Source organism: Lepisosteus oculatus, chromosome 5, assembly GCF_040954835.1.
Source record: "Lepisosteus oculatus isolate fLepOcu1 chromosome 5, fLepOcu1.hap2, whole genome shotgun sequence".
Lineage (NCBI taxonomy): Eukaryota > Metazoa > Chordata > Actinopteri > Semionotiformes > Lepisosteidae > Lepisosteus > Lepisosteus oculatus.
The window spans coordinates 20063768-20114415 of record NC_090700.1 but is presented as its reverse complement, the minus strand read 5'-3'; the positions used below and the strand labels follow the sequence as shown (position 1 = coordinate 20114415).

General features: G+C 39.0%; 2 protein-coding genes and 1 long non-coding RNA gene across 10 annotated transcripts; 2 read left to right on the top strand and 1 right to left on the bottom strand.

Moving 5' to 3' along the window:
- Nucleotides 1–469: 469 nt before the first annotated feature.
- On the bottom strand, nucleotides 470–4695 carry LOC107076767 (uncharacterized). Its single transcript, XR_001477922.2, has 2 exons — nucleotides 4604–4695; nucleotides 470–733 (listed from the first exon to the last, which is right to left on the bottom strand). It is a non-coding gene; the product is annotated as an uncharacterized lncRNA (long non-coding RNA).
- Nucleotides 4696–4889: 194 nt separating this feature from the next.
- On the top strand, nucleotides 4890–19530 carry LOC102698607 (TPA-induced transmembrane protein homolog). 6 transcript variants are annotated; one of them, XM_015342043.2, is made up of 10 exons: nucleotides 4890–5079; nucleotides 8944–9039; nucleotides 9178–9276; nucleotides 9482–9608; nucleotides 10903–11045; nucleotides 11588–11658; nucleotides 12543–12724; nucleotides 14444–14515; nucleotides 15481–15510; nucleotides 17517–19530. In XM_015342043.2, exons 1-9 carry the CDS (start codon nucleotides 5005–5007, stop codon nucleotides 15507–15509), a joined length of 894 nt encoding a protein of 297 aa, XP_015197529.2. In that variant the 5' UTR covers nucleotides 4890–5004; the 3' UTR covers nucleotide 15510; nucleotides 17517–19530. The 6 variants fall into 6 exon arrangements, with proteins under 6 accessions (XP_015197529.2, XP_015197530.2, XP_069046296.1 ...); XM_015342044.2 differs by having other exon boundaries at nucleotides 14444–14528; XM_069190195.1 differs by lacking the exon at nucleotides 17517–19530 and adding an exon at nucleotides 16080–17509.
- Nucleotides 19531–27049: 7519 nt separating this feature from the next.
- Nucleotides 27050–47639, top strand: LOC107076762 (leukocyte surface antigen CD47). Of its 3 annotated transcripts, XM_015341994.2 has the most exons (10): nucleotides 27052–27605; nucleotides 30721–31044; nucleotides 31439–31546; nucleotides 34207–34293; nucleotides 36708–36809; nucleotides 39309–39443; nucleotides 40628–40726; nucleotides 43456–43490; nucleotides 46258–46288; nucleotides 47452–47639. In XM_015341994.2, the coding sequence occupies exons 1-10, from the start codon at nucleotides 27551–27553 to the stop codon at nucleotides 47460–47462; spliced, it is 987 nt and encodes a 328-aa protein (XP_015197480.2). In that variant the 5' UTR covers nucleotides 27052–27550; the 3' UTR covers nucleotides 47463–47639. The 3 variants fall into 3 exon arrangements, with proteins under 3 accessions (XP_015197481.2, XP_015197480.2, XP_015197482.2); XM_015341995.2 differs by lacking the exon at nucleotides 46258–46288 and having other exon boundaries at nucleotides 27050–27605; XM_015341996.2 differs by lacking the exons at nucleotides 43456–43490; nucleotides 46258–46288 and having other exon boundaries at nucleotides 27053–27605.
- The last annotated feature ends 3009 nt before the right edge of the window (nucleotides 47640–50648 follow it).

Below are 50648 nucleotides of genomic sequence, written 5' to 3'. Positions count from 1 at the left end.
GGTCTCAGGTCAACATTGTTAATCACGGGCATTTAGACAGAGAATGGATATTTATATATATATATTCAAGTAGTTGGAATTATTTTCTATAAATATCTCTTCAAAAGCTTCTTTGGTACAAAGGCTCCTCATTTGGATGGGGGTGAATGCTGAATATCCTGACTAACCTGGACTGACTGGATCAATAAAACTACCATGAATGCCTGCTGTTTGTTGACAGGAGTATCAGACACCGCTAAACCTTCCCTAGCAGTTCTGTTTGCAGTGAAACATTTAGCGTGTTTGCAATACAATCTAACCATATTATGACAACAGCAAAAATTAAAGAGAACCAAGAAGAGGGCAATGAGAAAACATATTTCTGTAACAGTACAAAATTGAAACAAATGTGGATATCCTACCAGTTAATGATGACTTGGTGCATAAGGGCAGCACCTAGGATTCTGCAATACTTGTTAAGCTGCTTAGGTAAGGTGAAATCACAGTATTTATTGGCAAAGATGATTAGCGAGGTCATCCATGCTAAGAGCCCTATGTTCTGGGAAGAGTTAATCCTACTGTAGATTTTTTTTTGAAGTGTTACTGCTCAAATGGAGTTCCTTCTTCTAGAAAAAAGGGTCCGGCTTCTTCATTGTTCTTTGTGGTGCCCTGTTCAGTGTTCCTGCCCTTTACTGTAAAAGCACCGGGACATTCGACACAACCCTTCCTTCAGAATTCCTTCTGGTATCGGTTCCTTAGTATAGAGAACAAAACACATATTAATGCTTGTTACTTACTGTAGAGAAATGATGAATGTTATGAATGTGTCATAATTAACTTAATAAAATATATATTGAGCATTTATTATTGGCTAAATGTAACACATAGAGTACTGGATGTTTTATACATTTGCTATACCGGATGTATTAAGTGCTGGTATGTCCATCATGAAGACTAGTACATGCCTTTTTGTTGACTCATATAGTGTTACTGAGGTCTAGACCAAAGTCATTTTATCTTTGCTTTGGTAAACTTGACTTGTTCCCTTTATCTATGTCCTCCTGCTGACATTCAAGGCTCTGGGAAGCACAACATTCCTTTAGCCTTCTGAATTCGTGCTGCATCAGATTTCCATATATGAAACAACAGAATGCTTTATTCAGTCTGGCTGTCTGGTTCTTTTGTTAACACAAGATTTGTCCACACCGCATGTTTGTTTTATACTGAAGCACACAAAAAATGCCTACACACAGAAATCACATAAATCTACAAAATTATTACTTTCAAGGCTTATTCTTTCAGTAGTTTTGCATTCACTGGCAGGCACTCAGTGTACCAGACTGTATGTTTTCCAGTCTGCCTTTGTTCAAACTTAAAATGAAAAGTTTTTATTTCAGCCAGGTTTGTAAAAATTCCTCAAAAAGATTCTGTTCATACATTAGGCATTATACAATGGGATGAATCCTGAAATTATTGCATTAAGACTTTTTTTCTTGTTTTTTTTAATAACATCAGTGCAGTTGGAAGAAAATGTTCCTTGATTTAATCTAGACAGTCCTAAAAATGATCTGCCAGAGCCGAGAAAACAAAAGATAAGCTGGCACTGAAAGAAAGCTGTTCAGATCGTCTTGTTGGCTCATTGAAACTAGACAGTGAGATCAGGACACAAAAGTCTCGTGAAGCTATGTGAAAATACAAATCAAATGCTTTTTTGATTCAGACCATAGCAACATTTAATATCACTCGGAATTTGTAAGCATACGATGTCCTCCCCAACTCTCAGGCTGCTGTCCAGTTGTTTCCTTTTCTCCAAAAAAACAATGTCTTAAGCCTAGAAAAGAATGTATAAATATAGCTTGTCAGGCTTTTTTACTATGCCCTGAAAAGCGATCCTTGTGACCCCTTCACATTCAAGGTGACGAGAGCGGAAGCTGAGCTGTGAAACCGCTGCAGCTCTTTTCACACCGATTAAAGAGAAGGGCTCAGAGCAGGCGCGTGGAGTTTGGATGTGGTTAAAACCTTAAACCTTTGTTACTAGCACCAGCCCCAAAGTGCACATATAGTTCTACAATAACACAGAGGAAATAATGGCGGACCAGCAGAGCTAACACAAAAAAAAAGTTATTTCGGCAGTCCGTTTAGACACATTTCAGTTTTCAAGATTTGTAGCCCTGTAGCTGTTAATTACACCTTAACATTTTGTAACAGTACAACAATGACCGCAGTGTTTTTGTCTTTATAACACTTCTTTGTCTTTTTGACATTTTTTGTCTTCATGCCCAATCCTCTGTTCTTCTGTAATATGTACTGATTATCACCACCTTGATCTTTGGTTTTCCCATCCCACTACACACTAGATTGTAAATCTGAAAAACAAACATGCTGATGAGTATGATCTGACATTAATCCATGTAACATATATCTACAGTAGATGAAGGTGATGCTGTTTTCTAAGATGTACATATAGTATATGAATACTAATGAACTTCACGTAAGGCATGATAGTACTATCTAGTACTCAGTATAATGGTGAGTATCTTCAGCTCAAGATACAAAGATTTCTGAAAAAAGTGGGTGACTTCTATGAAGAAGGCTCTACAGCCAAAACGTACAGTACTTCTCCTTTTTTGTTTTTTAGCATGGAATTAACCTTTACTTGTTTCCAGCCAACACAGGCTGACACTTGCTGACAAACATCTTCAGTCTCTCCTGTCATGTTAATCACTTGAATAGATACTCGGTATCTGACCACTTGTGAAGCTGAGATTCTTCTGTTTGTCACGATGTGATAAGTGGTGAGCACACAGCAGCTTGTGACATGTGGAAGATTTGCGAAACTCTTCCCCACACCTAACCTGTGAGAGCTATGCCACCTCTTCCCTGTGAACTCTCTTCGACTTCAGTTCTCTTTCCAATTCCATTCCATCTGAACATTGGTAAAATGGCAAATTATTGTCACACAAAAACAAGCCTATCTATCCTGTAGCATTGGAAAGTTAAACAGGTTGAGTCTCAGACTGCTCTTTCAAATCAGTGGATTCAGAAATAAGTCTGCACTGTTAAAATGTTTTCCACGATACAGAACTAGGAAAGCCAGTGCAGTAACTACTTTTTAGTTTTATTTCCTTTCACAACTTCACTGGTGAACCCACAACAAAAAACGGATCTTAATACTTGTGGGTTTCCTTCAGCTGTCAGGAAGGAGAGGATCTGTGGGCAGTATTCCTGTACCCTTCCCAGAATCTGTAGTTGCTCAGAGCTGATTCAAAGAGTTTTTAAGAACAAAAGGGGAACCCTGAAGAAAGGGCACAGGCAAGCCAAGACTTGGCTCACCCTACAGATGTGAAAAGCAAGGGTGTGTTTGTTTTGTGATGCCCGCTTAAAAATAACTATTTCAAAGAGTTGTTGCTTTTACACAACACTTTATCTGCTGGTATTTGTTCTGGGGAAAAAAACTGTTCCCTGAAATCAGTGTACCGGTAAAGACTTGAATTCCTACCAAATGTTTCTCACTGGCTCTAGAAAATTACAAGGAATGACCACGTATGACTTATTTTTTAGTCCAGCAGCTGAATCACGGAAACTAAAGGAACAATTAGTTTGAAGTTTCAAGATATTCTTTTCCTTTCACTGTGAGGTCCCAAACATCATGCCAACCACATTCCTATACTGCCTTTCTTAACTTGTATTGTTTTGTAAAGTCTGCGTTACTAAGTCTATGTTGTTGACAAACAGTGAACGGAGAGGAGGAAAAACAACTGTGCTCTAGTTTGGCTCTTTCAGAGGAGCCGTGTAAACACTGTAAACCAGAGGACAGGAATCTAATTAAAATACCATCACTTTACATAAAAGAGCGCTGGTACAGTATATTCAACTGTTAAAAGGTTTTGTCTTTGTAAATTGCACAGGGGGGTTGTTGGTTTTTTCCCTCTTAATATACACTCGGTAATTAAATTTCTGCTCCACTGGCCTTTCGATAAAGAGATACAGTAAGTTTCTAACACCTTTATTTTAGTGCGTACCTGTAAGCCACCACTTTAGTAGTGCCTGTGGAGTTTAGTTAACACAACCTGTTAGTACTACAGTACATCCGCAACCCATACGTTATTTATGAATCATGCAGTAATTTTAAATCGCGATACCCTGTATTGATTGTGCTTTAGTGATAAAAGGCAAAACGTTGCTCGCTAGCCATTATACAGACGATGTTGCTCATCTCAGCGCATAAAAAACATTGACACATGGCACTACTAACATTACGTGCCAGCCAAAGGTTCTGTCACAGAGCTGTAATAAGAATGATCAGTCATAGAAAAAGGTGTCTCTCGGGACAGCTGCTTGAGAACAGGAAGCAAATGTATGTATCATCAATGACGCATCGTGTAATAATGTAAAGCTTTCGGTTTGTTTACACGCTACCTGTTAACAAACTTATTCGGGTTTTATTTTAGCTATTAAAGTATTAAGGTTCAGCAAGTCCAAATGGGAATCTCGTGTGCTCCATACAGGTGTACCTAACACGTTTTTACATTTGGAGATCTGTCCTGCGGAAAACTGTTCAAGAGCGTCTAGCGACAAAATGTTGTTATCGTTTTTGAAATTGTTCGGATGGCCAAAACAGTACCTGTCGCGCGAAGGTTTCACTTTTTATTTTTGAGCTCCTTAACTCGTTCATTCTGAGTCATTCGCAGGCACCGATCTCAGGCGACGCCTTGCAAGTGTGCGCTGAAGTTCACAAGTGACGGCATGACTTTTGGGATTGTCCAATTCTTTTACCTGGAGCAAGACAAAGCACGGGTCCCGGATCGTAAATTGATCAATGTTCTAGAAGTGTTACGTGTCGCATTATCTACGCATTACTCTAGATTCTTGGTCTGTTAATGCCAATCCTAAAGTTACAGTTTAAGCTAATCGATCGTTTTTTGGAGTGCAACAGAAGAGTTAAGTGGTAGAAACTCTTCTTTTCCTTGACGCTTGCTTCCGGGTACTGGGCGAAATTCCTCAAGTTTTAGACAGAAGTGAAACATGAGCGACGAATTAATAGAAATGGACAAAGTGGAACCGAGAGGAAGCAGCGATTCTTTACACTTGAAACACCGGGTAAGCAACGTGTTTTTCTTCTTTCAGAGGGGGAGCTTGTTTGTCATTTTGCAAAAACTCGCACAGATGGTATCTTACCGGAGTTGTACGTCTATTTTACAGGATTTTGGTACAAATAAAGTTGTTATGGTTATACGACCTGTAAGAAGAAATGTTCAGGTATCTGAGTTTATGATTTTGTAGATTTCTTTTAATATGTGTTGTAAAACAATTGTATTGACACTCCCACACACGAACAGCACCTTCTATGGGTAGTTTGAATTTTCAATATATTGACACACAACCTCTATAACTTGTGATATTTGTTCTCAGGTATCTTCTTTCATTATTATACTGTCTTTAAGTGCTACACTGTTTACTTCTTAAAGCTTTCAAAACTAACAATACATGCTTAAAAGAGAAAACTTATGTTGAGAGTCTATATATTTTTAAAATGATAAGTTGTTGGGCGTTGTGATATATAGTATCTTGTGAGCCTTTGCTAGTACACACTGTAAGATTCACCGCACAGTGAATCCCCTAATTGAAAGGTGTTAAATACGTGTATATAAGAAAGGAACTGAACACTGAAAGTGCATCCTGCACATCCTCATGACGCTCTTGCCTGCGTGCGCTTTCATCTTGAACTGGAATGTTTTGTCATAATGAAATGCAGAAGACAGCTCGTTTCAGATTACATCCAATATTTTTCTTCTGAATGAAATCGTCTGAACGCGCTTCGAAATGCACGGGTTGCCTACAATATCAAAGCCACATTTTCATACCAAACTGGTTTCTGGGTCCATGCGTGGAATTTCTGAATTCAGTGTTTAAAGCACGACGTTTTTGAGACGTGTTGGGGCTCAGACGCGTTACATGCCCTGACAAGTGAAGGACGGCAAAGCGTGGGAAAATGTGATTTGCTACCCCTGGGGCAGTCGGTTTTCCTTTGGCTATGTGTTGAAAACAACTCAGCATCTAACAACGTAAACATACTAAAATAGAAGTCAGTAACATTGGTACAACAAATAAGCTTAAGTAAGGACATCAAGCTATATTTGGGAGGTATCATCAAAGACCCTTAGGGAAATCACTGCTGTCACAGATCTCTTGGAATCAAAACATGCAAGTTTACTTCCTGACGCTGACCAAGTGTGCTGTTGCCTTCATTGAACTGTACAACAATGACAGTGATAACATCCATTCATTTTCTAACCGCTTTATCCAGTACTGGCCCATGCAGGAGCCATAGCCTAACCCGACAAGCAATGGGCACAAGGCAGGATACACCATGAACGGGACACCACTCCATGGCGACATAGACATACTCACACCAAGGCCAGTTTTCCCAGACACCAGTTGACCTATCATTATCTTTGGACTATGGGAAGAAACCGGAGCACCTGACGAAAACCCATGTGAACACGGGGAGAGCATGTAAAACGCACACAAATATCACCCCAGAAATTAAACCTAGGGCCCCAGGATGTATGGATTAATTCAGTTAAGCAATTTGAAGCCCAACGTGATGGAAAACCACAGACACTGAAGTTAAGACCTTAGTACTGTATAACATTCTATGATTTACACAATAAAATGCATTAAGAATATAATTATTCTGCTCAAAATTGACAAAGGATGGAATAATTGTGGTATCCCAGGATTTACTTTAGAAAATAAACTACTACTAACAGCAGGTGATGGCAACCGTACTGTATAACAGTTAAGGTCACAATACTTTCACATTGGTGTGTTTTATAAACAGTGCTGTTCCATGGCTTGCAGATGTCTCTGTGTTTTTCTACCATTAGTGCTTTTTCACCTGGTTAGATTTTAGGTCAAGGGAGAGGGACCCGATATGTTTGGGGATTTTTTATGCTTTCCGTTCCATGTCACAGTGTTGGCCCTGCCATACCGCGGCACTGCTGTGGGGAGTTTAGCAACACGCAAACAAGTTTGACCACAAGCCCTCAGAGCCCTCAGGGCAGGGTGGAAAAAGTTATCTAATCCATTTGAAGAATAGCTTTGTGTAGCATGTGAATACTTATTCAGATACACTTACAAAGGGGAGGACACGTCATGGTTTTATCATAGTTTTGTGACTTCCTATAATTTTAACATATTCACTGTATTTTACTACACTGGACTTTTAAAATACAGTACATTAGTATGCTTTTATAAATGTTTTATTATAATATTGCAGATTATTCCTATGGCCCATTGCAAAGGTCCTTACTCTAGGATCCAGAAATCCACAAGGTCTTTAAGATTGCATCCAGCCTGTGCTCTTAAAGACTTAATTGAAGAAATTATCACTGTTCCCCGGTGTTCAGTCTCTGAGGAGTCACTGGTCCAGTGTAAGAACATTAAATGAAGTAAGCTACAGCAAAAGTACAGTAAAGTCTCAGTGAAAGTGTGAAAGCACTCTGATAAACTTTCATAAGGGTTTTTCTGAAGAGAATCACTTGCTTCTTAATGCTCAATATAAATTAGGCAGAACCAGACCTCCTGTCACACAGTAACCACTACTACACTGGTTTAGATGAGCTTATTGAAAGGGAATATTGCTAACTCCTGGTACAAAAACAGAACTACATGATAATGTTGTTTCCCTGTCACCTTTTCAGGTAAGATGAGATCACTTTATTAGCCATATATAATTTCTTGCATTAGGAATTTTTCTTTTCGCATACCCCAGCTTGCTCTCCATGAGACACACAGGCACACAGACAGGGAGAGAGAACTTTGGGGTCAGAGCGCAGGGTCAGGCATATATACAGCCCCCCTGGAGCAGCTGGGGTTAAAGGCCTTGCTCAGGGACCCAACAGAGTAGGATTCCTCTGCCAGCTGTGGGATTTGAACCAGCAACCTTCCAGCCACAGGGATTCTTAATGGTTCAGTATTAAGTTACATTATTGGAATGACCCAGAGGCTCTAATAGCACATTAGAGAGTACATCAATGCAGGAATGAGCTGTAGGATGCACAGTAAAGGGGGACTGTGGGAGGGAGGTCCTCAGGGAAGCACTGGAAGGTGGACAAGGGTGCTGTAGTCAGGAGTGTGTAGGTGTGGTTCATCCCCAGTGTTGACAGAGTGAGCAGAAACTGGCAGGAGACTGAACAGCCAGGCAACCAGTAGGATAAGAGCAGAAAGAGACAGGGTGTGAGGAGATGCAAGGGAATGCAGGTGATGTAGAGAGCAATAGGAAAAGACAATTATCTTGAATTGGCTGTAATTTGACAATGCAGACACATTAGCTAGCTTTTTTGTTGAAAGGTGAACATGCTGAGCTTGTTTGCAATTTCACACATAAACCATGGTCTCATCTCTGATTTACAGTGCAATCAGTTTACTTTCCTATCCTTTCATCATGCATTGCTACACTAGACAATACCAGGGCATATCACGCTAAACATAACAAGAAAAGTATTACATAATATTTTAAATAATTCAAAGTAGTAATTTAGTTTAAAGTGCTTAGTTTAACCTTATTAAAATTACAGAATTACAAGAATGGATTTCATGAGGGCTGGCCTTCATTTTTTCGTCATTAAAAGTCCAGGAAAAGGTTCTTCATCTCCTTCAGAAAGGTTTGGAGGCTCCTCATCAGCCTCTCATATCTTCCTATTGGAACGACAGCACTTCCGTTAGAGAACATGGCGTGAGCCTTTAGGAGGAAACCAGAGCACCAGAAGAAAACCCACGCACACAAGTGGACAACAGACAAACTCCATGCAGATCACATGCCAGGAATTGAACCCAGAGCTCCAGCAGTGTGGAGCAGCAATGCTGACCACTGTGCCACCTTAGCCATCACATGGAACTGTATTTCTCACTTGGCAAAAGGAAGAGGACTCTTTAAAACACAAGTTTACTTCTTTCCAGGCGACGTCAGGAAATGGGACGCAAGGAAACACTGAATCCGATGACGCCACAGAAATCAGTCCTTTGGTCCAGGATGGGATCAGCCAGATCGAACAGGTAACCTAGTCTTCCACTTTACTGTGCTTCAAAATGTGTGTTTCAGGAGACAGTGCCCTTTACATTTCTCGGGCAAGATTTATTGCTCAAAGCTTTACGTTTTCTGCTCAATAGTGATAATAGACTGTGTATTTTTAGGGTGGCGCAAGAAATGGGGACCAGTTTTCTTCAGAGACTACCGGAATTGAAGCTATAGAAACTATTACTTCAGAGGATGGTAGCCTACAAAATGAGCAGGTAATCATGTTATCCCTGTTTAAAAATCATGGTATGTCCAGCGTGTGGAATGGATTTTTCACTCTGGGGAACTATCCTTCTAATTCATTTATAGGAGTTTGACCCAAATGTTTCAGTGCATAAAGAAGATAGTGGTGTGAAAGCCTTGTTGCGTGGAGCCAATGCAGATATGTTTTAACACTGCAACTGTATATTCTCTCAACAGAAAAGAAGGTCATGGCGCCAGCTACTGGATAAACCTGTCTTCTGGAAGTGCAAACTGTGGATGGTCATTTTGCTGGTTTTCATAGTACTAGCTACTACTTTTGCACTAAGCCTTGTGCTTTATTCAGGTACTGCCACATACAGTATATTGAAATGGGCTCTGTGCACTGCATGGTGTTTAGTGAGCACCTTTATGGTGTCTCTGGAACAACTTAAGAAGTGAACTGGCTGCTTTGCATTTAAGAATGACTAGAATGCAACAGCCTTGTTGGGCAAATCTCCCAAGATATTGGGCAGCAAATATTTAAGTAAGTGATTATTTCACTCTGGTGAATCATTTAAAAGCACAGGCCTTTGTGCTTCCTTGTGTGGAATGAAAACTAGTGCAGGATAGGTTTTGCTTCTGTTCTCAGATTAGACAGTTTCTGGTTCCAGATTTTAAAATACAAATGAAGATGGGTTTGGGGAAAAAAAGTGAAACAAAAAGTCTGTGTTTATTAAACTAGCAGACTTCGAAAGTATTTGTGCAATGCCATGGTAATTTGAAACAGATTATGACTACTGAGATGTCAGTTTAGGCCTTTTTTCCACTACAAACTTTGAGTTACATATTTTTTGGCTTCTTTCTAAATTTCCACAACAATATTTCAATGGAAAAAGAATTCTCCAGAACTAATGTTTTCATTCCAGATTCTCGCTCTTAAGTATCAAGATTGTGAAATTCAGAAATGTTGTACTTCTTTAAAACAGGTTTCAAAATCTCCTATCTCATGTAAGAAACAACACAATTTTGATTGTAGCACTGTCAGAAATTGTTTCCCTCCTCACCCTGCAACTCACAACTGGCAACCCACTGAAGCTAAGCAGGTGTGAGCCTGGTCAGTACCTGGATGGAAGACCTCCTGGGAAAAACTAAGGTTGCTGCTGGAAGAGGTGTTAGTGGGGCCAGCAGGGGGTGCTCACCCTGTGGTCCATGTGGGTCCTAATGCCCCAGTATAGTGATGGGGACACTATACTGTAAACAGACGCCGTCCTTTGGATGAGACGTATAACCGAGGTCCTGACTCTCTGTGGTCATTAAAAATCCCAGGATGTTTCTCGAAAAGAGTAGGGGTGTAACCCCAGTGTCCTGGCCTGATTTCCCATTGGCCCTTATCAATCATGGCCTCCTAATAATCCCCATCTCTGAACTGGCTTCATCACTCTGCTCTCCTCCCCACTGATAGCTGATGTGTGGTGAGCGTTGTGGCGCACTATTGCTGCTGTTGCATCATCCAGGTGGATGCTGCACATTGGTGGAGCGGAGTCCCCATTACCTGTAAAGCACTTTGAGTTGAGTGTCCAGAAAAGCAGTATATAAGTGTAAGCTATTATTATTATTATTATTATTATTATAACCTTATTGTGACTCCTGTCTTGTAGTTGTCTATGAGGATGAAGATGAAAAATTCAACCTGGAGTCATTTGTGGTGCCTCTGTGTTATAATGGGACTCTTAGACTGGTCAACAACACTTTTGAAGATTCTGAGCAGCATCAGGCATTATCAAGAGTCCTTGAAGAAAAAGTAAGATAGATGCATTTCCTTAAAGGTCAAAACATTACTAGCAGAGGGTACTTCTACACTGAAAAGTAAAATGAGAAAACACTTTGTTTTGATGTCAGATGTCAGGAAACCTCTTATATACCACTAAGAGCCAGTATTCCAGATTCCTAAATTCTCCTTTGTGTCCCTCTATCCTTTAATGACAGATAGGGTAGTGGTATATACAGTAGATATGTGTAGTGCAGTAAATTAGGCATCATTACTTAGTGCACTGCAGTGAGATTTGAGTCTGGGAGGATACAGTGATTATACAGTGACCTAATACTTTCTGAGCAGCATCAGTTTATTTTGCACATTATTTCTGCTTTAATTTATGTTATTACTGTACATCTTATTACATCTGCTTCTGCCTAATTTCTGTCACAATACACCTAAATAGCTGATCAGTTAATAAGATGGGAACAATGCTATTAAACACTGTGTTCGGCAGCACAATGGGGAACAAAATCTGGCAAATGATAATTTTTTAATTATTTATGATTCAATTATTTTGTGTTTTACAGCTTTCAGGATTATACAGCTCTTCTCCAGCTCTGGGGCGATACTTTTCTAATGTTACCATTCACAACTTTAGGTAAGAGAAGTGTTAAAGTGCAGAAAAAATATCAACATACAGTATACTGTACACTGTTCTGTGAAAGATGATGCAGTAAGTTTGTCCTCACAGGCAGTTACCAAGTCACTGAGATACTATGCCTACATATTTGCCAGGAAAATCAGCTTCATCTCTCAGCAAACTTTCCCCCTCATTAGCAGAAATTCTTCGTGTTTTGAGAATGCACTACATCGCAATGCTACTGTAGATCTCACATTATTATTACTATTAATATACATTACTATTCATTTATTTTAGCTAATAATGTCGATTCAAAGCAATGTCTTGAGGATGGGATCCCCAAGACAAGTCTTTGAGCCCCAGTTTTAAAGATCATGGCCAATCTGTTTTGGAGCTAAAGTCACGTCAGAGAGATTTCAGATCAGCTCTTAGCATCCCCGTTATTTTTAAGGCACACTCAAGGAGCAGTTTGTCCTGCTTTGGGGACAGTAGACAAAAGTGTTCCGGTAACTCAAAGAGGTTTCACGAAGAAATAGAGGACAGTTCTTAATGTTGCACATATTAAGTCTGCTCTCGGTCACAGAAAAGGCTTTGCATCAAGTGTGAATAATGACTTTTTGCTGCCACATCAGGCCACATTTCTCTGCAGTCCTTTCACTGCAGGGCTTTATGGCAAAATGAGAAAGAAATTAAAGAAGAAAATTGTGACCTCAAAAGTTAAAAAAAAAACTTTTTACATTGTTGAGCAGTAGAATATAAGTCCTGGTTCTTAAAATACTGATGCTGATACCAAAGTGAGACCTAGTAGGAGATGTTCCTGAGAGGACTTTGGTAAGGCTGTTATAAATCAGAACTTTATCAAGGCCATTTGTATGTTTTTTTTTCTCAATTCCATTTTTTAGTAATAACAGTGTCTCTACATCTTACTGGCTGAGATTCATGGTCCCCCAAGAGCACAACCAGCTTGTTCGATACACACTGAGTGAGGAGGTGGTACTCAACATTTTCCGACAGTATGTGTATGATCAAGAACCGGAAGTGGAAGAACGCTTAAAGATTGACCCGTTATCTCTAACTCTAAAAGGTAAGGAGGCCTGGTTTGTATGTACAGTATCAACCAATTTATTAGAACACCTGATATTCTCTTTTATTGAGCATAAGCACATAAAAAAACATAAACTTAAATCACAAATTAAGTCCAGTTATTTGATTATCAGCATCAGAAATGAGCATTTCTGGGGTCATTTTCTTTCTTGAAATCTGAAATCTGCGCCATTGGACACTATCCGGATGCTGCTGCATTGTGAATTGAAAAGATGTGCTTAGGCTGAAGGCATGACAGACTCCTTTCTACTGGAAACAGCCAACACCCACCTGCTAAAATGTAATTAACTGTCTGCAGCCCTTTGTGCTCCATTTCCTGCTGCTGTTTTTACATTGCATATATGGACATTACGATTATTATTATTATTATTATTATTATTATTATTATTATTATTATTATTATTATTATTATTATTATTATTATTACCTGTTGAAACAGATTTACTGTATTAATCTTTCACTCCAGAGTGTGAGAAGATGACAAACATGCTCAGCAAGGTATTGTGTTGGTGAAGCATTAATGTCAAAGAGTCCAGCAGATGCAGGCATTCTGAAACCTTTCAATTGTTCTTTATATTTCGTTGTTGTCATCCTTCTGAATCAAAAAGTACACCTTTCAGAATTCACTTAGTAACTTGTTGTCACATTACACTACGCATTACAATATTTATTATTATGTAACTGATTGCAGACTACAGTATTACTTAAAATAAAACTATACTGTAGTCACCTTACTAATGAGTGTGCAGAATAGGTTATAGTTACTAATTGTAATGACGAGTTCAGTTTAGCCTGCCAGGATTCAGTCCCTGCGCACACAGCATGACCCCCTGGACAGCAGATAGCTCTGCCAAAGACCAGGTTCTCTGCTACAGCAAAGCTTTACTCAGAGGGGTGTGACGTCACTTCTGTAACTACAGTACATAGACACATGAGATGACTGAAGAATGTAAGGGTGAACTGAAGTCAGAAGTGGGCAGTATAGTGGCGCAGTGGTTAGCATTCCTTCCCAGCAGCTGTACTGAGGCCCTAGGTTCAATTCCAGACCTGGTGTGCTATCTGTGTAGAGTTTGTAGTACTCCCCATGTTTGCTCCATACTGGTTGATTAACTGGCCCTGGTGTGTGCGTCTGTGATTTTGTCTGTCTGCCTTGCGATGGACTAGGGCCCCATGCTGGGTGTAACCTGCCATGTAGTTCAGGTGGGTAGCTGCGTCAGCATGCATAGTCTGCAACGGAGCAAGACTAGGTTTATTCCATGCTGAAAAGAGAAGAGAGAAAACACAACGTTTTGGCTGTGAAGCCTCCTCACACCTGAAGAAGGCTTTATAGCTGAAATGTTGTGTTTTCTCTCTTCTCTTTTCAGCATGGAATAAACCTATTACTTGTTCCTTTGCAACCTACCATGTGCCCATTGCTTGCTGGAATAGGCTCCGGCTCCCCTGTGAACTTGAATTGGAAGAAACAGTTAGAAAATGGATGAATGAATTCTGAAGGATGTTGATTAAAGAAACCTTTTTCTTTCCACCTCTGTGTCTCTCATCCCACCTATCGTTCTTCCCTGGCTGGCTTAATATTCAGATAAAGGCTCCGTTTCTTTGCTAACAGTACTGTATGTAGCTGTATGTTTAATACGGCAGTTACAGTAAATCTGCAAATATTCCACTTTGGTTACAATGGGTTTTCTCTCCCGGGCTGCAGCATCAGAGGTTTGTTTTCCCAGGACAGGCTCTGTTTTGTCCCTTCAAAACAACAATCCGGGAAACTCCGAAGGTCAGTGACCTGGGTGAGACAGCATCTTTTTTTCTCCAAGTGTGTGTGTTTTTTTATGCTGCTCTGCAGACTGGTTAGTTATTTATTGCAGAAAGTTCATTCTTTCTCTCTGGTGACACCTCATGAGTTTTACTGAGTAGGCAATATTGTGTCTTTATATTCTATTCTGTACAAAACCAGTGATTTAATGTATGCTTTTTAAGTATGTATATTAATGGACAAATGAATCACATACTTTCTATTTACTACTTGAAGTGGTACTCCAGCTACTAATATATTTTGCTTTTGAAGATGAAAGAACTCAAAATTATTCTCAAAATACAATCAGTGAGCTCCAAAACAGCTACTGTATACCATGGTGCCATTTTGTGCCTTAAGTCGTAAAGTTATTTATTACGCTGGTAGACATTAACACATTTTTGTCCTCTAGATTTTAAACACAGCCTTAGAAACACCATAAATGAGACCATCATTGCTTATTTACTTTTGTTAGTTGTATGTGAATTTGTTCATCATTCTGCTAGTTACATAATTGTAATTCCTAATATATTAGGAATTAAATAGAAGTGTAGGCAAGCACAAAAGAGAAGAAGCTCCAGATAAACTGGTTGAAAAAGTTTGTTTTCCATCCATTATCAAAAAGCCTCTTATCCTGGGCAGGGTCAAGGTATCCTTGAGTGGAATACATAAGGTGTTGCTTTAATCCAATGGAGCTTCACATATAAAATAATGCATCAGTTCTTACATGTTTAAGATCATGAGTATAGGAAAATCAAATTGGTGTCTTTTGCGTAGCAAACCCAACCTAAAGAGACAATGGGGTGTTCTAATAAATTTATCCTCTACTGCAAATCGTATTGTCCATTTTAGAAAAAAACATACCACTGTACTTGGAGAAAGAATAAAAATGTAAAATTAAAAACAGAAAGGACTACTTGGATGACAATTCCTTTTTTTTTTTACAGTTGCCAAAGGGTATCAAAACATGAAGTGAGGTATGTCTGCTCTGTGTCTTTGTGCATTTATACCTGAGTGCATTCTATTCTTATATTGTAGGGTGCCCTCTTTCTTTTATTTCTTAAATGGAACCCGGGGTAAAAATTCAGAATGAAATCAGGACTAAGGTAGGGGTTCCCTGGTTCAGTGCTGGAGCTCCACAGTCCAGATTTTCGTTCCAACTCAGCTGTTAATGCCCCAGTTGAACAAATCATTTGCTAAATTGGAGCAGGTTAATGGCTCTTCTCACCCCTTCTGTCACGATATTAGTTCCCCCTCCTTAAGGGTGCTCCAGCCCTTTCACTAAAGACTTTATTCTATGCACCTGCTCCCTATTCCCAGCCTACCTTAAAAGCCAGGCGCTGACGCTCTTCCGGGCTCTGCATCTGATTTCCATATCGTGCGAGTCCGGGACCAGGAAGCGCTTGGTCCCGTTAAGGTTTTAACCTCGGTTCCCGTTCCTGTTCCCCGTCCGCCGGTTCCGACCCGGCCTTCGTGGTTTTTAATTCCTTCCTCTGATGGATCTCCTGGTTTTGGACTTACCCTTGCATTTTGGATTTTCCCTAAGGATTACTCTCGGATTGTTCGCCTCGGCCACACCTCCCCCATGCACCAGAGCACCTTGGACACGCCCCCTTGTCTTCAGCCCCGTTTTCCTGCATGACGTTTCCCTAGTGTTTCCCCACTCCGTCGGACTGTGTCGTCCGCATAGGGTCCGGAAAGAACTGTTTGTTACACCTTCAGTGGCAGCCAATTTAAAACATTGCAAAAACCTCATGCACTGTGGATCTCCAGGACTGCACTTGGGCACTACTGGACTTAGGCATAAGAAATGTGACAGACAAGTAAAGGCCAGTATACTTAAGCAGTAATCTCTGAGAAGATGCCAGAAGGCTAGTCATTAGCTTTATATTTTTTTACGTTACTATAAATGTAAACCAATTGCATTTCACAACTTATGTAGTGAAGAAGAAGTTACAGTAAATACCACAAAACAATCTGTGTACAAACATCCATTTGGAAAGCAGAATCCAGGAAAAGAAAAGGAATACAAATACTCTAAAGATGAAATGTTGATCCAAGCATAATATGTCAAAGGACCTTATTGCAACAGTATTTCTAATTAGTCATGAATTAGCTGTCTATTTAATGTTGTGTGCTGGGAGAATATCATTTAGGTGAATTGTCGTATCTGAAATATTTTCACTAGACCAGCAGAATGTTTTTTTCAATTATTGGATCATTTCGTTGCTTGTCTTGTCATTTAAAATATTGTCATGTAAAATGTCATTTTATTTTAGTAGCAACATGGAAAACCTCATTCTCCCATTCTTTATACCAAACCCTTATGACAGTGTACCTAGATTTACCATGTTATGTGTGTACTTTTACCCAGATTGTACCATTTTTTCCTAGAGTTTTAAGTTTCAGTCCAGTTTTAGTGAGGTTTCCCTGACTGTGCTTTACTGCCCTGGGTGATGGAACTGCTTCTAAATTGTTCTAAAGAATAATTATTGGAGATAAGTGGGTAACATACTGTTTTGTGTTTCCTGTTGTTTAATTTAAAAATAAAAACTGGAAGTTTGATGACTACAAAAGATTGAACTAAGATGAGTCACAGTGTTCCTGTCATACTATAGTCTAGTGTAGTAAAGCAAAGTGTAGACCATATGGAAACTGCAACAGAACCTTGCAATAATCAAGTTAAACTGTAGGAAAAGAATGAAAATTATGCAGTAGAGTACACAGAGTATTACTCTTACACAGAGTAGAACTGTGTAAGATTACATACGCACTTATATAATGTTGCCCATGTGCTTAGTCTATAGATCAGGAAGAGAAGAAGAAGCCTCGTCTCCAGGATAGGTTTTCCTATATATTTTTGCTGCCAAAAAACATAATACTGAGTTTGCTTTACAACACCTTGTTATTCAAGGCTTGTTTATGAGTAGCAGGAACTTTATTAATCTGCATGTACTGTATCTTCTGTTTTTTTTCTCATTAGATTAAATCTTGCAGCTGGTTTCACAATTTAAACTGTGCGGATTGTGGAGCTGTGAAGATTTCCTTCTAAGTGGTGCTCTTTAATCTAAAGCCAGGGTGCTAGGAAGAGAAGTGTTTCACTACAGTTCTTCAACACTGGTGTCTACAGGAATCAGTGCCACCTGGGGCATCTTCAAAGTCTAAACTGATCCATTGCTGTGAGACTGGTAAAAGTTAAGATTGTTCTTCACAATTGTTTTATTCACAAAACCTTCACAATGCCGTCTGAAGCCTTCAGATGGCTTATGAGACAGAAGAAATAAATCCAGAACAGAAACTGCACCATTAATCAAAGGAGAAAAGGTACTGAGAGAAGTGGAGTGGTTTGTATTTCATGCAACCATGCACGATTGTATAGTCTGTCTGGACTTATAAACAGGAAGATGGAATCTCAGGTCAGTTTAAACTCTAAAAGAGGTTGTTCCCAGGCAGAAGAAGTACATTTCTAGTACCTCAACACATCATTGCTTAACAAAGCTCTAGGTATAAGCTGATTGTTAAACAATACGTAAAATACATTGAGAAAGTTGTTTATAAAATGTTTTCTACTTTCTAACCGGATTTCTACTATATTCATTAACGGAATTACTTGACATGTGAACATTTTTTAATTTTAGTATGCATATTTTTTTACATACCGAGTATTAAAAAGTAGATTATACCTTAAATCAATAAATTTCTGTTTCTGGTTGATCAAATTGTCATAAATAGATTTTTATTTATTTTTTTGTATAAAAGTGAAGAGTGGGTGTGATCTAACTGGAATGTTAAAAATGTCCACTAGGTGGGGTATGACTAAGGGTATACAGAATTTTGTAACAGTCCATTGCATAATGTTCCAGTGTACCTTAATTGAAAACATACTGTTAGACTTCGAAAAGAAGATCAAACACGGTTCTGATTAATCAAATTGTGATTTCTTTATTGCAATAAAGAAAGGAGGACAGACTAAGTTAACAGGTTTAAGCTGGTCTCGCACTTGCTTTTTCAAACAGAACAGCAGGCTTTTATTCTTGAAGATGAACAAAAGTTCCATACAAAAACATACATTTTTATGATTTGCTCAGTAACAGTTTGTTGCCTTATGAGGCATAAACAAGATCAAAGAGTCAGTTGGATCAGTAATAGCACAGCAATAATCCAAGACCCCTGTTTCCTTCATGTTGCTAAACCTGAGCGTAGGATACATGAATTATATCTCCATTTGAGAGACCTTGGCTCACAGGAATGTGCAAAACAATAAAACAATTCTTAAATTCTTCGTTGTTAACTCATAACAAGGCATAGGTTCCTTCAATACCAATACACATTTTTCTATCTGGGATAGAGACAACTGAATGTTATCTGGACAGTGTCAATAGGTAGTTATGACAAGTTTTACAATTGTGCAAACAGCCAAACTCTGCCACACCTAAGTAGGTTCTTATTTAGCTTAATTATGCTGGGCACCTGTGAACCTACAGAACCAATAGTGAAACTGTGTCAGTCCTGCTTGTATTCCTTCTGATTTCATATTTAAAAAAAAGATTGTAACAACGTCAATGCATAGTTGAGATGATGTCTGTGAATGTAACAGGGCTCTTTGGAACTGAGTGTTATAGAAGGCAGTGTCACTCCATTGGAACCTGGCTAGTGCTCAATTCTTCCTCAGTCATTTGGCTAAGTTAGCTCACCAAAGCAATCAACCCACAGTTCAGTGCATTTGCTAAATGGTGTTAATGTATGCATTACTTGAAAAACAAACTACTTTTGTAGTGTCCTTCAGATTGTTTGTGAGAGTGTGAGACAGTATAAACCTATGAAGTGCTTTAGTAAAGGCTGAGATAACTTCTGTTCAGGTGTTAAAATGTACAAATTGTGCTATGTTGTCATATTACATACATATATGCTGTATTGTGCCTCCAAAGAAATTTACCAATCTGTTGATGGATATGTTTGTACAAAATAAAAGCAAATTTGGATATTGACAAAATGTTTCTGGTGTTATTTTAATGTATTGTTAATTAATGACCATGTAACACCCGAGTGACTATTACATAAGCACTAAATTACCTCAATAAGATTGTGTACAAGTGCCAGTGGCGTACTCGATTCCGGATTAAATCAGGATAGTGATTTTTTACCATAAAATAAAAAAAGAACTTACAAATAAAAAAGAAACCACAAATAATTAATCTAAACAAGCTTATTTTAATTGGGCTCAGAAAGGAGCTAATTCCTGTGTAGTAGTGATCCATAGTCTTGTGTAGACCAGTCTGATGGTGTCAACAAGGGTGTCGCAGAATGGTTTGCTAATTGTTGTGCTATTTGTGGTGCAACAGACATATCACTGGGGAGAACCAGGCTTGATGATCTGGGCAGGAGTCTAGTAGCTATAGATCTCCACCTATGGTGATTGAGGGAAGCAAGACTGAGTGCCATCAGATCAATCTGGCCTTGGGACTTGCTGCCCATGCTGTGGGCAGTCCAGAAGGACAAGTCACATGTCATGGATGTCAGAAGGGACAAACCGTGGAATGGCAGGAGAGCAGAATAAGACCCTATGCATAGCGGCGGGACAGGGGTTAGCCAGGGCTCAACAGTTCAGGAGTCGTATACAGTAAAAACCAAAGCCCTCAGGCAGCGGACGTTGGGCGACCTGGTGTTAGGCGGGTCTCAGGACATCCGAACGTCAATGCTGAGCCCAGGGGAAAGAGTGACCCAGAAATATATAGCCCCAGAGAGAGAGAGACAGCAAGGCAAAGGAAACTATGGACAGGGCAGAGTGGGAGCACCCTCTGGCTGCACAGGGCATGACAGTAACCCCCCCTTCATGGGCGGCTCTTGACGCCCATACAAATAAATGAGCTGCACAGCACTGGGGGGAGGAAAAAACTCACTTAACTGAAAGGAAACCTCCGGGAGTCCATGGCTAAGAGCTGCCCCCTCCTCCAAGCTATAACCCTTATTGGGTAGAGGAAGGGGGGGTCAGGTAAAGCTCCGGAGACTCAAAAGAAAAAAAAAGACATGTACATAAGCACAAACCACAACAAAAATAAACCTGGGAGACCAGGAAAAACAAACAACAAAAAACAGATAGGAACCAAACGTTCTGAGACACAGGGGACAGGGGGACTAGAGAGAAGGGGAAACCAGGAAGTGAAAAAATCCAAACACCAACCAAAGAACAAAAATAAAAACCCCAAAACCCGGGACAAAATACCACAAACTGGGCAATAGGCAAATTCAATATTCTATCACTGATATCAGAGTGGACATCCTGAGTAAACCCAAGCACTAGACCCACTCACAAGCATGGAGGTCCGGAGTGATATCCAGCAATAAGAATAGAAGAACGGCAAAAAGGCTCACCAATCTATCTCTGAAATCGGCAGAAGACAACCCGAGGAAAGCCAGAAACTAAACCCACTCATAAACAGATTTCAGGAAGGTAATATCCAACGATGAGAAAAGGAGAGGAAAAAAGGCTCACCACTCTATCACTGATATTGGAGTGGACAACCCAAGGAAAGCCCGCTCACAGGCATGGATGTCGGGAGAAGCATCCCGTGATTAGAATAGGAGAGCTGAGAAAAAAAAGCCCAGAGGTAGAAAAATCTGTGGGAAAACAAAAAACGCCACTTGCAGGGTCAGTGGGAGGCTCAGCATTCTGTCACAGATGTGACAAACGGATGAACTGTGGAATGGCAGGCGAGCAGAAAAAGACCCTATGTGTAGCAGCGGGACGGGGGTTGGCCCGGACTCAGCAGTTCAGGAGTCTTAAACAGTTAAAACCAATGCCCTCAGGCAGCGGACATTGGGCGACCTGGTGTTAGGCGGGTCTCAGGATATCCGAACGTCAAAGCTGAGCGAAGAGGAGTGAGTGACCCAGAAATATATAGCCCCAGACAGAGAGATAACGGAAGGACAGCAAACCACGGGAAACTAGGGACAGAACAGAGTGGGAGCGCCCTCTGGCTCCAGAAGGCGTGACATCATGTCTCTCATGCTGATTGGCGTTCTTATGCAATGAGAATGAGAGTTGTGTTGTGAATGCCCTACTCACCTGACATGACCTCCTTTTAAAAGCCTTGGTATGAACATGGAAGATACCCAAGATCTAGAGACCACTTAACAAGACAAGGCATCTTCATGCAAAGCACGGGTCTCAGATTTACACCTTTCATGGTTTCCAAGGATGGCCACCACCTCTTCTGATGACAAATGTTAATCAGCATTACCTTTGTCATGTCTGTTCAATAAAATGTCTGTCAGTCAGGAAAGCAGTTACGCATGAAGTGAAAAATATTTTATAGCGTTGGCTCTCAAGATCAGCCCTTCCACTGCCCTGGCACATCAGTATCTGTAACTTGTCTACTATTAAAAAACATGCCAGCAGCTATGTCACCCTGCAGACCATAACTGGCAGCCCACTGAAGCTAAGCAAGTGTGAGTCTGGTCTGTACCCAGATGAGAGACCTCCTAGGAAAAACTAAAGTTGCTGCTTGAAGAGGTATTAGTGGGACCAGCAGGGGGTGCTCACCCTGCAGTCTGTGTGGGTCCTAATGCCCCAGTATATTGTGATGGGACACTATAATGTTGCAATGCTCTGTGGAAAGCGAAGGGCATGACAAGGCACAGAAAGGTGTCATGGCCATCCACTGCTTCCAATACAGATGAGCTGCATGAAGTACAACTGTCTTTGACGGGCAACATAAACATCTTAAGATGTTGGCTCTGTGGAGCAGCAGCAGCTGTGTTTGCTTTTTCTTAAATTTAAGTCTCTGCAGTCTACAGCATCCCCTGTCCAATTGTCAAGACCATGCCTAACCCTTTTACTTAGGAAGTGTATTATTTTACTTTATCAGTGTGTTCCTTAACTTTTCAAAAATTACCTCTTTCCTACCTATATCTCTAGGCTTAACATGCTACTTAAGAACTTACTTTCACCCTGTGCCTGTTTTTCTACTACATGTTCTGTAGTAGCCACTCTTTGTCTAATCTTACTGTACCTAACATTTCTTGTGGCCTGAAGATAGCACTTTTCAAAGCTATCAGTTACACTGTGTACACAGTGTACACAGCTTCACAACACGAGAAATATTGCTCAATATGGCTTTATGTGAAAAACCCGTATATCACCATAGGAAGCAGAACAGCGCAGTCTCCAATTACCCAGACAGTAAGCACGGGAATAAAGCTCTGATTGATTTCTGAAACCCTTTCTTTCTGTCCTGTTTTCATTCAGGTAAGGGTCAACTATATTCACAATACTGCTGACAGCAGGAAAATTCAAATATTCTTTACTCAGCAGCTTATTAAAAACAGTTCCCATAATGTTCAAACTGATTGTTTTCTCATGCTTCTATTTAATGTGGCACTATGCACTGGGATAGGGGAATGCTGTTCACAAGCCAATAGCTTTTAAACCACAGCACCCACAATGCTGCTAGTAAGTGTTTTACACACTAAGCAGGTCCTCTGCCCTTTCTCAGCTTTGTTTTGGGTTGTGAAACTTTTCTTTATTTATTACAAGATTTTTTGAAGATAGCACTACAGGTAATACACTGGAATAGGGGGGTCGTCTTCATGGCTCAATAGCATTTCAAGCACAACAGCCACAGTGCTGCAACCAGGTGTTTTACATGCCAGACAGCCCCTCTAACCTTATACAACCTTGCTTTGGCTTGTGGAACTTTTCCTTATTTTTAATGATTTTTTGAGGATAACATTACAGGTAATACACTGGGATAGGGGGTCTTCTTCATGACTCAATAGCTTTTTAAGCACAACAGCCACAAAGCTGCAACCAAGTGCCTTACACACCAGACAGCCCCCCTAACCTAATACAACCTTGCTTTGGCTTGTGGAACTTTTACTTATTTTTTAATGGTTTTTTGAAGATAACACTTCAGGTAATACACTGGGATAGGGGGTCTTCTTCATGACTCAATAGCTTTTTAAGCACAACAGCCACAGTGCTGCAATCAGGTGTTTTACACACCAGACAGCCCCCCTAACCTTATACAACCTTGCTTTGGGTTGTGGAACCTTTCTAAGCTAGGCAGGCCTCCTGACCTTTCACAGTTATGTTTTGTTGTGCGAAACTTTAATTCTCTTTTTAGGATTTTTTGAACATGGCAACTTCCACCGAAATGGGTGGGGTGCTCTTCAATAGCTTTTTCATCTATACACACATACGGATGTAACCAAGACACTCAGAACCAACAGAATCAACCTGAACTCATAGAAAAACAAGAATGCCCCCGAGACACCTGCACCCCCCTCCTGGACCACTCTGGTATCAACAGCCTCAAACCAATCCATACCAGCTAACAAGACTCAGAATCGGTGCAAACCTTCAACCTGGACCAATAGCAAGATGGGACAAGAACCTGCACCACACTACATACCCTTCATCCAGACCAGCAGGACAGCCAGACCACAGACAGCACCATCATGTAACCCCCCAGTTCACTCCAACAGAAAAGCCGAACTGAGCCCCACCAGCATGGCTATCCTGCAACTCTGGTCACACCAGTAGGCCCAATGGGCTCGGAGCTAGGGGATATACGGCACCTCATGAGCTTGACCTGCACCAAGCCCACGAGCTGAACCAACAGTTTTTTACAACACACAGGTTTGTATTTTTTGGCTGAAGATGAAAATGTCTAACATAGATTTGTTTTGGTTCTAGCAAACAATAATAATAGTTGTTAAAACCCAAACACACATAATGAGATCACTCTCTGTCAGTATGTGTAACATTCTGGGCCTGGGTTCCTCTGTATTTGGGCTGAAGAGAGTCCAGCAACATTATTAAATGGACTGACATCATAATTTGACAAGATACATTGTTTAGGGGAGACTTGACCACCCACTGTCCCCCTGGTATCAATGTCCCTTAGCTTACCAAAACCAGAATCACTTGGGGCTCCAGGGGGATCGGTGTATGCAAAATATGAATTCCACCTCAGCATGGATTAGTGAATTTCAAACCACAATAAAAGTCAAATGTACACAGTAACTTGTAAATCCTCCAATTTACATCACAAAATAAGCAAAATATCCAGGTACGCGCAGCACCATATTCTGCGATTCAGAACAGGGCAACAACATCCAGTAACGTGAAGCAGCTCAATTACATTGTAAACAAGCCAGCTTGTGAATACATCTCTTTCAATCCATATGTAAATAGTGTCATAGCAGTTTTAGTGTCTGATATAGCCATATAAGTGTATAGCCTGTTGTTAAGAGGAACCACTCTAACGATGTGTACGTGTTCCGTCAGTCTCCTCATGAGATATATATCGTGTGTGTCAGAAGAATAAAAGCTGTCGCTTGGTTCACTAATCGCATCTCTACTAGTCCTTTGTCCTAAAAGAACCTGTATGCGCTACATTGGTGTCAGCAGTGGGATGGGATAGCCCTTCACCGAGGATGGCGAGTTAAGCTGGGGAGAGTGTAATGCATATGGCCACCGGTGAGTGTGTAAGAGCCAGTTTACCAGAGTGGTGACGTCACCGCCCTTCCCTGTAATAGCAGGACCACAGCCGCAGGGTTGGAGAGAGATCTCTCTTTAGCTCACCAGGTTGGGTCCCTATTGAATGATGCTGGAGGCCCAGGTTTGAGTCCCTGATGGTGGAGGGCTGACCTGTGCAGGCAGCAGGCGAGGGCGCCCACATGAACCCCGAAGCGTTATAATATTATTGTTGTTATATAGGAACAAGGTTAGACTTTCCCTGGTTTGAAAAAAAAAATTCTAAACTGTACTAGTTTGCCACTCTTCTCACACCCTCTTTATTAAATGGCTATGCATATTGGCCAATTTAATTGTACTACTCTCTCCAAGTGTTATGTTTGTCCAGTCTAAACACTGCAGTTTTTCTCCACCAAAAATCATTAATTGGCTTGACGTGTTAGTCAATTAGTTAAATGCAGTTAGAACAGTTCATTGATAGCTCTAATCCTAGCCTTCTCTGTCTCACTGACGTATCAAACCCATGTACTGTACAACTTTAGGCAAGATAAGAGGATTGCATTATTTTCTCTGTGCTTGCCCTGTCTTCTAGATTTGTAATTCTTCTGAAAAAAGTCCTTCTTGAGAAACTAAACAACATCTTGCACCAACTCTCTGTGACAAAATTTACACTAAGCTCAGCCTGACACCTGCTCTCCGAGTCCTAAATGCATCCTGCTACTAACATGGAAAGTAATCTTTATATTTCCATAGTTATCTTTATTTAATGGTTTCATTAGTGGCCAAGGTTAAATTATTTTCTTGGAAAGTTTCTTTAAGGTGTTGCAAACAAAAAAATGTGACTTTCTTTAACAAAATGTAAAAACTTTCCCCTTGGCAGTCTACCTGAATACCCAACTATTTGAGAAGCCTTCCATGCGCCATGTTTGTCATTACGTTCATATAAGATTCTCTGTCAGAATTGCTCTGTTTTTCTATTTCATGTGTGCTAATTTTCTGACTTGCCATCCCATCTATACTCTGCTTTCAAACCTTCATACTCTCCCTGTTAGAAATGCACTTACTCATTCAAGCTCCTCTGCTATATCTGCTTCAGGTTCACATATTCTTTTGTAATACACAACTTTCTGTGGGTTTTTGTTTTTGCAAGTGTCCCTGCACCTACCTAATGCATCCTCCATTCCTCTTCTGCAAGTGTGCCTTGACTTTGTCTTACATTTCAAATACTCCCTTTCTCAAACTTGTTTGCTTGTCTGCATTTTTTGTATCTTTATGTCTAAACAATTTATTTACATTCCTAACACTTTCACTTACTAACTTTATATTTTTCACTGACTTTCAGCTTCAGCCTTAAAAAGCTTATGTTCTCTCTTTTGTTACTTGCCCTACAGAGCTCTTTCATCCTCCAGTTTTCAACATTTTTTTTTATCTACGATCACCTTATTAGTGCAGTTGATATGGCTTAAATCCCCTTTTCCTGAACTTTCCATAACAAGCACTAGTGCTGTCTCCAATGACATCATCTTCAACTCAGCTTTCACTGCTCAGAATTTAACTTTTTTAAATTCCAAGTCCAAATCTTTGAGACAGGCATTAGCCAAAACTAAGAATAAGATCATTTATTCAGTTTTGATAAGACGTTTATTAGAATTTAAGAATTTTATTTTACTTTTGTTTGTAGACGTATTTTACATTCCGTTGTGTGGAATGCTAAACTATAGTTTTCTGTCCAGCTTTTCTATGATATTTTCTATTAGGCACTATTACTGTTTATTACATGTATGTTTTTGCTCGTGGTAATGGTAATGTCTTGTGTTTTTAATATCAATGTATTTCAGACAAATATATGAACTACTGTATCCAGTACTTGAATGTAAATATTGTAACGGATTCGGGTTCTAGGGCTTGTGCCCTCGCCGCACCCACGCCAGTTCACCCCTCCACCGCATGGGTGCGAACCCGGCTCTCCGGCGTCGCTCAACAGGGGTCTTGCCGGCTGAGCTAAGAAAAACCCTTCCTCAGCCCGTACTGCCAAGATCACTGTTATGCGCATGGGGTGTATTCCTTACAATATTTATCAGTTGAAGGCTTGTGTGTTTTGTTATTCAATAATCAGTTATTGTAGGATTCGTCAGAGATCTCTGTGTATTTTAAATTAATAGGACACAAGGAAATAACGATTATATTAAAATGTATTTTTCTTTATTGATTTCTTGTCCCGATTCATTCAGAAACATTTCCGGTAACTTCCCCATTCGGCTCTGACGCGTCGTCTTTCCGATAATTGATTCTGTTCTGGGAAGAGCGAGTTAGCTGAAACGCCATCTTTATTCCAGTCCCTTAAAATTATTTTTCATCTTATTTTGTCTTCTTCCGGAGCGGTGTTTTGTTTCGGTTTCACTCCCAATCAGTGATCTCGTTGTGAATAATTTCGGCTTTACGCAAAGATCCAAGACCAGGACAGATCACTCCTTCTAAAAATTTAGATTTTTTTGCGGTTTGGAATAGATAAAACCAAAGGCGTGCAAGTGCAGAAGATGATGTCGCTTGCAATCTTTGTTTCACTTCTGTCCTTGATGTTGCTGCACTCCGGTAAGGAAGAGGAATTCGTCTGGGTTGTACTGTAATGTGCTGAGAGGGGCGAAAACGAGTTTATTATTAAGGCATTCACTCATTTACACTGACCTGTTCTACCAGTACAGCATCAAAACGAATATTTTCATACCTTGATGCATGCTAGCATATATCTGTCCCGTCGAAATATGACGCTTTTTGTTACACCTGCAAGTTTACGTGGTCAGCAGCCATCTGTTCTACTTTGCTGTATGGCACCACGAGTGTCAATCCCAGGCCAGAGGTTTTCCACAGCCCAAACCCCCTGGCCACTAGATACTTTACACCTTTCTATCTGCATACTGCCTGGGCGGCTTTATGATCAGGGTTTGGGGATAGGGAGTCTTTTGTGTCGTTTAATAATAATAAAACCTGAAGTGGAAGTTCAGTACGATAGTGGTGCCACCCTCCTGTGCATCGCAAACGTACTCTTTTTAAATTCCTTATTTTAGTAGTTAAATCAAACCCTAAATCAGGCGGGAAAACGGTTCGGTTCGGATTAGCGATCTAGTTTTTTGGATTAATTGACCTGGCTGCGGAAACCCTGTACCAGAGTGGGACTGTTGTTGGAGGCGTGTTATGCAATGCGGGCCTTTTTGCGAAAGAGGCGATGTTAGGGTTTGACCTCACGATTAATTCGTGCTTTAATCTTCATTTCGTGTAGAACATTACCGCATATTTGAAGATTGAAGAGTCGCTCTACCTGACCAGATACATACTGTAACTCGTTATAGTTTTTCTATTTCCGTTACACCGTCCGCAGCGGTGATATTCCACTTCCTACTCAACCACAGATGAAATCGAAGTACCACTGTGTTCAAGTTGTTTTTTAATCTTAATGTTTTTACGAGTACTTTTGAGTGTTTAGTTGGCCGTTAACACTTTTTATTTTTATTTTTTATTTTACATCACTTGAAGATTTACCTTAATTCTTAGTTTCCATAAACAGGTTTTACCGATTTTCTACTAATGTATAGTACAAATGAACTCAAAATAACTTTTCGCTCAGGGTGGCTGTCCTGTGTCTACTTGTGTGGGCAGGTCTGGGAATGTTTGCAGAAAGAAATGCAGCCTCACTGTGAACCTGGGAGCAACCTTCCTGTTTTGTGTTTTATGAACAGGTCTATGAGTTTTGCTTTTTGCTTGACTCACTGGAGAAAGGGCATCGTCAAGTTATGGGATTTCCGACAATGGTCCTGGGGTTTTCCCCCTCGACTGGAGTTCCAGCTGAGCTCTTTTTGACTTAGTGGCCTATTGAGCATAGTCCTAGTTTGCTTTCCAACTGAGATTAGCTAAAGAAAGTAAATTAAATTAATTAACTTAATGAAATCAAAATATTGTTTTTTTTAAATTAATATTTCATTCTTCATTTTTTACACACTTGTGTTTCCCAAATATTTTCTGTTCTATGCATTGCACATTCAGAATTTCTTAACTGTGTTTTGTTTTGGATTGTCACTGTGTCACACCAGGAAAAAACAACCTGTGCACTGTTGCTGCTCTCTCAGATCTACTGTCCTTTTTAGGAGAACAGACGTTTGTCTGTCCCTGACGTCACTACAGTCACACAAATGTCCAGTCGGTCCCGGAAGTCACAGTTATACAAACAGCTAAGCATATTGGGCTCATGCAGCTGTTCTACAGTGTGGAATCTTATTTAACTTTACATAGATTCATTTTTATTGATGTGTAAAAAGAATCAGAACAGAACTTAGAAGTTCAATTCTCTCAGCTTGCTGCTGTAGCACTTAAACCATTATCAATTGTTAATTAAACCATGGTTGTCATCAGATAAAGAAGCAGATTTAAATGTGTTAAATAAGTTATTTTGCTGTCTGTGGAGAGGATACACATGAACAATTAAAAAAAAAAAAGTGCTGTTGGAAGCACTAGAAACATTAATGCCGAAACAATAGAAGCAGTAAAGAGGATTAGTAGTGTGTTCATATTTTAAAAAATCCTGAAATATTATTAGTTGCCGTGAAGCACTGATTCACCTGGATCAACAATCAGCCAGTGTTTTTCGTTGCTGTGACAACAGTTGCATCAAAGTCAGCTGCTGCTAAATTGCTTAGCTGGTATTGAATACATTCAGGGGCAAATCGTTTTCTCTGAAGTGTTAAAAAAGCCTTTTCAGGAACTTTTGCATTCATTTGTACTTTAAACTGAAAATATAATTGTTCATTTGAATAATGAAAATTCCTGTAGCTCTGTATATTTATCTGGGTGTTTCTGTTTACATTAAGTAATGAGCAAAATAAATTAATTGCTATTATTAACATAACAATGATGGAGTAAAGTGGCTGAAGAATATTTGGGATTATCTACAAAACGGATGTGCATCTTTCAAAGTGTAGCTTGCCAATGTATACTGTATATCCCGGCCATTGTTAATTCAATTACTTTACTGAATTCTTATGAAGATTTGATTTTATAACTGTGGCTCTTTACAGTGCTGTTTTTTGTACATTTTACAGCAGAATTAATTCCAGCACTAAGACTGGTCTTGTAGAAACATTATTAGCCTTATTTGGAGTAGAGCTGGGCGATAATTCGATAATGATAATTATCGCGATATAATTTCCTCAATATAATTTTAACAAAAGTTCGATAAATGTTCGATATACTGTATACGTTTATGCTTTGCGCATGCGCACAAAATACTGCGCTTGTGCGCGTGCATGTTGCAGACCGGGCAGCTAACAGATTTGTTCAATGTTTCTGCTGTTTGGCAAGTGTTTGTTGTGTTCTTAAAATAAAAAGTTGTTTAATTTACCAGTTAACTGTCTGGTTTCTTCAGCCTTTACTCAGGAGAATAGATCTGCCTTTAAACTTGAAAGAAATAATGATTTGACATTTATCGTGATAATAATCGATATCGACAGATATGAAAATTGTTTTCGTGATAATGTTTTTGGCCATATCGCCCAGCCCTAATTTGGAGTAAACAAAGCCTTTGCTGCTGTGGTAATCTACTCCTTACAGTTCTGTTAATAAAGTACCAGTGACATACAGGTGGCACAATGCTCAGACTCTGTCATTTGTAATGGTTGATATTTTCCACAATGATCTTTGTCTTTCTGTTTCTCTATAGGGCAGGCTCAGCTGATTATAACCAAAGAGGCGCAGAATGGTACCTACTGTTCTGCTGCATTATTGAAATGTATTGTGACCAACCTGAGACAGAATAAAATCCAAAATATGGTTTTAATCTGGAAATTAAATAATGAAGAAATCTACGGTTTTAATGGTGAAGATGGAAAAGAACGGAAGTTGGATTCTGTCGGTCCACAGGTAGATTTAAAAGCCTTGGCACATGGAAACGCTTCCATTTGGTTGAAATCCCCCAAACCTGGAAATTACACTTGCTACGTGTTGGAAGGGAGCTCAGAGGGAAGCGGCGTCTTCAAATTTACAGGTAGAGTTTCATTTAAGTGTGATAATCAGCAGATTGTGGCTCTTGAACTACAGAAAGTATAATGGCACTGAAAGTCAAGGGATTGCACGACTTAAATTCAAATTTCAAGACCCCACATTAAAATAGCTTTATCCGGAGTGAGTGGGAACACAATTTGAGAAACAAAAATCTTTCCTGTTTTCTGCTCATGTTCCCAACATTGTAACATATCATGTTCAGCAAGTTTGAATTTTCTGTTTTCCTTGCCAGGTAGTATAATTGGTAAATTATACTGTATTTCTTAGTAATATGACAATGGAAATTTTAGATATGAAAATCTTTTGAATTTGAATGCGTTTCGGTTGATCATCATATCGTTTTAAAACTTACTTTCTTATTGTTTTGTATTTGTTAGAAGTGTGGGATAATTATACATTCCCAAGACCACAAGCAGTAGTCCTTTATGTGGTGTTTGCTGCTGTGACTGTTGTACTCGTCCTCCAAATCCTTTTTTACCATTTGGGTAAGTATGTATTTGTGTTTTTCATCATCCCTATGTACAAGATTTGCTGAAAGACATTGAAATAAGAATAGAAGACCTAATTTTCATATCTCACAAATACTAAACTATTTACTACATCAAATTTTTGATGAAAATGTTGAGAAATTGTTCATGCAAAACTAGTTGTACAAATAAGGCCCAGGTTTACATAATAAACCATATTACATATTCTACAAAACCAGGGGTTCCCAACCTTTTTTCTCAGCTGAACCCCTTCAACCTAAATTATTTGCCTCAGTACCCCCTTGAGAGAACTAAATTAAACCTTTCAACAACTGTAGATAAATGCTATACTAACCCTCTAAACATGCTTCTTTTCCTTTTGTAAAATATTAATATTACTACTTTTGTTTTTCTTATCCTTATTATTACATTGTTATTAATAAGACTATTGAATTTGACATTGACGTTCCCTTCACAATCTCACAAACCCCCTGCAGAACCCCTATTTGGGAACCCCTGTACTAAACCATCCAAACTAAAATTCAGTTATATGCTTAACACAGTAGCACAGATGCTCCACTGAATGGAGCAGACTCAAACACAGCAAGACATCTTTGTAGCAGTAATTATAGTTGCAAGGCCTTTGGGGGAAATCTCTGCCAACAAGTCTCTTATCATCTACACACCAGCCTTGGTGCAATTTCTGCCTGTTCTGTTTGGCAGATTTGCTAAAGCTGTCTCTAGTATCAAGTCTTTCCACAAGTTCTCAGTAAGATTCAAGCTACGATTTTGACTGATGCACTTTCTTTTTCCTGAGCCACACCAAATAGCATGTCCTAGTGAAAGATTAATTTGTGTCCTCAGTTTTAGACCCAGAGCAGGTTTTCCTCTTCATTTTCTTAGAACTTTGTTCCATGTATTCTCCCATCAGCCGTGACAACATGCTGCCATCAACATGCACCATGTTTGGTTTGCATCAAATGTAACCCTTTGCATTAAGGAGAAAGTTACCTTTTTATCTTACCTGTATACAAAACCTTTTGACACATCTTACCTGTACCACTTAGGTGCTTTGTTGCAATCTCCATGTGGAATGAGAAATGGATTTTCCACACTGCTGTGCAGACCAGCTTTGTGGAGCAACTGGAATCTTTATTAGGTTGTTTGGGTACATTAACTCCTATCTTAGCCATTGAAATCTGTTGCTCTTCCAAAGTCACTGTTGGCCTTACAATTGCATCACTAACCGTTTTCTTTCTTGCCTTGGCTGCTCAATTTAAATGGACAAATAATAATAATTCCTTACACTTATGTAGCGCTATTCTGGACACTCCACTCAAAGCGCTTTACAGGTAATGGGGACTCCCGTCCACCACCACTAATGTGCAGCATCCATCTGGATGGTGTGACAGCAGCCATAGTGCACCAGTACACTCACCACACATCAGCTATCAGTTGGGAGGAGAGCAGAGTAATGAAGCCAATTCATAGATGGGGATTATTAGGAGTCCATGATTGGTAAAAGCCAGTGGGAAATACCCCTGGGTAACAACACCTGGGTAACACCCCTACTCTTTTCAAAAAACACCCTGGGATTTTTAACGACCAGAGATATTCAGGACCTAAGTTTTACATCTCATCTGAAGGACAAGTTTTACATCTCATCTCATCTTTTTGCAGTATAATGTCCTTAGATTTCCCAGAAGGTCTCCAATCCAGGTATCCAGCTTAGCTTCAGTGGGCTGCCAGTTGTGAGTTGCAGAGTGATATAACTGCTAGCTACCATTTAGACAGAGTCTGGGTGTCTTCTACATTTGAATGACTGAAAAAGCACTTCAAAGGCTCTTATATCCTTCTTGCCCTTATACAACTTTACCCAAGTTGTTTTAAAAACATTTTGCTCCATAGGTGAAGCTGTGCTTAAAATTCACTACCTTGCTGATGGGATTTACAGCTATATTTATTCTGAAATCATGAGAACCACTATTACTGCACACAGAGGAGACTCAGCTAATCGTGTAACTGATTTATTTCACAGAAGTGGCAGTGTCAGCATCTCTAGGCTGCAAAGGAACAAGTAAAGGTTTATTCTATGCTGAAATGAAAAGAGATACCCCTGAAGAAGGTTCTACAGCTGAAATGTTCAGTATGGAATAAACCTTTACTTGTTCCTTTGCATAGCTGATTTAGGTTTGCCAGAGCAAAAGCTCTGAGTGGTTATGCAATCACGATTTTTCTTTTATACCCTCATATATAAACGATTTACTTTTTGTCTGAAGCTGGACTTCTTAATCCTGAATTAAGCAACCAATGCAAGAATGGCAGGAATACCAATATAGGATATGTCCTAGTTTCTTGGTTTTCAAGATTCTAGCTGCAGCGTTTTTTGTATGAAATGTATTTGGAAGCTTGTATGTTCAAATTCCCGATTGGGCACTACTGTTGTACTTTTCTAGCTTTGAGCAAGTGATTTCACTTAGATTGCTTTACCAAAATGGCAATCTGTATTTTGTGGTAAAATAATTTACTATTAAATTAATAATGATCTTTCACATTATTGTATCCTTGAGCAAGCACTCCTGCAAAATGAAAAGTGCTCGGTGTCTTTTTGTTTCTTTAAGGAATGTTTTGTCATTCATTTGTGTATTGTACATAATGTTTTATAACTCTTTTTCAAGGTGGTTATGATCAGAAAGCTAAAGCATACTGTCTGGGGGTCTTCTCCATTGTCCTTATTATAGTGGGACTTTCATTATTTTCCAAAGGTAAGTTGAAAAAAAGGTAAGATGGACATTGTTGCAAGGAATAGAATTGCTGTCTTCTGTGACAAAGGGGATAACAAGACAGTTTCAGTGATCCACCATCCTAGTCCCAGAGGGCTGATGTATCTATAGATTTGTAATGACTTGAATCAGATCATTGGTTTACAGTATTTTAATGGTATCTCCCAGCTCTTCAGGTTCTCCTGATTTGAAGAGACCTACCAACCCTGTAGACATACAGTATTAGCCCTCAAGGTCCAGCATTGGAAACCCCTGTGCTATGAGCAAGGGGAGTTATATGGGGCAGCCATTGCAGGACAAGGCAAGGGGTAGAATGTTTTTGAAGATTATGTCACAAGAGCCTAAGATTTTGAACAATGTTTTGGTGATCTTTGTCCATACTGTACCAAAGACTAAACCCTTCTGAATGAACAGACAGTCCAGAGTTTTGATCAGTTTACTAAGTCAGTTGTTCAGCTATGTCAAGAATAGCCATTTGCTTCTTGATATTTATAAACTCCTGGGATTTGTATTTCAATTAATCTCCGTGCTGCAAGATATATATATAATACGTTAAGCTGGTTTTAGTGTCATTCAAGTTTCCCTTCTTCCCCACATTTTCATTTTTCTTTAATACATTCCACTAGGCTTCTCCCTGTAGCAGAGTCCCTGCTCGTCACTGGAGTGGGATCCATGGCAAGCTTTCCTAGCCACTCACAGCACTCGACTTGCAGTTTCCCAGCTACATAAACTTGATTAGTGTCTGTGTAGCTGGCCTGCGACTAGAATTGTCTTGTAGGTCCTGGTACTTCGCCGCTCTGGGAGAATAACCCAAAATTTACTAAACCAACCCCAGAACCTCACCAACTCTAGAACCGAACTCCCAGCCTTTGAAGACACTGCAGGTTTCACAGGGTTTGAAGGGAAGTTGGGTTCTTAGTCATAATCACAAACCCGAGCCCTCAAACTAAACCATAACCCATAAGCTTCAACCTGTCACCATTAACCAATAACCTGAACCTTCAACCATCAGTCCAAGATACCCGCTCTGGGATCATTGATAACCATGTTTCCTCTCTTGGAGAAACTCCCAGTGCACCATTGAAGCCAGGGCTTCTTTTTCCCATGCGGCTGATCACCAGGAGTGTTCCCAGGCACTCCCTGGAGGCGACCTGAAAGCTAACTCAACTGCAGGGATTCTGAACAGCAGACTTGTGATCCAGGGATCATTGCTGCCCCAAAGCATATAATGCAGTTCAACATGGGAGTGGTTTCCTTTCCACGGACACCTCCAAGTTCAGGAAAACCCCAACAACCCACCTGACCAAAAGCCCCTCAAACTCTCTTCTCCATTACCTTTTACTGTTGAGTAGGGAATTCCTGTTTTTTCATCTTTTGGCTAAGAATTTTCTTAAGTTTAAATCATAAGATTTAAAATAGCCTTGCTGCAATCTTTACATGTAGTAGAATGTGGTTTCTAGTTTTCTGCCCCTTGCCTACCAAACCTATTTCATTTTTTAAAGACTAACGCGCATAGCGTCTATTTTTTCATCATATTTTTAGCACACTAAAGCACTTAATTCAAAAATTACACAATACATAAAGCTAATATTAAAAGGGGGAAAAACGTTTTGGCCTCCGAGCCTGATCTTTAGACTTCTGTTAAACTTGTTAAAAGCAGAAAGAACGAAACAATTCAAAGGATTATTCACAGGCCTATTTTAATACATATTGCGCAAAGCAGTCAATCTTCTTCTGTGCACAGAGCTGTGTCATTGAAGTCAGATATAGTGTTGGTGGTATTTGTTGGTGCATAGTTTTGGTAGGAATAAACAACACTGTCAGCCATGAAAAAGTAAGGCATTTTTTCACTTACCTGTAATCAGTATGAGAAAAACATAAGCATCTGTCTGAATAAAATATGTAGATTTATTGACCCAGTGTGAAGATATTGTTCTTCTTGACAACTTTAGATAGAAAAAATAAGTTTATTTACCATGACTGTAAATTGTAGCATCAAGATTTTTAATACAAAAGCAAACAAAACTCACAATTACAAAACTATAACAAGATAGTTCTTTTGAATGCAAAAGCTACACAGTGGTATAATAAAATTTAGAATACACTATAATGAAATTAGCTATGTATTAAAATAGTGTAAACTATTGGAAAATAGGGGAAAAGACTACAGTGGCAATTGTATAATTACTATTGGTCTTGTTTAATGGGTAGCTTGAATTAACACTGAAGTGGTGTTGGTTTGAAGGATATACAGATACAGTTGTGTTTAACAAAAGTGTGGCTTAACATGTAGCTGTTTTTAAAGGTACCGCACGGCCTCCCCTCAGTGACTGCTAGAATATACTGAAAGCTGCTTTTGTAACAGAAGTAACTGGATTTTTTTTTTTGCTTCATAGGGGTCAGTGACGGAGTGACAGGAAACAGCAACATTGGATTTGTCATCACAGTGTTTTCCATGGTGGTTGTGTTGATCAGTCAAGCATTTTACTGGTTCAAAGGTAAGTACTGTATAGGCTCCTGAAACCCAGTTGGCTCAGCCGATAAAGGAGTTTATTCATTCTCTTCTGGCCTTACTTAATCACACTATTTAAATAGGAAGTGAAATCACAGGTCTCTTGAATGGCTCAACTGGGGGAGAGGGTTACCCATTAAACTCGTATTGTGGGTTCGAGCCTTGGTCATGTCACTAGCCAGCTGTGACTGGGATTCCCCGAGCAGCAGTGGGACACAGCTGACGGAACTCTTGAGGGTAGAGTGGGATTAGTCGGCCTTGGCTCTCACAGCGACACTGTGCCCTCTGCGGTTAGCCAGACATTTTCAGGCAGGAGGTGCTGTCTGTGAGGGACACCAGGGGCTTAAACTGACTTTCACATGTTAAAACGCAAGTGGTTGAAGTTTGGCAGGTCAAGAGGATCCTTACCTGTGAATCAAGACTTAATAAAACACACAACTGGCTATTCCAGGTAGACATAACATTTTAAGTCTAAAGATAATCAATCAGATAATATTCCAAATGTAAATGCAATATTATCAATAACTACCATCAGAAATGGTTTCATCTCCATGTTCTTCTATATGCTCTCCTTGCATGTAGTTCGAGTACAGTAGGTAGCTGCATCAGTATGTGTAGGCTGTAAAGGAACAGGTAACGGGTTTATTCCAGACTGAAAAGAAAAGGGAAACGCAACGTTTCAGCTGAAGAAAGCTCCACGACTGAAAGGTTGTGTCTCCTTTCTTTTCTTCTCAGCATGGAATAAACCCGTTACCTGTTCTAGCATGTGCCTAGTTTCAGACTATCACCAGGCCTCATCACAAAGAAAACCTGTCAACACCTTTGCAGACCTCTACAGTTAAATACTGTACTCTCAGGCTATCTAATAGATAGACACTTTAGTGTCTACTACTGTGGAAATTTGTCTGTGGCTTCTCCTGTTAAAATTATAAAACACACAAGGAAAACATAAAAAACACATGAAGTAAATGAAACCAGAACAACAGTATGTGATGCATAAATAAATGGATCAATAAATAGGTAGTGGGGGGACTACGTTTGCATACTTTCACTGAGCAGAGGTAACAAAGGACTTCTTTGTTTGTATTTGAATTTGGTAGTCTATACCATCTTCCTGATGGGAGTATGATGAATTGAGAATGGAGTGGATGAACACCTATGATGTTCTTTGCCATTCTGAGAACTGTATTATGATATAAATCGCTGAGCTGGGGCTGCTGTTTCCCAATTATTTTTCCTGTGATTTTCAAAATCCTGGACAGTCTGGTTTTGCTTTTCAACCCCAGGTTTCCATACCAAACTGTCATGTCTTTGAGATAAAAACAGCCTCTGATTTGCTTTCTTATAAATGTTGTCTATATTCTGGGTGTAACTCAGCCTCTGGTCAACATGTGTTCTCAAATATTTAAAACTGCCCAAGTCCCCATAACCTCTACAAACTGACCATTAAGTACTAATGTCTGCAAAGATTGCCTTCCATCGGTTTTAGCATTGCAAAGAAGCTGTTTAGTCTTGGTCTTATTTATTTTCAATGTGCTGGATTGGCACCAATTTTCAAGGATACTTTCAAAGTGAGTTTGCTCACCAAGAGTTTGGTCCTTTAAACAGGAGTCCAACAAGAACCATGTCATCTGCATATTTAATTAGACTGGCTGTGCTACTCTGAATCTGCAACTCATTAGTATATATTGAGAACAGAAGAGGTTGTCAATACACAACCCGAGGGAGCACCTGTATTTAAAACCAGTTTGTCTGAGAATACACTGTTGGTGGGGACTGTGAGGTCAGAGGTCTGTCTATAAAGACATTTTTGATCCACTGTATAACATTCCCATTCACATTCAAGTAAAAAAAATGTTGTAAAAGAATATGAATTTGCATGGTGTTAAAAGGAGAGCTAAAATCAATGAAGAGAGCTTGAACAAAAGAGTTTGAGTGTTGAAGGTGCTTGGCTTGAATCAACTAAAGAAAGTGTTGCTGGGTATATAGGTTGGCTGGATAAGCCTGTGTACCACAGTTTTTCTAAAGAAATTCTTCCCTCTCTGTGCCCCTCCTTTCTCTAGTTTGTCTTATACAGCAAATAAGTCACTCGGTGTCTTAAAGAAAAACAAGCATATCACTAACAGCTGAGCCTTATCACACAGGAAGTGATCTACTCATCTTCCCCTTTGCCTGCCTAAAAATACAGTATAGTTTCCTCCTAGAGCAGAATAAACTATAAACGTCAGCAGACAGGGATATATTTGATAGAGGCCTTTTATTTGAATATTCTCTCTCTGTCACCCTGTCACACATTATTACATCTTGTTTATCACATTTAAAAATTATTTTTTTAAATTATTTTGATTTTTTTGGTTATCTTTTAAAGGTTGTTTTTTAAAACCAGGTAAAAGAAGCAAAGTGGACCAAACTGAAAATATGTCATCATAACCTTTTTAGTTTTTCAGTTTTTCCTGAAATGTTGTAATAAACCTCTCATTTGCAGGAATAGCTGCCAGCAACAAAGCAAAGTATTATCTCCCTTTGTATTCTACTATCCCGATGAAGGTTGTTGGTTTTGTCATCTCTCTTGTTGGTTTCGGTATTTGGGTCTCCAACGTCTTATCTGCAACTGCACCAGGTAATGTAATGTCACTCCTGCTCTATTACAGACTGGCATTAAACACCCAATACAATGTTTCCTTCAATTTGAATGAACCTTATCAAAGGTGGATTTCATTTGTTCGGTTTTTCTTCTAATAAATATTATCTTCCTTCAATCCCAGACTTTTGGTTTTCCCCCAAAACCAACCCTGTTGTGAATGTTGTATAAATTCCTAGATTCTTTTTAACTTTTAAATATTTGTGTTCCTTCGCATATGAATGGTACCTTGAATTTACCTAATTTTGAGGGAACAGTTATTAGTGTTGCAAAGAAAATAAAAGCTGTATGAGCCAAGGATAAGAGATTGTTTACATTTGTATAGCAGTTCTTTCAACTATTTCCCTTTTTTCCCTTGTTTTACACCTCCAATGCAATATGTGTAAAGTAAGTTGTAAAGGTGCCATTATTAAATCAACATTTGATAGTCATGCTCTGGTTCATCAAGAGCGTTGCAGCATTTTTTGAGGGAGTGTGCCACTGTCACTTTTTTATCAGTAAAAAATTAGATGATGTTTCAGAAGAGATTTTTATACACATTGCATCGCTCATCTACATGGTTTCACGAAACAAAAATGTAATTCCGGAGCTTCACATCTGGTAATAAAAAACCTTGTTCAATTATAGATCTAGGCAATGAATTCTAAATGGGGAATGGCAGCCACCACTGTGTGTGTTATAGCCTGCATTCTTGTAGCATGGGTCTACGGTGGTGAACAACTTTGTTCGATGTAAAACCAATTTTTGATTAGGGAATCAAGGAAATACAGTACAGTCTAAAAACTGCATCCTAGATTTCAATAAATACAGCACTTTTCTATTAAAATGGAAATTGGCTTGAAAAGAATCTTGAACATCTGTGTAAAGCTAGAGGAAGAAACATTTTACTTTTTATCCATTTATTTATTAAAATGCCTTCCAACAATGTGAGACTGTTGTATTGCATTGCAAGTCTGTGAAATTAAAGTTTTATGAGCAAATGTACATTTTGTGGGCATGAGCAGATTTAAATTAATTTTAGCTTAGCTACATTATGGATGGCTTCATGTGTTATCATTATCGTACATTGAAGGTACTCCACTAGCCTTAAAGGAAAGTTACATGGATTTACAGTATGCTCCAGATTAAATATTTTCTGCCTGTATGCTTGTTTTGTTTCCTAGATTGTGGTCTTCTTGAAATTAGCGCTAACATCGCCCTTAGCGGTGTGGTCATCTTTGCAATAGCTGAAATTGTGGAATTCATTTTTTGGTACTGCTTCAGTAAGTAAACCTTTTTTTGTTTGTTTTTCCATAGACATTTTTTTGGAAGAAATCCTTAAGCTGGTCAGAGTTATGTTCGTTCAGCTGTGCTTTTGTAGCAAGGTGGAATGCTAAGGTGTAAACTAATTTAGCTAACCTCATAATCATTTTTGGAAATATTTTACTTGGAGTAGTTAACCTGCATGAGACATTATCTGAGCTAAGAATCTCACACAGCTGTTTTTGTAGCTCTGAATGGCCAGGATTCTCCTCACAATTTCCTAATCTATGGTTTACAAAGCATACTCAATTATTGAGCGAAAGAGATCACTTTGTACATAGGCCCACCAAGGATTTTCTGTACAGTTAAGGAGAACAATAAGGAGAAATCTTTTTATTTTAATTTACTGTTCACAATTGTCTCTTATTCCATTCTTATCGTGACCACGGTACTATAACTTAATCTTCAACTTGACTCATAGCTGTGGGCTCATTTTCCCTTGTGTATACAGAATCACATTAATTCTTCAGCTTGTTGTGCCAGTTTGGAGGATGGGTACAGTTCTTAGAGGCATTGTTTAGTACTATAGCATCTAGACTCCTCTAGGAGTCACATAACCTGACCAGTTTTATGTCGCAAGTCTCAATGCCTTGGTCATAGTCTAGAAAGCAGCATAATAAAGATGAGTGGTCACTATTGAACAGTGCTATTTGATACAAGAAGACAACATACTTTATGGTCAAATTGTTTGGTATAAAATGCTAAATAACAATTGTGGCACAGTGATTAGCATTACAGGCTCACAGCACTAGAACGCTGGGTTCAGTTTCGGACCTGGGGTGGTATCTGCAGTTTATACAGTATGATCTCCCCGTGTTTGCATAGGTTTTCCCCAGGTGCTTTCCCCAGGTGAGTTTCCTCCCAAAGTCCAAAGACATATTGGTAGGTTAATTGGCATCTAGGAAAACTGGCCCTGGTGGGAGTGGGTGTGTCTGTGTCCTTGTGTGCCCTGTGATGGACTGGCCTTTCATCCAAGCAGTATAGTATCCTGCCTTGCACCATTTGCTTGCCAGGTTAGGCTCTGGCTCCCCATGTGTTGGTTAAAATGATGAGAAAATGGGTGGAATGATCTTTTGCCTTGTGTGTTCAACTTTTGATGTCCAACCAGGAATAATCAGGATTACAGTTGCAAGAAAAAGTTTGTGAACCCTTTGGAATTGCCTGGATTTCTGCATTATTTATTCATAAAAAAAATATGGTCTGATCTTCAACTAAGTTACAATAATAGACGAACAATCTGCTTAAACTAACACACAAACAATTGTACTTCTTCTCGTCAATATTGAGCACATTATTTAAACATGCACAATCCAGGCTGGAGAAACCATTGTATTTAGTAACTGGTAGAACCTCTTTTAGCAGCAATTTCCTCCACCAAATGTTTCCTGTAGCTGCTGATGAGACTTGCACAATGGTTAGGAGGAATTTTAGACTATTCCTCCTTTCAGTTCATTGATATTTCTGGGATTCCTTGCATGAACAGCTCTCTTCAGGTTATGCCACAGCATCTCAATTGGGTTGAGGTCTGGACTCTTGACTGGGCCATTCCAGAACACGAAGCCATTCTGTTGTTGATTTACTCATGTGTTTCGGGTCATTGTCTTGTTGCATCACCCAACTTCTAGTAAGTTTCAGGTTACGGACCGCTACCCTGACATTCTCCTGTAAAATTTCTTGAAACAATTTTGAATTCATTGTTCCCTCTATGATAGTAAGCTGTCCAGACCCTGAGGCAGCAAAGCAGCTCCAAATGATGATGCTCCCTCCACCATGCTTCATGGTTGGGATGAGGATTTGGTGTTGGTGTGCAGTGCTTTTTTTTCCTCCAAACATAGCATTGTGCGTTTCTGCCAGATACTTTAACTTTTGTCTCATCCGTCCACAGAACATTGTGGAACATCCAGGTGGTCTTTTACAAAACTTGAGACGTGCAACAATGTGTTTTTTGGAGAGCAGTGGTGTCCTTCCATTAACATCTTGTTCAGTGTTTTTCTTATAGTGGACACATGAACAGACTTTGGCAAGTTCAAGAGATTTCCGCAGGTTCTTTGCTGTTACCCTAGGGTTCTTTTTCACCTCCTTCAGCAGAGCACGCTGCGCTCTTCCCGTGATCTTTTCAGGACGACCACTCCTAGGGAGAGTAGCAACAGTACTGTATTTCCTTCATTTGTAGACAATTTGTCTTACTGTGGATTGATGAACACCCAGGGCTTTAGAAATGCTTTTGTAGCCTTTTCCAGCTTTATGCATCTCTACAATTCTTATAAGGTCTACTGATATTTCTTTTGATCAGGGCATGGTTAACATGAACAGCTCTTTCTTGAGAAGAGCAGAATCCAGCACCCCCAATCTCATCTCACTGGAACACCTGACTCCAATTAGCTTTTGGAGAAGTAATTAGCCTAGAGGTTCACATACTTTTTCCAACCTAGACTGTGAGTGTTTAAATGATGTGTTCAGTACTGACAAGAAGAAGTACAGTTGTTTGTGTGTTTATGAGTTTAGCAGATTGTGTTTTTCTATTATTGTGACCTAGTTGAAGATCAGACCACATTTTTATGAGTAATTAATGCAGAAATCCAGGTAATTCCAAGGGGTTCACAAACATTTTCTTGCAACTGTACTTTAATCATCTTACAGATCACTGTGGTCATTCTCATTCATTTCCTTTTTTCACCTTTCCTTTTAGAAGGGCAAACAAAATCAGAATCGGAAAAATCAAATGTAAGTTACTGTTGGTATTTTCTACTTTTGTTCTTCTGGTGTCTTTTTTAGTACTGTCTTCACCAGTCCTCTGTCACCCAATGCTTTAGCACAGCTACATTCCTCTAGTTTTCTTTCCTCCTCTGAACTTACTTGAGCTAATTATTTCAAGAGTAAAATTCCTGTCCTTCAGAATGGCTGAAACAGTTAAGATGCCCACTTGAATGCATGTTCGTGAAATCAAGTCTGAATCTTTATGGTCAGGGGATCAAGTCAGAATCATGTCCCTAGCCAGCTATAATCAGGATTCTTCAAGCCGAATGCTCAATTGGCTGAACATCGCTGAGAGTAGGGTAGGAATAGTCGGCCAGGCTTCTCTTGACTCTCTGTCATGCAGTGACCTCTACGGCTTCCCAGGCACTTACAAGCACATAGGACATGGATACCCAAACAACTCTCAACTCTCAACTCTCTCTTATTTTCTAAAGTATATGAGAAGATGGGACTTTAACAATGAGGAATATAACAATAAGAAAACTGCAGTCCTCCAACGGCATGTTCTGAGTGCACACAACCTGGTGCTATTCAGTCAAATTCATAAAGAGAGTCTCAAGAATGTAAAGCACTTCCCTTGGGAGTTGTTATCTTTTACTGATGATTGATGTTGATGTGAAAATCCACCTTTGCCTGAAATCTGCCAGCGCTACTATTATCAGTATGAGGAAGTGGATGACTTAAGAACTGAAAGCAAACACGTTGTCTACCATGCAGTCATCATTCCTTCATTAATGTACAGGGATGAATCGTGGACGACATAGAAGAGACATTTAAAGAGGATTGAAGAAGTGTTTCCAACACTGTTTACACAGAAGGACAGACTCTCCAACATCAGTATCGAGCATTGAATCTAAGATCGTCTGCCATCATCTCTGTTGGTTTTGTATTGGCATCTAAGTATCAAGACTCCATTTCTCTCCTTTAGCCATGGAAGTTGGAGTAGAGGTGGACCGAAGATGATTGCAAAAGCAAACATGATGAAGTACAATATTGAAAGCTACTCCTGGGAGATTATGGCTCTTGGTTGAACCAGATTTAAGTGTATGTCTAGAAAGGACGTTGTCCCAGAACGTTGAGACCCAAAAGTGTCAGAATGAGAAAGCAGGGTGTGGTAGAGAATTCATCACAGTATCACAGTTATAGCTTTTGTACTTCAACTTGCTATTCAAAACTTTCTGTATCCAGCTGTGCGTTCATCAGTATTCTATCATTATTGTTAAAAACAGTATTGTAATTAATTATGAATTTAAGGACTGGATTTATTTAAACAGACTGCACGGGTAAGTTTAAGATACAACTGGTTTTACATTTAAATGTAACAGTTTATTTCAAGTGGTCACTTTACATCTCCATGAAAGATGTCAGTTTCACAATGTGGTCCCTGCTTCGATGTAATGCCAGCATCTCCAGTCTTCCTCCTGAAGAGCTGTAGGAAATTTGTTCTCGATTACTGCATTGAACTGACTTAAGTAGTGAAGGTCAACTTTGTCTTTAACCACTGATTGAAGACAACTATTGAACCCGAAAAAAAGGTCACCAGATCAAATGTAGGATAATAAAGTCCTCCTAAAAAAGGCTGCTTTTTCTCTTGCAACTTTTACTTCACCTTTGCTGTTAAATCTTTTTAGGCAAAATTGGCCCATTTTCCCATTAAGTAAATCGTGCAAATCATTTTCTATAGAGTGGGCTAATCGGGACAAATAAGTTTATCTAAAATAAAACATCAAAATATGCAAAGGTTCCGACCATGCAAATAACATGATCATAACCTAATATAATATAACATAACATAATTTCACTCCCACGAGTAGGATCCTTCTGGATCCCTTTTATGCTGTATCTCACTTTGCTGTGATCAGTTTTTGATTATTATTTGAACATATAAAGTTCAGAACAAAATAGCATAACATAGCATTACCCTTCAGTGAGCTTCTACCTAAATGCTGAATAGAAATAGATGGTAAACAGACGTATTCAAACTGTAAAAAAAGCTAAGGATCTTGATGAGGTTTCTAGGTATGTAGATCTAAGTCTTAGATATCAGTAAAGACTATGATAGCTGCAGAATTTGTTTAGAACAGTAAGTTAAAATGCACACATCAGGAAAAAAAGGGAAAAAACATCTTTGAATTTAAGTTTGTATATACAGAGTAGAGTCGGTGCTGCCACCCCTTGTACAGCTGGGAAATTGCATGAAACCTCTAATCTTTATTCTTTCACCAGTCTGTTAATGCACTACGGTCTACATTCCAGCCCTGTGCTGAATATCTCCTGCTGTCTCTGCACTGTCTCTTGGCTATTGAGTCTGGAATGGTTTATCATAAAGATAAATAGCATAACAAACTAGCAAAGCTGAGCATTTGTTTTGGGTCACAAAGACCATTCCTTTTGCTTTTGTAGCAAAACAAATGTCCTTAGATGTCCTGGAAACTGACATCAGATGTGATGATACAATGTAAAAATAATCATTTAGATGTGCAAAAATTGAATTCCCTATGCTACCTTCAACACTGTTAGAACATTACTGCTAATGCATAATATTTTAATAGATATTTTCCATTTTGTACATTGCCTTGGAATAAATACTCATGACAGGTTTAGTCATTTGAGAGATATTTACACTGAATTTGTGATATTAATTTGTGTGGCCTTCAGGAAATGTTTGGGGGGAGGGTGCTTTTGATGTAGCCTCCATACTTCAAGTTTAAAAATAACATTTTCTCGTTTACAGCCAAAGGAAAGTGCACCACTAAGTACCACGGGTAGGTGATTCACTGGGGATACAGTGCATGATCGGAAACTAGAATGTTCTTTAATTTTTCCTTTCAAGGAATCCCTTATTTCATTTGTCATCTTTTACTGTAGTTAAGTGGTGGGAGTGTCTTATTTAATTTCTTTAGTTGTTAAATTGTGTACTTCATTTTCAGGCTTTGAGGGCAATTCAGGAAGCTGTAGTTTCCCAACATCTTCAATTTGAAGGAACAGAGAACCTTTAAGATGAACGTTTTAAACGGATGAGCTACTGAGGCGTTTCTCAACTGTGATTTTCAATGGTTGGAGCTCCACAGGAAAAAAAATTAGAAGTCTTGTGGAGGATTTTGAAAGTTGTTCTGCCACTTTTTATGTAGCCATTTTCAAGGCCAGGACTTCTCCACTTGTATTTGATGAATGGTCTGGAAGGAAAGCCAGTTTTGATTTGCAATCTAGGCAATATGAGATATCTTGGCTAACTTGCTCATGGATAGGAGCACAATTTGCAGGATTTGTAAATGTCTGGCCGCCTGGAACCAGCCTATTTAAGATTAATTTAAAGATTTAAGTTTATCTTGGAAAATCTTATAAATGTCCTGACTTTCTAATGTCATGACTCTTATATTAATAACGATAAAAGCCTGAAACCTCTGAAAATCACAGGGAGCAGACTTGTTAAAGCTCAGTTGCAGAACAGCAGGTTGTCACGTATTCAGTGTTCGTTTCTTACTATAGTCCTGAATGTTGGGTTACAAGAGCTTGCTGAATTATTGAGAATGTGGTTGCTTGTCTGTCCCCTCAATCCTTACCAGCCTTTTATACAGTGATATTTCTCTTTACGATCAAAAATGTTAAAAGTGATTTGGCACCATTTAAAATACATTCTTAAATGTTTTTGTGATCAAGAAATTACAAGCTGGACAGTATAAATTGTAAGACTGTTTCAAGATGAGATGCTGTTTTACAGTAATCTCAATATATTTTCTGCAGGAAAGGGAAATATACACACTTGGCTACATTAAGATAATTCCATTGTAATCTCTTTATTTTTTCTCTTCAAGGCGATGCATAGAAAAATGGCTTTGGCCATATTACTGTATGGTGTTGGAGTGCTGGTTCATATGTCTGTTCAATTAAGCTTACCATTCTCTGTTTATAAAAAAATGTTTTTCAGAATCCAAATAACAAACCAGATCAGGGGAGTGAGGAGAGATAAGATCCTGGGGTCCTTTGGCTTTGCAGAAACTGTGCAATACAATTCCACCAAAGGAAAAAGGAAGATGGAGCTACATATGGTAACTCAGTGCTGTGTGTTTGATATTATTCGTCATGCAGTTTGCCTAGGAAAAAGCACTTAGTGAACATGACTAATATGTGTATGTCCAGAATAACTTGTCTGTACAGGACTGAAATTAAATGTATAAATAAAACAAAGACAATTTCTTAAATTTTGAGTTACATTAAAATTGAATTAAAAACATTGATTCCAATTTAATGCCTATAAGTTTTAGATTTCATGCTCTCCCAACTGTAAATTCCTCTTATTTCTAAGGGAGTGTAGTTAATAGATTTGAATGTCACCTGTAGGTGAAAACATTCAGTACAGAAGCTTTTGTGAAGTGTCACCCGCAATTGACATTAGCTACACAGATTTGAAGAGGGATTGCCATGTTTGGAATCTTGGAATCTTTAACATTTTAATAAAACATAGTGTTTTTGTAAGAGCCAGAATAGCTGTAGACCAAAATAAATGTGTATCGGAAGTATAAAGGCTACCAGTATAGGATGGATGATTGACATTGAGCCCATAGAGACACACCTATTGAATGTATAGTCTATGTGCACTGCTTATCAAATATAAACCTTGGCTTAAGTAAAAATTTGTTTAAACACTGCATATTGCGAAGTAGCTACTGCTTTGTTAGAATGTGTTGATGTGCTTTTGTTTTAACGTAAAAACTGCATGAGCAGTTGAGGTATTTACTACACTTTGGAATTTGCTGTATTTACGTAAAGGTTAATAAATTGTTCTGGAATAAATGCTCAAGGAGACTTGTCATGTGTTAGTGTCCTGTGTGTATTTATAGTGTGCCTGTGATGTCTTACTGTGTAACTGAGTAGTCTGTATAATTAGTACTGTATTCAGGGAAGTATTATGAATATTCATTTTGTGAGGCTGTTCTGTGTGCAGATTCCCTAAGAATTGGTGTATAGTTAGTAGAATGGTCTTGATCTGGCCTTGGAAAGTTTTTGGAAAGCCAGTAGAAACTTTCCCCTCCTTTGCCAAAGCTAATCCATCTGCAATGGTGCCACTGCCTCTTCCTGGTAATTAACAGCTGCTCGTTAATCTGCCTTCCAAAACTAAAGGCTTTGATTTCCAAAGAGGCTTTAAATCTTTTACATCCGAATCCTTCCATCTTTTTTTCTGAAGCCAAGCTGTTCCTTGGTTAAAGGGATGTCCATGGTTAAAGGAATTCAGATTATATCACTGCAGGAAAGTTGATTCCAGTCTGTTCTCTTCAAATCTTCAAGTGCTTGGCGGGGCTCTGAGGTTTCTAAACTTGGAAACTGTAGGACATATCTGCATCAGGTACAATTCAGTATTAAGAATGAAACTTTGAATTGATATGGCCTTTAGGGGAATATGGAAATGAAAGTATTTCCCATTTACAGTATGCAAAATAAGATACAAATAATGTCCTCTTCTCTGAATGCAAGGACATTTGTTCATTACCTATTTAACTTAAATATTTCTATAGTAGCAAAAAAGACTCTGTGTTTTAGCCTGGTTTTACTTTTGTCTCAACTTTTGTCCTTACTAAGCTGAAAAAAGCCTTCCAAAGCTTTGGCTGAAGTTTTTATTCCTGTTCAATTTAGTATGCCTGACCACGAGTCATAAGATGGTGGTTTTGAAGCACAAGGTTACAAACTTATGTTTCGTTACTCATTGTGTTCAACGAAAACTTATTGCACAAGCTAATGAAAAATAATGAGGCATAGCGGGTACAAAGTTAATCATAAAACGGATTGCTGAAAGTATCTCTTAAACCAAAACGAACCCTGCCTTCAGTAGGTGGCATATTTGGGATTCAAACAATTGTATTAAATTCTATTTACAAGAATTTCAAAATAAACATGAAAGATTTCATTTCCTGAGTGTGTTACCTTTTTAGCTCTGAATGGGAGCATTATGGAAACATTTCATCTTTTCCTTCCACATCCACTGTAACGGATTATTCCTTTATATACCTGTATTTATGTGTGGGCACCCAAAATCCTGTCAACTGCATTCTGGGAAATTACTTTGGAACCACGTCAATGTGCCTTCAAAACAAGTTTTGAAATTGTTCCTGCTTTTTATCCATTGTGACAATATAAGATGTAAGGTAATAAAAGGGGTATACTGTCAGTTGGTTCCCATCCTTATCGTGGAGGTACACACACCAGCCAAGCTCTCAGTTACACAACTGAGACCTTAACCGTCTTAATAATAGGATTATTTGACACCATTTTATTGTTTTCCACTCTTAAATGTGTAGGAGGATGTCTTTTAACAATTGAATTTAAAAAACTATGTAAAATTCCCATTTATGAGCAGTTTAAATCAAGCAAGTTGTTCAATTAAAGCTAGAAATGCTTCTAAACAGAAACAGCTGGTGTGTGGGCCAGACAGAATTAGGATCCCCTGTACTATAGGCCAAAGATAAGGAAAAGTGAATACCCCTTTTAATAATTGTTGATAACAACTGTATTTATGAATATGGCATTCTGATTTAAAATCCAAGTACAAGGAAGCTATATAATTATAATAATAATAATCCCTTAAATTTATATACTGCTTTTCTGGGCACTCTACTCAAACTTTGATACTTGATAACTGGTTTCTGGGAAAACTGGCCCTGGTGTGAGTGTGTGCGTGCCTGTGTCTGTGCACCCTGCAATGAACTGGTGTTCTATCTCGGGTGTGTCCTCTCTTGCACCAATTTCTTGCTAAGGCTCTGGCCCCCCCATGCCCTGAAACTGGTTAGAAAATAGATGGATGTAACATTTTTAGAATCATACTGTAGTTGGCTGAGATTTGGCCTGATCAAAAAAGGCAGAAAAACGCCAGAAGTACATGATTGTGGACTGGCATGTGTTTTGTCGCACAACTGTACAGTATCTGTGAGCATTTGAAGATAAGCTGGAAAAGTGTATTGGAATTTGATAAACTGATTGACACTGATTGAGTTTAAGTGTTTTCAAATAAAACTTTTCTACTGTGATATCTTCTGTAGGACCAGCTCTGATTTCAGCATTGCATATTCTGTAGGGTAGCTGTTGTTTGATCATGGGAGTTGTTTCCAATAACAGAAAACACTTGTTTACATT

Bases quoted from the DNA above. Each gene is read 5' to 3' on its own strand.
- LOC102698607 (XM_015342043.2), top strand. From the start codon at position 5,005: ATGAGCGACGAATTAATAGAAATGGACAAAGTGGAACCGAGAGGAAGC. The intron at 9,040-9,177 runs GTAACCTAGTCT...GTGTATTTTTAG, and splicing joins GGATCAGCCAGATCGAACAG to GGTGGCGCAAGAAATGGGGA. The intron at 9,277-9,481 runs GTAATCATGTTA...TTCTCTCAACAG, and splicing joins GTAGCCTACAAAATGAGCAG to AAAAGAAGGTCATGGCGCCA.
- LOC107076762 (XM_015341995.2), top strand. From the start codon at position 27,551: ATGATGTCGCTTGCAATCTTTGTTTCACTTCTGTCCTTGATGTTGCTG. The intron at 34,294-36,707 runs GTAAGTTGAAAA...TTTGCTTCATAG, and splicing joins ACTTTCATTATTTTCCAAAG to GGGTCAGTGACGGAGTGACA. The intron at 39,444-40,627 runs GTAATGTAATGT...TTTGTTTCCTAG, and splicing joins CTTATCTGCAACTGCACCAG to ATTGTGGTCTTCTTGAAATT.